This window comes from Salmo trutta, chromosome 7, assembly GCF_901001165.1.
Source record: "Salmo trutta chromosome 7, fSalTru1.1, whole genome shotgun sequence".
In the NCBI taxonomy this organism is placed as follows: Eukaryota; Metazoa; Chordata; class Actinopteri; order Salmoniformes; family Salmonidae; genus Salmo; species Salmo trutta.
Window position 1 is genome coordinate 46117628 of NC_042963.1, and position 65214 is coordinate 46182841.

At 43.7% G+C, this 65214-nt stretch overlaps 2 protein-coding genes across 2 annotated transcripts; both read left to right on the forward strand.

The window, feature by feature from the left end:
- Window positions 1-768: 768 nt before the first annotated feature.
- LOC115196618 (protein fantom) lies at window positions 769-15565 on the forward strand. Its single transcript, XM_075074284.1, is given in 18 exon segments — window positions 769-856; window positions 947-1015; window positions 1018-1081; window positions 1778-1904; window positions 2131-2305; window positions 2645-2750; window positions 5326-5473; window positions 5683-5826; window positions 6101-6173; window positions 6285-6447; window positions 6506-6596; window positions 7109-7156; window positions 7316-7499; window positions 9645-9742; window positions 13947-14124; window positions 14891-14975; window positions 15288-15340; window positions 15510-15565. Coding segments are annotated over 18 exon segments (1950 nt in total).
- A 4993-nt stretch (window positions 15566-20558) lies between these two features.
- Window positions 20559-45837, forward strand: rbl2 (retinoblastoma-like 2 (p130)). The gene is made up of 21 exons (XM_029759135.1): window positions 20559-21220; window positions 22354-22484; window positions 22913-23113; window positions 23724-23788; window positions 24543-24671; window positions 28528-28688; window positions 28857-28921; window positions 29005-29146; window positions 29306-29469; window positions 32224-32437; window positions 32696-32833; window positions 33000-33164; window positions 33351-33423; window positions 42578-42829; window positions 43042-43304; window positions 43533-43709; window positions 43867-43938; window positions 44140-44236; window positions 44332-44558; window positions 44699-44872; window positions 45147-45837. The coding sequence occupies exons 1-21, from the start codon at window positions 21083-21085 to the stop codon at window positions 45312-45314; spliced, it is 3216 nt and encodes a 1071-aa protein (XP_029614995.1). The 5' UTR covers window positions 20559-21082; the 3' UTR covers window positions 45315-45837.
- Window positions 45838-65214: the final 19377 nt, after the last annotated feature.

The following is a 65214-nucleotide window of genomic DNA, read 5'->3' on the forward strand; positions in this document are numbered from 1 at the left end:
AGCATTACTGATCTTGTAGGCCTACGTTAGAGACAGTATAAAAGACCAACACACAATGCATAAGAACATTAACTGAATTAATGTGCAAATAATGCCTATCAGCATACAAAGTAGGCTACTGTACCAAATACTTTTAGATACTGACTGCACCAAAGATTTTGGAACATATTAATTTGCCTCTTCCTCTCTGACTGTAGGCTACTCGTCCACTTCTGAAACTACATATCCAATGATTATTTTGAAACGCATGCACACATGGGAACAGGAAGAAGGTTGTTTACTAGCAACTGTCGCTGAGGAGTGAAATGTTTAGGGAATTGATAGTTAACTATCCAAATAATTAATGTATGTTTTACACTTAGACAGATATTTTTAAACTTAACAATAGCTAGCTTGCTTAGTCAATCTAAAACTAGCTAATTGATACTTAGTATCAGATTCGAGCTGCTTGTTTTGCTAGCTAGCTACTTTAGGTAGCCAAACCTAGCTACCTAGACTGTTTGTGAGCTCAGTCTTTTGACCTAGAAAGATAGAAACTAATTAAGCTAGTAGGGAAAGAATAAGATGTACACCTATTCAAGACAGTGATCTAGTAGTTGCATGGTTTTCCTCTGTCCTTCCTAGCTACAACAAGTCACATTTAGCTATTAAAGCAACCAAGTATTACAGTGGGGCAGGCTATGCCCTTTTAGGAGGCTGTGTCCTGTTAATTGTCTTTCATAGATGGGTTGTAACTATGTCTCTCAACCTTTATTTCCAGATTGAACCATGTCTTCATTTGCTGACAAGATGGCGGGCGATGTGCCCGTTAAAGACATCACCCTAAACCTCCCTCAAATTGGAGTGGGATTACCAGGTTAGTTACTAATGGCTTGAACTTCACCTTACTTTACTTTACCTTATGTTTGTCTCTAAACTGGCAGTAACTTCCTGGCTCTGTTTGCAGAGTCACTGATGGCCCAGAATGCCCGTGCACGGCAGGCGATCTTGCAGGTGAGCAGGGAGGAGCTCACCCGTAGCTCCATGAGGAAAACCTGCTCCTCAAACAACACACCCAGAAACAGGAAGACAAAATCAAGAGGTGGGACCTGCACCCCTGCATACACACACAAACAAACACACAATAAAGGTTTCAATCCCAATGCATACCCCTATAGTATCAAACCTTAGAGTCTGAGAATTCTTCATATGTGAATTTCTTAGATATATATTTTTTTTTTTGGAGGGGGGGGTATTTTTTCACCCTTTTCTCCCCAATTTCATGAAATCCAATTGGTAGTTGCAGTCTTGGCCCATCGCTGCAACTCCCCTATGGACTCGGGAGAGGTGAAGGTCGAGAGCCATGCATCCTCCGAAACACGACCCTGCCAAGCCGCACTGCTTCTTGACACACTGCTCACTTAACCCAGAAGCCAGCTGCACCAATGTGTTGGAGGAAACACCGTTCATCTGGCGACCGAAGTCAGCTTGCAGGCGCCTGGCCCGCCACAAGGAGTCGCTAGAGTGTGATGGGACAAGAAATCCCGGCCGGCCAAAGTCTCCCCTTACCCAGACGACGCTGGGCCAACTGTGCGCCGCCTCATTGGTCTCCCGGGCACGGCCAGCTGTGACACAGCCTGGGATCAAACCCGGGTCTGTAGTGATGCTTGAAGCACTGCGATACAATGCCTTAGACCACTACACCACTCGGGAGGCCATATTTGGATTTCTAACCCTTTCTTCTATTCCCATTATATGGACGCTCTAACTTATTTAATTTCAACTTGACTTTTCACAGGATAGCCACCAAGCTGGTGCACTTGGTGAAGGACCGTTGCCGGGTGGAGCAAGTATCTGCAGGCGTGGTGCATCCAGGGGGCTGGGACGTGGAGCTAGAGGAGATGATGGAGGAGCTGCAGGAGAAGGTGGACCACTTCGAAAATAAGTGGATGCGTCCAAAATGGTACCCTTATTATTCCCTGTATAGTGCACTAGTTTTTACTAGGGCTCTGGTCAAAAGTAGTGCAGGGAATAGGATGACATTTGGGACACATGCAGTGTTTCCATGTGTTATCTTCTGGGATTTTAAATGCGCATCTTATCGATTGTATGTTTTGTTTATTTGCAACCCCAAATAAAATTGAATTCAAGGTCCAGGAGCTGCAGATGCAGAATGAGGCCCTGAAGCAGTGTCTGCTGGCCGCCAAACAGCAGCTGCAGACGCAGAGCAAACGAACCACCCCCTACGGCCATGTCCAATCACGTGACAACACGGGCCTGCGGCGGCTGAGGGAGGACACGGTCACACACCCCACTGCTCCCAGAGGTGAATAGAAATAGAATAGATACTTTATTTTCCATTTGGTTAGAACGGAAATGTATCTTCTGCCTTTTCCTCAACCCCCAGAAACACACATGTTGAGAGTCACAGGGTCAGCTGAAACCTCTGACCTGTTGCTCTCTAAAACTCTGTCATGTATGATGTATATATGATGTCTATGCTTTATACTCTGGCCAACAAAGCCTCAAACTCTGGGCATGCCTGTGTTGCCATATGGCAATTTTAGCAGTATTTCTCCCCCCCTTTAATGCACATGTTTGTTCTTGTCCTGCACTAATACACCTGATTAAACTGTAAGCCTTGATGTGTCTGTGTCCCCTCCAGGACCCAGGAGTGTGGAGGTGGAGGTGAGTGGCAGGCCCCACCAGGGTCTACTGCCCAAATATGGACACAGTCTGCTGGACGACACCAGAGCTGAAATCCGTAACCTGTATGTACGGTTCTCATCAGCTACACTGTGAATTGCTGCAAAGAAACCACTACTAAAAAACACTAATAATAAGAAGAGACTTGCTTGGGCCAAGAAACACGAGCAATGGACATTAGACCGGTGGAAATCTGTCCTTTGGTCTGGAGTCCAAATTGGAGATTTTTGGTTCCAACCTCTCTGTCTTTGTGAGACGCAGTGTGGGGGAATGGATGATCTCTGCATGTGTATTTCCCACCGTAAAGCATAGAGGAGGAGGTGTTATGGGGTGCTTTGCTGGCGACAGTGTCTGTGATTTTTTTTTTATTCAAGGCACACTTAACCAGCATGGCTACCGCAGCATTCTGTAGCGATATGCCATCCCATCTGGTTTGGGCTAAGTGGGACTATCATTTGTTTTTCAACAGGGCAATGACCAAACACACCTCCAGGCTGTGTAAGGGCTATTTTACCAAGAAGGAGTGTGATGGAGTACTGCATCAGATGACCTGGCCTCCACAATCCCCCAACCTCAACCAAATTGAGATGGTTTGGGATGATTCTGACCGCAGAGTGAAGGTAAAGTAGTCAACAAGTGCTCAGCACATGTGGGAACTCCTTCAAGACTGTTGGAAAAGCATTCCAGGTGAAGCTGGTTGAGAGAAGCTGGTTGAGAGAAGAGTGTGCAAAGCTGTCATCAAGGCAAAGGGTGGCTATTTGAATAATCTCAAATATAAAATATATTTTGATTTATTTAACACTTTTTTGGTTACTACATGATTCCATGTGTTATTTCATAGTTTTGATGGCTTCACTATTCTAGAGTGTAGAAAATTGTGAAAATAGAGAAAAAGCCATGACTGAGTAGGTGTTCTAAAACTTTTGACAGGTAGTGTAGCTACTCTGTACCCTAACAATATACTATATTCCAACAACTCCACTGAGCACGTTATTTCAAACCTTTTAGTTGTAGCAAAAAAATATAAACTCAGCAAAAAAAGAAACGTCCCTTTTTTAGGACCCTGTCTTTCAAATGTAATTCGTAAAAATCTAAATAACTTCACAGGTCTTCATTGAAAAGGGTTTAAACACTGTAAACACAAACTATTTATGAACATGCACCTGTGGAACGGTCGTTAAGACACTAACAGCTTACACATGGCAGGCAATTACGGTCACAGTTATGAAAACATAGGACACTAAAGAGGTCTTTCTACTGATTCTGAAAAACACCAAAAGAAAGATGCCCAGGGTTCCTGTTCATCTGCGTGAATGTGCCTTAGGCATGCTGCAAGGAGGCATGGGGACTGCAGATGGGGCCAGGGCAATAAATTGCAATGTCTGTACTGTGAGACGCCTAAGCGCTACAGGAAGACAGGACGGACAGCTGATCGTCCTCGCAGTGGCAGACCACAGGTAACAACACCTGCACAGGATCGATACATCCGAACATCACACCTGCGGGACAGGTACAGGATGGCAACAACAACTGCCCGAGTTACACCAGGAACGCACAATCCCTCCATCAGTGCTGACTGTCCGCAATAGGCTGAGAGAGGCTGGACTGAGGGCTTGTAGGCCTGTTGTAAGGCAGGTCCTCACCAGACATCACCGGCAACAACGTCGCCTATGGGCACAAACCCACCATCGCTGAACCAGAAAGGACTGACAAAAAGTGCTCTTCACTAACAAGTTGTGGTTTTGTCTCACCAGGGGTGACGGTCGGATGCGCGTTTATCATCGAAGGAATGAGCGTTACACCAAGGCCTGTACTCTGGAGCGGGATCTATTTGGAGGTGGATGGTCCGTCATGGTCTGGGGCGGTGTGTCACAGCATCATCGGACTGAGTTTGTTGTCATTGTAGGCAATCTCAACGCTGTGCGTTACAGCGAAGACATCCTTCTCCCTCATGTGGTACCCTTCCTGCAGGCTCATCCTGGCATGACCCTCCAGCATGACAATACCACCAGCCATACTGCTCATTCTGTGCGTGATTTCCTGCAAGACAGGAATGTCAGTGTTCTGCAATGGGCAGAGAAGAGCCCGGATCTCAATCCCATTGAGCACGTCTGGGACCTGTTGGATCGGAGGGTGAGGGCTAGGGCCATTCCCCCCAGAAATGTCCGGGAACTTGCAGGTGCCTTGGTGGAAGAGTGGGGTAACATCTCACAGCAAGAACTGGCAAATCTGTTGCAGTCCATGAGGATGAGATGCACTGCAGTACTTAATGCAGCTGGTGGCCACACCAGATACTGACTGTTACTTTGATTTTGACCCCCCTTTGTTCAGGGACACATTATTCCATTTCTGTTAGTCACATGACTGTGGAACTTGTTCAGTTTATGTCTCAGTTGTTGAATCTTGTTATGTTCATATAAATATTTACACATGTTAAATTTGCTGAAAATAAACACAGTTGACAGTGAGAGGACGTTTCTTTTTTTTCTGAGTTTATATTGTGGATTGGAAATGATGCAGACAATTACATAGATGGAAGCTAAAGTCTATTTGCAATGTTAAAGCTGATCTACCCCCTCGATAATTATTTGAAATAATAAATAACGTTCAAAATACACACACACACTATATGGGGAATAGTGAACAAAAGCATACCCCTGTATTGTGTTGTGGTGTCTCCAGGTCTACTATCGAGGACAAGGTGGAGATGATCTGGCTGCAGAAACAGCTAGTTGAGAAGGGCAACGCGTTCACTGTGCTCGAGGGCAGATTCCTACAACTCCAAGAGGTGAAACACAACAGCACGTTACAGGATACACTAGTTGATTAGCAATGCTCTAGCACACGGGCGGGCAAACTTTTGGAAAATGTTTTGGTCTCCCCAGCACATTGTAATCAATAGTTGTTGTGGAAACTTCAAATAACTTGTTCTTTCGAAAGAACACATACTATTTAAACCCAGTCACCATGGTAATGACCCCTATGTTGTGATTGCAGAGTCAGTGGACCCTGAAGGCCAGTCATGAAGCTGTGATGGCCAAGATGGACAAGCTCACGGGCCATCTGAAAGACGAGCGACTGAGAAGTCTTGGCCTGGAGAGCCAACTACAGGCCAACTCATTCTCACAGAGGAGGACAGAGGTAACCTTGCAATACATTTGGGCTGGTTTCCCAGACACAGATTAAGCCAAGTCCTCAACTAAAAAAGCACTTTCAATGGAGATTCTCCATTGAGCATGCTTTATAGTCCTGGACTCAGCTTAATCTGTGTCTGGGAAACAGCCCTTTGGTTTAGCCTTTAAGTAGGCTCTCTTATCAAGAGCAATTTGATGAGGCTGATACAATCTCAACATCGTAGGGAAACTCTTGGCTAACCTCTTGACTAATTAACTATCCTCTTTTAAATGAAACACAGTTGCAGGAGCAAATCCATGACCTGGAGAAGGAGAGAGAGCTGCTAAAGGAGAACTGTGATAAACTAATGAACAGGTGAGGGATTTGACTCCACGTTTGTATTTTTCTTTGCATGTTGAAATCCTATATTGAAAACTTTTTTCTGCATGACCATTTTGTGGATTACATTTGGTTTTGTGTTCCTGGTGCTTTCAACGTAACCCGGGAACAGAAATTTGGGACGTGAGAGCAGCAGCTGAAACTACAGATAGCCCAGCTAGCGGTGGCACTGAAGTCTGACCTGACAGACCAAAACGAGATTCTGGACAAGATCACTGTTGAAAGAGGTATCTGTCGACCAGGACCTTTGTGTCTTTAAAATTGTTTTGTGTGAATTCAGATTTACAAACATTTTTTATTTTATTAGGAGTCAAGAAAATAAAGAGATTCAGCTTTGGTTTCTGGAGCAAAAGCAGCAGTTGGATGAAATAAAGGATCAGATGAAGTTCTACACCAAGGTTCTCACTCCAAATAAGAATGAATGAATGTTTTGTGTGTGCAGATATGTACACCACGTCATTACTCTGCTGTGCATACATCTTGCTAGCTGTCACTCATATGGCGAGGGGCTGAAGCTCATTGGTTGAACTCAAATTGCTAGGGGGCTGACCCAGGTGGGGGAAAATGTATGGAAAATGGCGCAGCAGAGCTTCCAGAAAAACGGTTGCTTTCAAACTACACATTGATACATCCAGCCTAAAGCTGGAGTTTCAATAAATACATAGTAGTCGCAAAAGTTCCAGAGCATGCCTTTTTTTTAATTTTTTTTTTTAGGAACAGTGGGTTAACTGCCTTGTTCAGGGGCAGAACGAGAGATTTTTTACCTTGTCAGCTCAGGGATTTGATCTTGCAACCTTTTGGTTACTAGACCAACGCTCTAACCACTAGGCTACCTGCCGCCCCCTTTATCTGCTGCCCCTTTAACCAACATGTTTATAGATGTGTCATAAGGTTTTTTCTCTTCCAAGAGAGTGAGATCGATGTGGCTGAACTCAGTGAGGCAATGATGCTAGTGAAGGTATTTGGTCATTTAACCTGTCTCTCATCACTAACTAAATCATACTATAAGGTCCACTTTGACCATATGCTCAATCACGTTATTCTACCACTCCCATCCACAGGGGGACACTGTGCATTACTGTTGGCACTGAAGTGAACCCCTTCATCCCTCCGTCAGGTGCGTAAGTCCCAGAGGAGTGGTGAGCTGGGCTTCCTGGAACCGGTGGAGGAGGTGCGTAGCGCCACTGAGCGCTCCATGAGGGAGCTACAGGCCACACACACTGAGACCATCCAGGAGCTGGAGAAGACCAGGAACATGCTCATCATCCAGCACAAGATCTACAAGGACTACCAGGTCCATGGTTATACACAGCATGAATCACTTGGACTACACTTAGGGAAATAGTTAGATATTCCATAACATTCGCAACAAGGATAATTTCATGGTGTCTTACAATTACACATACTTCAGAAAAAAAACTTCAGGAAATCCACATCGGCACGGCGACCGTTTGAGAAACAGATGCCTCGCAAAACACAAGTCTCAACGTCAACAGTGAAGAGACGACTCCGGGATGCTGGCCTTCCAGGCAGAGTTCCTCTGTCCAGTGTCTGTGTTCTTTTGCCCATCTTAATCTTGTATTTTTATTGGCCGGTCTGTGATATGCCTTTTTCTTTTCAACTCTGCCTAGAAGGCCAGCATCCCGGAGTCGCCTCTTCACTGTTGACGTTGAGACTGGTGTTTTGTGGGTACTATTTAATGAAGATGCCAGTTGAGGACTTGTGAGGTGTCTGTTTCTCAAACTAGACACTCTAATGTACTTGTCCTCTTGCTCAGTTATGCACCGGGGCCTCCCACTCCTTTTTCTATTCTGGTTGGAGCCAGTTTGCGCTGTTCTGTGAAGAGAGTAGTACACAGCGTTGTACGAGATCTTCAGTTTCTTGACAATTTCTCGATTGGAACAGCCTTAATTTCTTAGAACAAGAATAGACTGACGAGTTTCAGAAGAAAGTTCTGTTTTTGGCCATTTTGAGCCTGTAATCAAAGCCACAAATGCTGATGCTCCAGATACTCAACTAGTCTAAAGAAGGACAGTTTTATTGCTTCTTTAATCAGACAACAGTTTTCAGCTGTGCTAACATAATTGCAAAAGGGTTTTCTAATGATCAATTAGCCTTTTAAAATGCTAAACTTGGATTAGCTAACACAACGTGCCATTGGAACACAGGAGTGATGGTTGCTGATAATGGGCCTCTGTACGCCTATGTAGATATTCCATAAAAAATCTGCCATTTCCAGCTACAATAGTCATTTACAACATTAACTATGACTACAATTTGATGTTATTTTAATGGACAAAAAAAATGGCTTTTCTTTCAAAAACAAGGACATTTCTAAGTGACCCCAAACTTTTGAACAGTGGTGTGTGTGTGTGTGTGTGTGTGTGTGTGTGTGTGCGCGTGTGTGTGTGTGTGTGTGTGTGTATATATATATGAAAAATGTCATCTCTGCCATATGTTAAAATGTGTATAATTGCTGGAAATTAGCTTTAAAATAGCAACATTTTGCCACTGCAGACAACAGGAGGTTCAATCTGCAAGTGCTTAATTGGCCACGCCCATGGCCAGACCCAACCATGCCATACTACCTAAACCCCATTTTGAACCAGAAAAAAACCCTGTAATCATTACCGACCGGGGAGCCCCCATTTGATTTGTAAGTCAATCTCACTCAAATATATAAAAAACTGCATACATTTATTGCCATCCTATGGCAAAATGTGTGAAATTGCAGTAAATTTGCAATTAAGACTGCTGATTTTGCCTCCACCCATGGCAAAATTCGTAGAATTCCAGCAAATTAGTTATACAACTTTATAATTGTCTCTCCGCCCCATGGCAAAATGAATATAATTGTTGGGAATTAACACTAAAACGTTTTTTTTTTTTCTTGTCACTGTCAAGAAAATAGAAAATAGAACTTGGTTCTAGTTGTGACACTTGACGGTCTGCAAGTCCTGCCTCTCCCATTTACTCATTGTTTTTTAGGAGCATATACCCATGTGGGTGATTGAAAGATGAACTGCGGTCCACACTCCAGTCCAGTTGGTGGTGGTAATGTACCTTAAAGTTGTTTGCCAACCGCCATATAAAGTCCAAAGAAGAAGAAGAAGAAGCCTGAAGGAGGAGAGATTACTAGAAAGTAACTTGGCTTACCCTTTTATCTGTGGATTAATTGTCAGGAGTAGAGGACCTTGTGCATTTCAGGCAAAATAACAACCCAATGTTTATATCCCAGGACAAATTAGCTAGCAACCGCAAGCTAGCTAGCTAAATTGCCATAAATGTTTGCTTTTCGACCTGTCCCCACATTAATATAGTTGGTTCAGAGTTAGTTTTGATACTTCAACCTCAGTGTCCTGATCCCGTGTGGTGTGGGTGGGCGAGCGGTCTGGTCAGCATGTTATCCGCCCCCCTCTTTCCATCTCTCCCTCCCCCAAATATAGAAGAGGTGCCAGCAGCAGAAGATGAGGATCAGACTGAATCGATCCTCTCAGACAGTGATGACTGCATTGTTCCTGGCCAGTCCTCCATGGGACGGAAGGTGGGTGAACCAGGGATACAGGATAGAACCTAGCCTGTTTACCTTGTACACTTCGATGAACCTCAGTCCGTAGAGGATAGGAGTATAGTACCGTTGGATAGGAAGTACTGTATCAAGGTTATTGGGCTTGTTGTGTTTATATCAAGGCCGTTGGATCTTGAGGGTCCAGTATCACAGGAATAGAACAGCAGCATCCAGGTGAAAGCTGTACATCAGCTTTGGAAAGACAAGTTTTTTCTCAACAAATCTAGTTGCCTTTGTTTGTTTTTATTAGATTTGTATTGTTTATCTTGCCAACGCCGTTGTTTGGACGAACCTCTAGTGCTGTAGGTATATCTGCTTTATGCTGAGGTTTGGTACTGATAACCAGTTTGGCAGATGGAATTTTTTCTTCTTATTGAAAGCACAAAACAAAACACAGGTGTTCATGAATCATTCATGGTGTGGGTTTGCACTGTAGAGATATGATGTCCAATTTAATATTAGCAGCATTATTGTTGTTGATGGATAGAAAAGCTTAGAAAGATAGCTAGAAAAATATTTCTCACTGGTCATCTGGATGGGAGCGATTGTTCTGCAAGTGAGTTGTTTGTATGTCCCTTTCACATCATCTGCTTAGAATGTTATTTTACACTGAATTTACAATTTACTTTGATTATTGTAGTAGTTTATAGTTTATATTTCAGTACATTTTCTTTAACCTTTATTTAACTAGGCAAGTCAGTTAAAAACAAAATGTTATTTTCAATGACGGCCTAGGAACAGTGGGTTAACTGCCTTGTTCAGGGGCAGAACAACAGATTTTTACCTTTTTTATTTATTTATTTCACCTTTATTTAACCAGGTAGGCAAGTTGAGAACAAGGTCTCATTTACAATTGCGACATGGCCAAGATAAAGCAAAGCAGTTTGACACATACAACAACACAGAGTTACACATGGAGTAAAATAAACATACAGTCAATAATATAGTAGAAAAATAAGTCTATATACAAAGTGAGAAAATGAGGTGAGATAAGGGAGGTAAAGGCAAAAAATGCCATGGTGGCGAAGTAAATACAATATAGCAAGTAAAACACTGGAATAGTAGATTTGCTTTGGAAGAAAGTGCAAAGTAGAAATAGAAATAATGGGGTGCAAAGAAGGGGTAGTTGTTTGGGCTAAATTATAGATGGGCTATGTACAGGTGCAGTAATCTGTGAGCTGCTCTGACAGCTGGTGCTTAAAGCTAGTGAGGGAGATAAGTGTTTCCAGTTTTAGAGATTTTTGTAGTTCGTTCCAGTCATTGGCAGCAGAGAACTGGAAGGAGAGGCGGCCGAAGGAGGAATTGGCTTTGGGGGTGACCAGAGAGATATACCTGCTGGAGTGCGTGCTACAGGTGCGTGCTACAGGCTATTTTGTAAATGACATCGGGGAAGTCGAGGATCGGTAGGATGGTCAGTTTTACGAGGGTATGTTTGGCAGCATGAGTGAAAGATGCTTTGTTGCGAAATAGGAAGCCAATTTTAGATTTAACTTTGGATTGGAGATGTTTGATGTGAGTCAGGAAGGAGAGTTTACAGTCTAGCCTCTCTAGGGTATGTGGGACGAAATCGTCCCACCTACTCAACAGCCAGTGGAATCCCGTGGCGCGATATTCAAATACCTTAGAAATGCTATTACTTCAATTTCTCAAACATATGACTATTTTACACCATTTTAAAGACAAGACTCTCGTTAATCTAACCACACTGTCCGATTTCAAAAAGGCTTTACAACGAAAGCAAAACATTAGATTATGTCAGCAGAGTACCCAGCCAGAAATAATCAGACACCCATTTTTCAAGCTAGCATATAATGTCACATAAACCCAAACCACAGCTAAATGCAGCACTAACCTTTGATGATCTTCATCAGATGACACTCCTAGGACATTATGTTATACAATACATGCATGTTTTGTTCAATCAAGTTCATATTTATATCAAAAACCATCTTTTTACATTAGCATGTGACGTTCAGAACTAGCATACCCACCGCAAACTTCCGGTGAATTTACTAAATTACTCCCGATAAACGTTCACAAAAAACATAACAATTATTTTAAGAATTAGATACAGAACTCCTTTATGCAATCGCTATGTCCGATTTTAAAACAGCTTTTCGGCAAAAGCACATTTTGCAATATTCTGAGTAGATAGCTCGCCATCACGGGCTAGCTATTTTGACACCCACCAAGTTTGGCACTCACCAAACTCAGATTTACTATAAGAAAAATTGGATTACCTTTGCTGTTCTTCGTCAGAATGCACTCCCAGGACTTCTACTTCAATAACAAATGTTGGTTTGCTTCAAAATAATCCATAGTTATGTTCAAATATCCTCTGTTTTGTTTGTGCATTCAAGACACTATCCGAAGGGTAACAAAGGGTGACGCGCCGGCGCGTATCGTGACAAAAAAATTCTAAATATTCCATTACCGTACTTCGAAGCATGTGAAACACTGTTTAAAATCAATTTTTATGCGATTTTTCTCGTAAAAAAAGCGATAATATTCCGACCCTGTTTTCGTTCAAAGATTAAAGATCTAAAATGGACTCTTCTCGTGCATGCGCACGCCAGTCTCATTGTTCTCTGATCGACCACTTACCAAATGCGCTACTGTTTTTCAGCCATGGCCTGCAAAGTCATCATTCAACGTTCTGCCGCCTTCTGAGAGCCTATGGGAGCCGTAGGAAGTGTCACGTTACAGCAGAGATCCTCAGTTTTCAATAAAGAGAGTGTAGAAGGCCAAGAAATGGTCAGAGAGGGCACTTCCTGTAAGGAATCTTCTCAGGTTTTTGCCTGCCATATGAGTTCTGTTATACTCACAAACACCATTCAAACAGTTTTAGAAACTTTAGGGTGTTTTCTATCCAAATCAAACAATTATATGCATATTCTAGTTTCTGGGCAGTAGTAATAACCAGATTAAATCGGGTACGTTTTTTTTCCGGCCATGCAAATACTGCCCCCTACCGTAGAGAGGCTAGCCAGACACCTAGGTATTTGTAGTTGTCCACATATTCTAAGTCAGAACCGTCCAGACTAGTGATGCTGGACGGGCGGGCAGGTGCAGGCAGCGATCGGTTGAAGAGCATGCATTTAGTTTTACTTGTATTTAGGGTTAGGGTTAGGGTTGGAGGCCACGGAAGGAGAGTTGTATTGCTCGTCTGGAGGGTAGTTAAGACAGTGTCCAAAGAAGGGCCAGAAGTATACAGAATGGTGTCGTCTGCGTAGAGGTGGATCAGAGAATCACCAGCAGCAAGAGCGACATCATTGATGTATACAGAGAAAAGAGTCGGCCCAAGAATTGAACCCTGTGGCACCCCCATAGAGACTGCCAGAGGCCCGGACAACAGGCCCTCCGATTTAACACACTGAACTCTATCAGAGAAGTAGTTGGTGAACCAGGCGAGGCAATCATTTGAGAAACCAAGGCTATTGAGTCTGCCGATGAGGATGTGGTGATTGACAGAGTCGAAAGCCTTGGCCAGGTCAATGAATACGGCTGCACAGTATTGTTTCTTATCGATGGCGGTTATGATATCGTTTAGGACCTTGAGCGTGGCTGAGGTGCACCCATGACCAGCTCTGAAACCAGATTGCATAGCGGAGAAGGTGCGGTGGGATTCGAAATGGTCGGTAATCTGTTTGTTGACTTGGCTTTCGAAGACTTTAGAAAGGCAGGGTAGGATAGATATAGGTCTGTAGCAGTTTGGGTCAAGAGTGTCCCCCCCTTTGAAGAGGGGGATGACCGCAGCTGCTTTCCAATCTTTGGGAATCTCAGATGACACAAAAGAGAGGTTGAACAGGCTAGTAATAGGGGTTGCAACAATTTCAGAAGATAATTTTAGAAAGAAAGGGTCCAGATTTTCTAGCCCGGCTGATTTGTAGGGGTCCAGATTTTGCAGCTCTTTCAGAACATCAGCTGACTGGATTTGGGAGACGGAGAAATGGGGAAGGCTTGGGCGAGTTGCTGTGGGGGGTGCAGTGCTGTTGACCTCTCTTCACCCAAGATTTTCCAGGGGCCATGACCGTGTGGAATACTTCCGTCATTACTACCCTGGTTGGTAGGTTAAGATTCAATTGTGTGTTCCTATAGAGCCATCATCAGCCTACTGAATAGGGATCCACAACAGCAATAATAACCACTAGACTTTCCAAAATCCAATCCAAAATCTGAGCGTGTGCGTGTGGAGATCGTGTCTCAGACACTGAGGCCTGAGTCTCGGGCGGCAGCAGACAGCAGCGTGGTCAGGCTGTTTGTAGAGTACTCCCTGTTGGACATTCTCTCTGAGGAGACCCCTCTGTCCCTGCCCAAGCCCCCACCTGGCAAGACCAGCCACTACAACTACAGCAACGGTAAGGGATAATGGAGAGTGTTCACATACACACAGTCACTCACTCATACACTGACTCACTCACTCATACACTGTACAAAACATTAATAACACCTTCCTAATATTGACTTGCACCCCCTTCAGAACAGCCTCAATTCGTCGGGGCATGGACTACAAGGTGTCAAAACCATTCCACTGGGATGCTGGCCCAATTTGACTCCAATGCTTCCCACAGTTGTGTCTAGTTGGCTGAATGTCCTTTGGGTGTTGGACCATTCTTGATACACATGGGAAACTGTTGAGAGTGAAAAACCCAGCAGCGTTGCAGTTCTTGACTCAAACCGGTGCGCCTGGCACCTACTACCATACCCCGTTCAAAGGCACTTAAATATTTTGTCTTGCCCATTCACCCTCTGAATGGCACACAATTGTCTCAAGGCTTAAAAATCTTTCTTTAACCTGTCTCCTCCCCTTCATCTACAGTGATTTGAAGTGGATTTAACAAGTGGCATCAATAAGGAATCATAGCTTTCACCTGAATTCACCTGGTCAGTCAGGTCATGGAAAGAGCAGGTGTTCATAATGTTTTGTCCATTCAGTGTATATATTCTGTTATTGTCCTTGATGGAACCCATGCCAGTGTAGAATTTTAGCTTCCAATTAGGTATCTAGAGAGAAACTGACAGGCTTGATGGAGCAGCTCTGAAATGTTTCCTCCATTGGGTCAGGTGTGTATACTTGGGGGGTCCGATGTGATTCAGTAAGCCATGCCTTGTTTCTACAGACAGTGATTCATGTGGACATAGAGAATAACAAGACCAGACGGGTGATTCTGAGGGGGGTACTACAGGAACGCAACACACAAATGGAAAGGTTAGGAAAAAATAGTGTTTTGTACATTACCTGTGCATGCATATAAAACATTAGACAAAGCTGAGATTTCCCTGGCAAGACTGAAAGTAACATTAGACAACATTACTGCCAGGTAGAAAATAACCTAAATCAATAGACCAGATAGTGATGAGCTATGTGTTTCTCTGTGGCGTTGCTCGTCATGGAAGACTGTTGTAGACTGAATTGGTCTAAAGATGACAGACTGTAGATCTGTGAATGTACAGACCGTTGCCTGACAACTGACCTGTTGTGATTGGTCCTGTCTGACCTCTGGTGCGTGGCCTACTTTAGGATCCCTAATATCCTGGAGCAACAGCAGGACCTGATTGAGACCAGCCTAAACAGTAAGTATTGTGTGTGTGTATAGAGTGTTGCAAACTAGGTGTTTATATCAACTTGTGCAACAGGAAGTAATCCCTCTCTTTTTCTGTGTGCGACTCTCAGCTTCCCTCCTTTTCTTTTACTTCTCCCTTTCCGCTCCTTCTCCCCCTCTTTGTCTGTCTGGGTGTGTAGTTGTCGATGTGCAGGACAGTAGTGTGGCGATGGGTAGTCTGTGTGTCACGTCCTGACCAGTATAAGGGTTATTTGTTATTGTAGTTTGGTCAGGACGTGGCAGAGGGTATTTGTTTTATGTGGTTCGGGGTGGTGGTTTATTTAGTAGGGCGTTTGATTTATTATTTCCGGGTTTTGGTTTATGTTCTATGTTTTGTACTTCTATGTTCTTTCTGGGTTGGTGTATTTCTATGTGTAGGTTAATGGGGGGTTGGACTCTCAATTGGAGGCAGGTGCTTTCTCGTTGCCTCTGATTGAGAGTCCTATATATGGGTAATTGTTTGGTTTAGTGTTTGTGGGAGATTGTTTCTTGTTTTGCCTGTGTGAGCCTTACAAGACTGTTTTGTTATTTTGGTGTTCATTTTTATTTCAAATAAATATCAAGATGAGCATCCACATTCCTGCTGCATTTTGGTCCTCCATTCCCGACGACAACCGTTACACTGTGTGTGTCTGTAGAGGGACTGGAGGCACTACAGTCTATCATAGAGGACCCAGACCATAACCACACTCCTCTCTCCTCACTGGAATCAGAGGCAGAGGGTTAAATCACACCACACATTTCACTAGTGCGAAAGACTGCACATCACTGTCTCCTGCATGCCACAAGACTGTGTTGGCTCACTGAGCTAAAGCCTAGGTATTAGCTAGCACAAGTCTTCTGGTCTCAGGCAAGGTTACTTATCTCATAAATGTGGATCACCAAATCACCACTAACACTATAAATACATTTTACTGCTCTTTACACATGCAATCATCAATTTGCTTATTTATTCTGGGAGCTACAAGAAGTAAAACCTGAAACGTAATGGCGAATATGGTCTTGACTTATTTTTCTATGTTATGATACTGTTATATGTATCAAATCAGTAATTTGCCAATTATACTGTATTTAGTTACTGCATTTTATTTATATATTTTTTTTATAGTTGAAAGGGATTGTTTTATGAGACAACTTGGCACTCCATGTCAATGGCGTAATGTTTGAAATTGTGTTTATTAAACAGTGTGTTTTATAGGGCCTCGTGACATTGGCTCTGATGTTACCTTGTTATCATTTTATAATTAGCACTTTCAAAATCCTGTTTTGGACATTTCAAATCAGGAGTAATGTATGGTTTGTGAAAATGTGTACCTCCAAAACATATTTTAGATCAAGTTTATATCTGAAATTAGGTTGTTTAGTAGAGGTATAGAATGTCCAAAGCATTGAGCATGTTATTGTTTTTACCTGTGTCTGTATTTTAAGAGATTTAAAGAGTTTAGTTTTAGTTTTTACATTTTCTCCATTTTGTATTGGTTTCTATCCATTAGTTTAGTTTTAATGATTGCCAGCACAACCTATATTTGCAAACATTATTCTTTTGGCATACGTCAAGTATTTGGCAGGATTTCATATCGGAAAGGTTCACTCACTCCGATAACATGTGCTCAATGTCCCTACGACGTTTCCCAAGGCAATTGGGTGCCCACTAATTTGTCATATAAAGCCCTTGGACATCAGGCTCATACTCATATTAGCTAATCCTCACATTCTGCTAATGGTATGTGGTTGAGGGAATTAGGGTGCGTTTGTAAATTACCTCAAATTCACTATGGAGTGCCAGAGTGTGCTCTGTGCGTTCATAAATTCAGAACATTGTCAGATTGTCCGTTTGTAAATTCAGATAATTTTTCTCTCCGAGCGCACACCGGACGCTCTGGCCGAGGAGTAGGGTTGATCCGAGCGTTCTGACCTCACAACGACAGTCAAGCACCCAAGCTAACTGGCTAAAGTTGGCTAACTTGCAAACTACTTCCAGACACTCTGAACATTTTACTCACCCTAGCAGAGCTGGTTAGGCTGTTTTCATGTTATCCAGAGCGTTGGTGACTGTAACTGTGCTACTGGCAACACATTTGCCTCTAGAAATGTCCTCATTAGCTGGTAGAAATGTGTTCAACATCCACAGAAGTAGCTAGCAAGTTTACTAGATAGCTACAGTCAGTAGTTGCCTTAGTAAACAAACATACTTCTAGTTTAGCTAACCAAACCATCAGTCCTAGCTTGCCATTATGAAAATCGGCTTCAATAATGTTTTCAACGACGTTTGCTTTCAAAAGCAGCTCAAACAAAGAACATGTATGAATGAAATATAGACATTGAATTCTACCGTGCAAATATTCATAGGTTGCCATTGTTGTGAACGTTCTCAAGCCGCCCTCTAGGCAGTAGGGGTGACCAGGGATGTTATCTTGATAAGCGTGTGAATTGGACCATTTTCCTGTCCTGCTAATTAAAATGTAACTTTTGGGTGTCAGGGAAAATGTATGGAGAATTTTTCTTTTTTTTCTTTAGGAATGTAGTAAAGTAAAAGTTGTGAAATATATAGATAGTAAAGTACAGATACAGTGGCTTGTGAAAGTATTCACCCCCCTTGGCATTTTTCCTATTTTGTTGCCTTACAACCTGGAATTAAAATAGATTTGGGGGGGGGGTTGTATCATTTGATTTACACAACATGCCTACCACTTTGAAGATGCAAAATATTTTTTTTATTGTGAAACAAACAAGAAATAAGACCAAAAAAAAGGAATACTTGAGCGTGCATAACTATTCACCCCCCCAAAGTCAATACTTTGTAGAGCCACGTTTTGCAGCAATTACAGCTGCAAGTCTCTTGGGGTATGTCTCCATAAGCTTGGCACATCTAGCCACTGGGATTTTTGCCCATTCTTCAAGGCAAAACTGTTCCAGCTTCTTCAAGTTGATGGGTTCCACTGGTGTACAGCAATTTTTAAGTCATACCACAGATTCTCAATTGGATTGAGGTCTGGGCTTTGACTAGGCCATTCCAAGACATTTAGTGTTTCCACTTAAACCACTCGAGTGTTGCTTTTAGCAGTATGCTTAGGGTCATTGTCCTGATGGAAGGTGAATCCCTGTCCCAGTGAACCCCCTCTGGAAGACTGAAACAGGTTTCCCTCAAGAATTTCCCAGTATTTAGCACCATCCATCATTCCTTCAATTCTGACCAGTTTCCCAGTCCCTGCCGATGAAAAACATTCCCACAGCATGATGCTGCCACCACCATGCTTCACTGTGGGGATTGTGTTCTCAGAGTGATGAGAGGTGTTGGGTTTGCGCCAGACATAGCGTTTTCCTTGATGGCCAAAAAGCTCAATTTTAGTCATCTGACCAGAGTACTTTCTTCCATATGTTTGGGTAGTCTCCCACATGCATTTTGGCAAACACCAAACATGTTTGCTTATTTTTTCCTTTAAGCAATGGCTTTTTTCTGGCCACTCCTCCGTAAAGCCCAGCTCTGTGGAGTGTATGGCTTAAAGTGGTCCTATGGACAGATATTCCAATCTCCACTGTGGAGTTTTGCAGCTCCTTCAGGGTTCTCTTTGGTCTCCTTGTTGCCTCTGATTAATGCCCTCCTTGCCTGGTCCATTAGTTTTTGTGGGCGGCTCTCTCTTGGCAGGTTTGCTGTGGTGCCATATTCTTTCCATTTTTTTAATAATGGATTTAATGGTGCTCCGTGGGATGTTCAAAATGTCTGATATTTTTTTATAACCCAACCCTGATCTGTACTTCTCCACAACTTTGTCCCTGACCTGTTTGAAGAGCTCCTTGGTCTTCATAGTGCCGCTTGCTTGGTGGTGTTGCAGACTCTGGGGCCTTTCAGAACAGGTGTATATATACTGAGATCATGTGGCAGATCATGTGACACTTAGATTGCACACAGGTGGACTTTATTGAACAAATTATGTGACTTCTGAAGGTAATTGGTTGCCCCAGGTCTGATTTAGGGGATTCATACATATGCACAAACCACTTTTCCGTTATTTTATTTTTTTATGATTATTCTTTCCACTTCACCAATTTGGACTGTTTCGTGTATGTCAAATACATGAAATCCAAATAAAACCATTTAAATTACAGGTTGTAATGCAACAAAATAGGAAAAACGCCAAGGGGGATGAATACTTTTGCAAGGCACTGTACCCCAAAAAACAACTACAAATACTTTAAAATATTTTTACTTAAGTACTTTACAGCACTGGGTTTTCCTACTAATTATTTGCCTCAATTTGAATGGTATTGTATTTCCAAGCCACTGTAATGCACTTTTGATTAAATCTTCATCAGCGCTCATTGACGGTACATTGAGTAGAATGCTCAGTTGGGCATCTGTCCAAAACGAATGTTCAAAAACTATTGTGGCGATACACGTAACCCATGAATTGCGTGCGTTATATGGAAATAATGTAGGCTCTAGAATGCCCTTCAAGCAAATCAGAAACAAGTATTCAACGATGCCATGGTATAAGCTTTGTTACACCATATGAGAACTGTATCCAAACTCAGGTGCTCCCGAGTGGTGCAGCGGTCTAAGGCACTGCATCTCAGTGCTAGAGGCATCACTACAGACCCTGGTTTGATTCCAGGCTGTATCACAACCGGCCATGATTGGGAGTCCCATAGAGGTGGTGCACAATTGGCCCAGCGTCGTCCGGGTTAGGGTTTGGCCAGGTAGGCCGTCATTGTAAATAATAATTTGTTCTTAATTGACTTGCCTAGTTAAATAAAATACAAAATAAAAATGCTTGTCTCTTCCCAAGCCACTCATTGCATAGCAATCTAATCTAGTGGGACAGTCCTTTGTGCTGATAAACATTGTTATTTTTTTTATTTATTTCACCTTTATTTAACCAGGTAGGCAAGTTGAGAACAAGTTCTCATTTACAATTGCGACCTGGCCAAGATAAAGCTATGTTTTGCAACAATGACTTTCCTGACAAAATAAGATGCCATTTAATAAATATTGGATGCAGTGTTGATGGAACAGAAGAAGCACAAAGGATTTTCACGTTTTACATTGTATAATTTCAATCTGCATATAGCCGCAAGTAGCCGAACCGGCCGCCTGATGGCACTATTACTGCAGATGACAATCGCCGTAAAACGAATAACAGCGACATCTGGCGGCCTATTGGGCTAAGATGCAAGTTGTTGTTACATAGTTGTTACCAAGTTTCCTGCACAGCACTTGAACGTTGACTGGCAGGCACGTGGGTGGTGGTTGCTACAAAGTTACACCCTATAGTGGCCAGAATTGGAACGTTTTCAAAACATCCATCCATCTAAAAAGGAAAGTATCAAAGTTATCAGATGTATTTTAGTATGTAGTGTCATACGTTGTTGATCGTCGAATGTTGAGTATAAACACCCGAACGCATTTTTTGTGGGCGGAAACCTCCTGTACGCTTGATGTTGCATTCACCAAACAACATACCATCCAAAATGTGACGTTGTACTGTACGCTAGCATTTGGCGTAGTCTTCTACGCACTATAGTAGCTTTCACTCAAATGGCATTTAAATGGCTACACTGTACAGCACTGTATATCGGTACTCAAAATGTACGAAGACTAACATTGTTTCCATGTACTTTGTAACAAACCGCGCTTGAGTCGACTCTGCTTTGCAACCTCAGTGTTATTTGTACCCGAATCTATTTGCCCCGACGTTTTTGGCACACATTTGAAATGAACGAAGTGGAAGACTTTTTGCGGAAAATAAGGCTGGGGTTTGAAGAACTCTGTCGAGCTTTGAATATGGACGTGGAGGCGAGCAACGAAGCATGGAGGAGTTACGAAAGCATAAGCAAAAAATACACATTAGAGGTATGCCTAATTATGTCTGTTGTATTGTATATTGTACAGTAAATTATAATTGTTCCTATTTTGGCCACCGGTTTAGCGGTAGTTCATGTGCAGAGTAGTCTGCCTCGCCTCTACCTTATGTTGCACACATGTTAAGTCGTGACATTTTCTATTTAAAGACGCAGCTTCTAATATGTTTTGCAGATTTGCATAAATATATCATAAAACGGCATTATTGCTAATATTTTTATATGGAAAGGGGAGGAGTTTTCCGGTGTTTGTCAGGTTTGGAGGCGGACCAATCTCAGGGTCTAGAATAGGACTAGGTTGCTTACGCATAACACTGAGTATGATCAAACTTTTAACATAATTCAGTTTTTAGACTATTATGTTGTTGAAATGTTCTAAAATATATTGTTATAATATAGTCCGCAACCTCTAAATTCAAATGACAGTGTGCATTTTACATTGGCCTAATTTAAAAATGTCCTTAGGGATATGCAGTGGTGTGCCTATTTCAAGTTTCAACGTTTTATTGTCACATGCACAGGATACAGCAGATGTACATACAGTGAAATGCTTAACTCTCGAGCACATTCGCTTCAATGCAGAATAAAGGTAATAATATAGCTCAAAAGAAAAAAACGCGAAATACGAGATAAGAAAAACATGAGAATGCAGTTATATACAGGTCAGTGCCAGTACCATTAATACAATCTGCAGGGGTACTGGAGTGATTGAGGTAGGTATGAACATGTAAAGTGTGATAAAAGTGACTAGTAGTAGCAGTATAAATGCCAATGGCAATAATGATAATCATAATAATAGAACTGGGGTAGAAAGTGGCTGGTAGCAGGATAATTACTAATGGTAATAATCACAACAGCAGCGAATGGTAATAGTAGTCATTATAATCACCATGTGTATATATATTTGTGCACATCTTAATGGTTTATTTTGGTTGTGGTTTTGAAGAAGCATAAGGTAACATGAAATATGAAGAAAATAAGAAACCCCTTGAGGGGAGAATTTGCAACATGGCAACTCTAGTCCCTGGCCCCATCAGCTCTGACTTACTAGTGAGAGATAACCCTGTGACAGAACAATCATTGAACATCTCTCACACTCTCGCTCACGCATACACACACACACAGGGCAGTGACCTACACTGGCTGGCCTGTGCCATCTATGTGGCCTGTAGAACACCAGTACCAACAGTGGGTAAGGGTACTGCAGAGGGAAACTACGTCTCCCTGACCCGAATACTCCGCTGTTCAGAACAAAGGTACGTACGCCCATGCACTTATCTAAATGGTCCAGTTTGCCAAACACAGATTAAGCCAAATCCTGGACTAAACAGCATGTTCAATGGAGATTACACACTGAACGTGCCTCTTTAGTCAGGACTAGGCTTATTCTGTGTTCAGGAAACTGGCCCTAAATGTATCCCACATCATACAGTACACAATTTACTGTAGGACCTAAATCCTCATCCAAATTCATCATTGACTTTCATACATGTCTATATGGTCTTAGATTCTTGTTCCAGCCTGGTTCTTTGTGCAATAAATTATGTAGTAATGTTTAAAAATGCTAAACAAATGACCACACATCAACTAATCCTTTCTATTTGTTGTAATATATAATTAAAAGAACAGTAAAATACAGTACTAATGGAATTACTCAAACAGTTGCCCTGTTCTCTGATTCCAGCCTCATTGAGTTCTTCAACAAGATAAAGAAATGGCAGGATATGGCCAGTCTTCCTCAGGACTTCCGCCAGAGCACGGAGAAGCTGGAGAGAAATTTCACAGTTTCCGCCGTCATCTTCAAGAAATACGTCCCCATCTTCAAAGCCATCTTTAAGGCGCCCTCGGATGAACCGCCCAGAGTCCACAGGAGCCGCAAACAGAGGTGAGTCAGTTGTTGATACTGTAGATAGATATGAACTTCTGATGCTTTACTATTTTATACTGTAGTTTGGCCACTCTTGAACAAAGCCAAGGGGTTTCTTTCCTGGTGCCAGCCTGATCGCGCGATATCTCTGATCAACGCGGTCAGTCTGCTTGACCAGGCTTAAGCATTCTGATTAAACTTATGTATGGACTTATTCTGATTAACTTATGTATGGACTTATTCTGATTAACTTATGTATGGACTTATTCTGATTTAACTTATGAATGGGCTTATTCAGATTTAACTTATGAATGGACTTATTCTGATTAAACTTATGTTTGGACTTATTCTGATTAAATTTATGTATGGCCTTATTCAGATTTAACTTATGAATGGACTTATTCTGATTAAACTTATGTATGGACTTATTCTAATTAAATGTATGTATGGCCTTATTCTGATTAAACTTATGTATGGACTTATTCAGATTAAATTTATGTATGGACTTATTCTGATTAAACTTATGTATGGACTTATTCAGATTTAACTAATGTATGGACTTATTCAGATTAAACTTATGTATGGACTTATTCTGATTAAACTTATGTATGGACTTATTCTGATTTAGACGCCATCCCTGCACCGTTGCTGAAGTCTTCAACTTCTGCTGGATTCTGTTTGTCCACGCTAAAGGTGAGTACTTCTGTTTTGTTCATTGTAAAATACAGGAAAAGAGGGGAGGACAGAGGGAAAGGGCTAGGGCTCAGTGGGGTACTTTGAAGGAGAAAAGGCTGGTTTCATTGTATTTGAAGTGTTCGCTGCTTGGTTACAGTCAAAGTATAAGTCAGTGACAAGGGCTAGGTACTCTACACTGGGCATGCCAAAGCCTGCACTGACGTGTTGACATCAGCAGAAGACCAGGTGCCAAGGCAAGTACTGTAGATGTGTCCTTTTTATATCTCTTTAATCATTAATAATAACACACAAACACACACAGTCAGATCCTTTGGGGTGTATCCATTATCTTGGCAACATATTGCATTGGGGCAGGTCAGGACTTGCCTGTGTCACAGCCTGGATTTAGCACTGCCAGCAGGCACATGTGTTTCTAATAGTTGGCAATACCACAGAGCAGCCTATTGGAACCCAGTGATTTCTACTTTCAGATAGATACATTTGCGGTGACATTTTGGATACGCAAATTGCAGTGAGCAAAATCAATGTTTGAGGCGACCAGCACTACTCTGCAGTCAATACAAGACCTCTATCCTTCAGATTAATTCTATTCAACAAGCTTTATTGGAATGACCAGATCATTGAGGGGGATTCCATTGTCCGTTGTGTCAAAGCGTATTTTGGTCTTTAGAAAAGCACAATAAAATCCTATATATGATTATGTCTCCTACATTTCTCTGACATGTCGCGTCTCTCTCTCTCCCTCTGCAAGGAAACTTCCCTATGATCAGTGATGACCTGGTGAACTCATACCATCTCCTTCTGTGTGCTCTGGACCTGGTCTTCTCCAACGCCCTGCTCTGTAATACCAGGAAGGAGCTTCTCAACCCCAACTTCAAAGGTGCACTCCCAGCCCACGCCTACATCCCCTCCATAGGCATACATCCCCTCCATAGGCATACATCCCCTCCGTAGGACCTAGATCCCCTCCGTAGGCCTATATCCCCTCCATAGGCCTAAATCCCCTTCGTAGGCCCGCATCCCCCTCATAGGCCTGCATCCCCTCCGTAGGCCTATATCCCATTCGTTGGCCCGCATCCCCCTCATAGGCCCGCATCCCCCTCATAGGCCTGCATCCCCTCCGTAGGCCTATATCCCCTTTGTAGGCCCGCATCCCCCTCGTAGGCCCGCATCCCCTCATAGGCCTGCATCCCCTCCGTAGGCCTATATCCCCTCCGTAGGCCTATATCCCCTCCGTAGTCCTATATCCCCTCCGTAGGCCTATATCCCCTCCGTAGGCCTATATCCCCTCCGTAGACCTATATCCCCTCCGTAGGCCTATATCCCCTCCGTAGGTCTATATCCCCTTTGTAGGCCTATATCCCCTTCATAGGCCTATATCCCAACAATGCAGAGAGAATGTTTTTTGAAACAGTAGAAAAAATTGAAGAAAATAGAGGAATAAATAAAAAATAATAACACAAGGAATAAATACACATTGTGTAACAACTTGGCTATATACACAGGGTACCAGTACCGAGTCGATGTGCAGGGGTACAAGGTAATTGAGGTAGATATGTACATACAGTTACGTTGCAGCCTTATTGTAACATTTTAGGATTTTTTCCCCCCCCATAATGACAAAGTAAAAACAGGTTTTTGGAAATGTTGTAAAATTCATAAAAAATTTAAAACGGAAATATGACATTTACATAAGTATTTGGAAAGTTTCTCCCATTCTTTGGAGATTCTCTCAAGCTCTGTCAGGTTGGATGGGGAGCGTCAATGCACAGCTATTTTCAAAGATATAGCTGCGCCACTCAAGGACATTCAGAGACTTGTCCCGAAGCCACTCCTGCGTTGTCTTGGCTGTGTGCTTAGGGTTGTTGTCCTGTTGGAAGGGGAACCTTCGCCATAGCCTGAGGTACTGAGCGCTCTGGAGCAGGTTTTAATCAAGGATCTCTCTGTACTTTGCTTCGTTTATCTTTTTCCCAGTCCCTGCCACGGAAAAACCTCCCCACAGCATGATGCTGCCACCACCATGCTTTACCGTAGGGTTGGTGCCAGGTTTCCTCCAGACGTGACACTTGGCATTCAGGCCAAAGAGTTCAATCTTGGTTTCATCAGACCAGGGAATCTTGTTTCTCATGGTCTGATAGTCTTTAGGTGCCTTTAGGCAAACTCCAAGCGGGCTGTCCTGTGTCTTTTACTAAGGAGTGGCTTCCATCTGGCCACTCTACCATAAAGGCCTGATTGGTGGAGTGCTGCAGAGATAGTTGTCCTTCTGGAAGGTTCTCCCATCTCCACAGAGGAACTCAGGAGCTCTGTCAGATTGACCATCGGGTTCTTGGTCACCTCCCTGACCAAGGCCCATCTCCCCCGATTGCTCAGTTTGGCCGGGCGGCCAGCTCTAGGAAGAGTCTTGGTGGTTCCAAATTTCTTCCATTTAAGAATGATGGAGGCCACTATGTTCTTGGGGACCTTCAATGCTGCAGACATTCTTTGGTGCACTTCCCCAGATCTGTGCCTCGACACAATCCTGTCACGGAGCTCTACAGACAATTCCTTCGACCTCATGGCTTGGTTTTTGCTCTGACATGCTCTGTCAACTGTGGGACCTTATATAGACAGGTGTGTGCCTTTCCAAATCATGTCCAATCAATTGAATTTACCAAAGGTGGACTCCAATCAAGTTGTAGAAACATCTCAAGGATGAGCAATGGAAACAGGATGCACCTGAGCTCAATTTCGAGTCTCATAGCAAAGGGTCTGAATACTTATGTAAATAAGGTATTTCAGTTTTGCATTTTTAATACATTTCTAAAAACATGTTTTCACTTTGTCATTATGGTGTATTGTGTGTAGATTGATGAGGATTTATTTTTATTGTTTTTCATTTTTTTGAATAAGGCTGTAACGTAACAAAATGTGGAAAAAGGGAAGGGGTCTGAATGCTTTCCGAATGCACTGAAGGTAGTAACTAGGCAACGGGATAGATAATAAACAGGAAATGCAGCATATGTGATGAGTCAAAAGTTAGTGCAAAACAGGATCAATGCAGATACTCCAGATACTCCATTGGTTAACTATTTAACTAACTATTTAGCAGTCTTATAGCTTGGGGGTAGAACTTGTTCAGGGTCCTATTGGTTTTAGACTTGGTGAGTCCGTACTACTTGCCATGCAGTAGCAGAGAGAACAGTCTATGACTTGCGTGGCTGGAGTCTTTGACCATTTTTAGGGCCTTCCTCTGACACGCCTGGTGTAGAGGTCCTGGGTGGCAGGGAGCTCGGCCCCAGTGATGTACTGGGCCGTACGATTATGATTTTTCAGCGCCGATACCGATTATTGGAGGACCAAACAAAACGATACCGATTAATTTGACGATTTTTATATATATATTTGTAATAATGACAATTACAACAATACTGAATGAACACTTTTATTATAACTTAATGTAATACATAAATACAATCTATTTAGTCTCAAATAAATAATGAAACATGTTCATGTTCAATAATGAAACATGTTCAATTTGGTTTAAATAATGAAAAATACAGTGTTGGAGAAGAAAGTACAAGTGCAATATGTGCCATGTTAAAAAGCATTTAAGTTCCTTGCTCAGAACATGAGAACATATGAAAGCTGGTGGTTCCTTTTAACATGATTCTTCAATATTCCCATTTAAGAAGTTTTAGGTTGTAGGTATTATAGGTCTATTTCTATATACCATTTGTATTTATATACCTTTGATTATTGGATGTTCATGTAGGCACTAAAGTATTGCCGGCCTAATCTCGGGAGTTAATAGGCTTGAAGTCATAAACAGCGCTGTGCTTCAAGCATTGCGAAGAGCTGCTGGCAAACACAGGAAAGTGCTGTTTGAATGAATGCTTACGAGCCTGCTGCTGCCAACCACCGCTCAGTCAGACTGCTCTATCAAATATCAAATCATAGACTTAATTATAATATAATAAACACAGAAATTCGACCCTTAGGTCATTAATATGGTCAAATCCGGAAACTCATTTCGAAAACAAAACGTTTATTCTTTCAGTGAAATATGGAACCGTTCCGTTTTTTATCGAACGCGTGGCAACCCTAAGTCTAAATATTGCTGTTACATTGCACAACCTTCAATGTTATGTCATAATTATGTCAAATTCTGGCAAATTAATTACGGTCTTTGTTAGGAAGAAATGGTCTTCACACAGTTTGCAACGAGCCAGGCGGCCCAAACTGCTGCATATACCCTGACGCGAATGCGCTTTTGTTAAATCATCACCCGTTTGGTGAAGTAGGCTGTGATTCTATGATAAATTAACAGGCACTGCATTGATTATATGCAACGCAGGACAAGCTAGTTAAACTAGTAATATCATCAACCATGTGTAGTTAACTAGTGATTATGTTAAGATTGATTGTTTTTGATAAGATAAGTTTAATTCTAGCCAGCAACTTACCTTGGCTCCTTGCTGCACTCACGTAACAGGTGGTCAGCCTGCCACGCAGTCTCCTCATGGATTGCAATGTAATAGGCCATAATCGGCATCCAAAAATGCCGATTACCGATTGTTATGAAAACTTGAAATCGGCCCTAATTAATCGGCCATGCCGACCTCTAGTACACACTACCCTCCGTACGTAGAGTATGTTAAATCTGTATGGTACATTTGTGTATACAGATATGCATAGTTACTGAAATACCTCTTCACGCATCTAATGCAGGAAGCTATTATGTCTCCTCTGATCCACAGGCCTTCCTGAGGACTTCAGCAGTAAGGACTACAAGCCCACTGCAAGGCCTTACTGCTTCATAGAGCAGCTGTGTGAACTGCATGGTGGCCTGGTGCTGGAGGCCAAAGGGGTGAAGGAACACTTCTGGAAACCCTTCATCAACAGGCTCTTCCATAAGAAGGTTAGGCAAACACACACACACACATGAACCACACAGACACACATACACATGCACTCAAACACAAGCACAGGCACGTACACACGTACACACACACACACATACACACACACATGCCTCAGTCCTACTTGTATGCTCTGCCTCATCTTGGATATTCTGTGTCCTCAACAGATTCTCAAAGGGAAAGAAGAGAGCTTGACTGGCTTCTTAGATCCTACGAATTTTGGAGACAGTTTGTATGTGTCAATCCTATAAGACTATATTGATAGTCTTTTGAGTGACATTGCTCATATATTTGTGTATACATTTGTTTGTGTAGTGTGTCCATGGGCCGTGTGTATGAGGAGCATGTTCTGGCCACTGGAGGTCTGGATGATAGGATCTTTTTGGGAGAGGGGGCCACTGAAGACATTGGGCAGAACCAGGACGCCTCAGCATACAGACTCTACAGCAGTCAGACTGTAAGACACACACACACACACACACACACACACACACACACACACACACACACACACACACACACACACACACACACACCCGTTACTTGTGTCTTTGAGTCTGAATTCAATCATATGTACAGTAATCACTGTGTTATGTCTCCTGTGTGTGCCCTGTAGGCCTCAGTCCTGAAGGTGTCCACTCCCCTGACGGGTCGTAATTATGTCCAGGACAACAGTCTGTGTACGCCGGTCTCTACTGCCATGCAGAGTGTTGGTCGACTACACAGCCTGCTCACTGGACTGAAGCGCGGCCCCAGTCGGAGACTCACAGACTTACTGAGGTATTGCACACCATACAAATAATACATTTACAGAGTGGCTACGGATACGGAGTTTCTCTATCCCAATTTGCCCAGGCAAAAATTACAGATATTTCTGCGCATGAGCAGGATTGTTTTTTACTTAGCCGAGTGCCCACTCCGCTGCCAATGTAGCTGCTGTGCTGAGTGCTCCACTGTCAATGTAGCTGCTGTGCTGAGTGCTCCACTGCCAACGTAGCTGCTGTGCTGAGTGCTCCACTGCCAACGTAGCTGCTGTGCTGAGTGCTCCACTGCCAACGTAGCTGCTGTGCTGAGTGCTCCACTGCCAACGTAGCTGCTGTGCTGAGTGCTCCACTGCCAACGTAGCTGCTGTGCTGAGTGCTCCACTGCCAACGTAGCTGCTGTGCTGAGTGCTGCGCTGCCTCTCCCCCCTCCTTCATCGCCTTTGTCTGGTCGCTGGTGTAGCCTACAAACTTCATGTTGTACACAAAACTCTTCTCACTATTGCGTTCCCTGTCTCAGTAAGCAAAAGCGACATTTCATGTTCCTTTTTCAGGAGGGGAGTAGGCTACATGCAGCTATTTACATGTTTTACACAAAATACATTATCGACATGTTCGTACAAACTTTGTTGTCAGTATTGCAAACATAAGGACGACACAAACAGGCAGTCTGGCGATTTCATGATCTTCTTAGCTGCTGAGTTACATGCAGCTACAGTTGAAGTCGGAAGTTTAGGTTGGAGTCATTAAAACTCATTTTTCAACCGCTCCACAAATTTCTTGTTAACAGACTATAGTTTTGGCAAGTCGGTTAGGACATCTACTTTGTGCATGTCATTTTTCCAACAATTGTTTACAGACAGATTATTTCACTTATAATTCACTGTATCACAATTCCAGTGGGTCAGAAGTTTACATACACTAAGTTGACTGTGCCTTTAAACAGCTTGGAAAATTCCAGAAAATGATGTCATGGCTTTAGAAGCTTCTGGTAGGCTAATTGACATAATTTGAGTCAATTGGAGGTGTACCCGTGGATGTATGTAAAGGACTACCTTCAAACTCAGTGCCTCTTTGCTTGATATCATGGAGAAATCAAAATAAATCATCCATGACCTCAGAGTTTTTTTTTGTAGACCTCCACAAGTCTGGTTCATCCTTGGGAGCAATTTCCAAACGCCTGAAGGTACCATGTTCATCTGTACAAACAATAGTAAGCAAGTATAAACACCATGGGACCACACAGCCGTCATACCGCTCAGGAAGGAGACACGTTCTGTCTCCTAGAGATGAATGTACTTTGGTGCGAAAAGTGCAAATCAATCCCAGAACAACAGCATAGGACCTTGTGAAGATGCTGGAGGAAACAGGTACAAAATTATCTATATCCACAGTAAAACGAGTCCTATATCGACATAACCTGAAATGCGGCTCAGCAAGGAAGAAGCCACTCCTCCAAAACCGCCATAAAAAAGCCAGACTACGGTTTGCAACTGCACATGGGGACAAAGATCGTACTTTTTGGAGAAATGTCCTCTGGTCTGATGAAACAAAAATAGAACTGTTTGGCCATAATGACCATCGTTATGTTTGGAGGAAAAAGAGGGAGGCTTGCAAGCCGAAGAACACCATCCCAACCGTGAAGCACGGGGTTGGCTGCATCATGTTGTGGGGGTGCTTTGCTGCAGGAGGGATTGGTGCGCTTCACAAAATAGATGGCATCATGAAGATGGAAAATTATGTGGATATATTGAAGCAACATATCAAGACATCAGTCAGGAAGTTAAAGCAAATGGGTCTTCCAAATGGACAATGACCCCAAGCATACTTCCAAAGTTGTGGCAAAATGTCTTAAGGACAACAAAGTCAAGGTATTGGAGTGGCCATCACAAAGCCCTGACCTCAATCCTATAGAAAATCAGTGGGCAGAACTGAAAAAGTGTGTGCGAGCAAGGAGGCCTACAAGCCTGACTCAGTTACACCAGCTCTGTCAGGAGGAATGGGCCAAAATTCACCCAACTTATTGTGGGATGCTTGTGGAAGGCTACCCAAAACTTTTGACCTAAATTAAACAATTTAAAGGCAATGCTACCAAATACTAATTGAGTCTATGTAAACTTCTGACCCACTGGGAATGGATGAAAGAAATAAAAGCTGAAATAAATAATTCTCTCTACTATTATTCTGACATTTCACATTCTTAAAATGAAGTGGTGATCCTAACTGACCTAAGACAGTGAATTTTTACTAGGATTAAATGTCAGGAATTGTGAAAAACTGGGTTTAAATGTATTTGGCTAAGGTGTATGTAAACTTCCGACTTCAACTGTATATCTGCATATATGGCCTGTGGCATAGCTATGGCACCAGGCGATGCAAAACGAACTCGCCCATGTTTACCAGTCCAGATACACGCTCGGCTGCTTAGAACGTTCGGCTGCCCAGAGGTGGAACACAGCAAGACACAGACATGCAGTCTAAACAGCGATTGAATGTTCTCTTTTCATCATCATTGCAAACATTGGCTTAGCTGTGCAGGAGGCAGACAGGCAGTCAAGTAGTGTTGTTTTTTCAGGAACTACGATATAACAGCAGGGGTGTTGTAACAGCAGGGGTGTTGTAACAGCAGGGGTGTTGTAGCAGCAGGGGTGTTGTAACAGCAGTGGTGTTGTAACAGCAGTGGTGTTGTAACAACAGTGGTGTAGTAACAGCAGTGGTGTTGTAACAGCAGTGGTGTAGTAAGGGTACATTCATCTGTGTTGTCTTGTGTCAGGGCGTGTGCCAGAGACCCCAGTGAGGTCATCTCCACTAGGCTGAAGGACATGTGTCAGCTCTTCTGCCAGCACTATGAGGGCAACGGGGAAGAGAACACAGGACTGGGGAAAGACATCGCAGTGTACTTCCGCCTGGCGGAGGCGCTCTACTATAAAACCCTGGAGGCCGTCATTGACCAGGAGAAGAAGAGACTGGGCAACTTGGATCTCTCTGTGAGTCTCACCTGCCCTGCTAGCTTAGCTCAGTTTGCTGTAACTAACTAGAAATTTCACAGAAGTTTCCCATTGACGTCAAAGCATGATTTATGGAAAGGTCCAAGTTACACTCTTGTATTTTTGGTTCACAGATGTGTTTAAATGTATCCATATTTTGAGATATTGCATGTTATGACACCTTTGACACTGTTGTCCCTGCCAGTCTTGCTTGTAAAATATGAACAATCAACCCCGTGTTCTGGTGTCTGTCCGTAGGGTATTCTGGAGCAGGATGTGTTCCAGCGCTCTCTGCTGGCCTGCTGTCTGGAGATTGTCATCTTCTCCTACCGACCCCCAGGGGACTTCCCACGAATCATACACATTTTCCAGCTCCCTGCATACCACTTTTATAAGGTACATACTTGTACTTAAATCTGTATTATGTATTTGTACTGTGTTATGTGTTGACTGTTCTATCCACGAGTAATTGATTAGACTGTATGTAACCCCTGTCTGAGTGCTTCCATGTGTTTATGGATATATGTGTGCATGCATATCATATCTGTGTAATGTATCTCAGGTGATCGAGGTGCTGGTGCGGGTGGAGCAGGGTCTGTTCAGGAAGGTGGTGAAGCATCTGAACCAGGTGGAGGAGCAGGTTCTGGAGAGCCTGGCCTGGAGGGGGGGATCCCCGCTGTGGGACAGCGTCAGGGGGACCAAGAACCAACCGCCATCCTGCCAGGAGGTAGGACATCCACAGCACCCCTCCCAATCCTCATCACATTAACAGACAGGAAAATTATGCCAAGTCTCACTTCTCACCCACATGCTGAATCATGTGAACCCAAAGGAGTACTGAATTCAATGTCTTGAAAAAGATGGACTGGACTGAAAGTAGTACAAAATAATCATTTTTCTCATTGATGTTCAGGTGATGCCACCACAGCATCTGGAGGATGGGGACGGAGCCGCCCCTCTCAACCCCAACAGCCATGGTGGGAAAGGTTAGTCAGGTAGCTTTTTATTCAGAAAGTCAGTTTGTCATTTAGCTCAAAATCAAATCAAATTCTATTGGTCACATACACATGGTTAGCAAATGTTAACCTGTTGAGGACAGACGCTCCGCTAGCGGAACCCCGTTCCGCCTGCGGAACCCCTAGCCAACAGCCAATGGCATCGCACGGCGCAAAATACAAAACCAACTAAAATACCACAATTCAATTTTCTCAAACAATCAACTATTTTACACAATTTTAAAGATAAGACTCTCGTTAATCTAACCACATTGTCCGATTTCAAAAAGGCTTTACAGCGAAAGCAAAACATTAGATTATGTTAGGAGAGTACCCTGCCAAAAATAATCACACAGCCATTTTCCAAGCAAGCATATATGTCACATAAACCCAAACCACAGCTAAATGCAGCACTAACCTTTGATGATCTTCATCAGATGACACTCCTAGGACATTATGTTATACAATACATGCATCTTTTGTTCAATCAAGTTCATATTTATATAAAAAAACAGCTTTTTACATTAGCATGTGATGTTCAGAACTAGCATACCCACCGAAAACGTCCGGTGAATTTACTAAATTACTCATGATAAACGTTCACAAAATACATAACAATTATTTTAAGAATTATAGATACAGAACTCCTTTATGCAATCGCGGTGTCAGATTTTAAAATAGCTTTTCGGCGAAAGCACATTTTGCAATATTCTGAGTACATGGCTCGGCCATCACGGCTAGCTATTTTGACACCCACCAAGTTTGGGACAACATAAACTCGGAATTACTATTAGAAAAATTGGATTACCTTTGCTGTTCTTCGTCAGAATGCACTCCCAGGACTTCTACTTCAACAATAAATGTTGTTTTGGTTCCAAATAATCCATAGTTATATTCAAATAGCTCCGTTTTGTTTGTGCGTTCAGGTCACTATCCGAAGGGTGACGCACAAGCACATTTCGTGACAAAAAAAATCAAAATATTCCATTACCGTACTTAGAAGTATGTCAAACGCTGTTTAAAATACATTTTTTGGCTATTTTTCTCGTAAAATAGCGATAACATTCCAACCGGGCAACGTTGTATTCATTCAAAGGCTGAAAGAAAAAAATGGAGTAGTCTCCAGTGTCACTGTCCCCATGGTGACCACTTACAAATTCTCCTGCTGTTCTTCGCCCAGAGACAGCAGACACCCCATTCCACTTTCTGGCGGCTTTAGAGAGCCAATGGAAGCCTTAGAAAATGTCACGTTACAGCACAGATGCTGTATTTTCGATAGAGATGCAACAGAAGGACAACAAATTGTCAGACAGGGCACTTCCTGTATGGAATCTTCTCAGATTTTGGCCTGCCATATGAGTTCTGTTATACTCACAGACACCATTCAAACAGTTTTAGAAACTCTAGAGTGTTTTCTATCCAAATCTACATATATCTACTATATGCATATTCTAGTTTCTGGGCAGGAGTAGTAACCAGATTAAATCGGGTACGTTTTTTATCCAGCTGTGAAAATACTGCCACCTATCCCAAAGAAGTTAATGCGAGTGCAGCAAAATGCTTGTGCTTCTAGTTCCGACAGTGCAGTAATATCTAACAATTAATCTAACAATGTCCCAACAACTACCTAATACACACAAATCTAAAGGGGTGAATGAGAATATGTACATAAACTCTGCAAAAAAAGTAGCTGTCAACTGCGTTTATTTTCAGCAAACTTAACGTGTAAATATTTGTATGATCATAACAAGATTCAACAACTGAGACATAAACTGAACAAGTTCCACAGACATGTGACTAACAGACATGGAATAATGTGTCCCTGAACAAAGGGGGGTCAAAATCAAAAGTAACAGTCAGTATCTGGTGTGGCCACCAGCTGCATTAAGTACTGCAGTGCATATCGTCCTCATGTACTGCACCAGATTTGCCAGTTCTTGCTGTGAGATGTTACCCCACACTTCCACCAAGGCACCTGCAAGTTCCCGGACATTTCTGGGGGGAATGGCCCTAGCTCTCACCCTCCGATCCAACAGGTCCCAGACGTGCTCAATGGGATTGAGATTCGGGCTCTTCGCTGGCCATGGCAGAACACTGACTTCCTGTCTTGCAGGAAATCACGCACAGAATGAGTAGTATGGCTGGTGGCATTGTCATGCTGGAGGGTCATGTCAGGATGAGCCTGCAAGAAGGGTACCACATGAGGGAGGAGGCAGCATTGAGATTGCCTGCAATGACAACAAGCTCAGTCCAATGATGCTGTGACACACCACCCCAGACCATAACGGACCCTCCACCTCCAAATCGATCCCGCTCCAGAGTACAGGCCTCGGTGTAACGCTCATTCCTTTGACGATAAAAGCGAATCCGACCATCACCCCTGGTGAGACAAAACCACAACTTGTCAGTGAAGTGCACTTTTTGCCAGTCCTTTCTGGTCCAGCGACGGTGGGTTTGTGCCCATAGCCGACGTTGTTTCCGGTGATGTCTGGTGAGGACCTGCCTTACAACAGGCCTACAAGGCCTCAGTCCAGCCTCTCTCAGCCTATTGCGGACAGTCTGAGCACTGATGGAGGGATTGTGCGTTCCTGGTGTAACTCAGGCAGTTGTTTTTGCATTCGTATACCTGTCCCGCAGGTGTGATGTTCGGATGTACCGATCCTGTGCAGGTGTTATTACCCGTGGTCTGCCACTGCGAGGACCTTCAACTGTCCGTCCTGTCTCCCTGTAGCGCAGTTTTAGGCCTGTCACAGTACGGACATTGCAATTTATTGCCCAGGCCACATCTGCAGTCCTCATGCCTCCTTGCAGTATGCCTAAAGCACATTCACGAAGATGAGCAGAGACCCTGGGCATCTTTCTTTTGGTGTTTTTCAGAGCCAGGACACTAAAGAGGCCTTTCTACTATGTTTTCATAACTGACCGTAATTGCCTACCGTCTGTAAGCTGTTAGTGTCTTAACGACCGTTCCACAGGTGCATGTTCATTAATTGTTTATGGTTCATTGAACAAGCATGGGAAACAGTGTTTAAACCCTTTACAATGAAGATCTGTGAAGTTATTTTGATTCTTACGAATTATCTTTGAAAGACAGGGTCCTGAAAAGGGGACGTTTCTTTTTTTGCTGAGTTTATAAATATATGGATGAGCGATGGCCAAGCAGCAAAGGCAAGGTGCAATAGATGGTATAAAATACAGTATATACATGTGATATGAGTAATGCAAGATATGTAAACATTATTAAAGTGGCATTATTTAAGTGCCATTGTTTAAAGTGACTAGTGATCCATTTATTAAAGTGGCCAGTGATTGGGTCTCAATGTAGGCAGCAGCCTGTGAGTTAGTGATTGCTGTTTAGCATTCTGATGGCCTTGAGATAGAAGCTGTTTTTCATTCTCTCGGTCCCAGCTTTGATGCACCTGTACTGACCTCGCCTTCTGGATGGAAGCAGGGTGAACAGGCAGTGGCTCGGGTGGATGATGTCCTTGATTATCTTTTTGGCCTTCCTGTGACATCGGGTGCTGTAGGTGTCATGGAGGGCAGGTAGTTTGCCTCCGTTGATGTGTTGTGCAGACCTCACCACCCTCTGGAGAGCCTTGTGGTTGAAGGCCATGCGGTTGCCGTACCAGGCTGTGATACAGCCCGACAGGATGCTCTCAATTGGGTGACGAGCCAAATTTCTTCAGCCTCCTGAGGTTGAAGTGAGGTTGAAGAGGCGCTGTTGCGTCTTCTTCACCATGCTGTCTGTGTGGGTGGACCATTTCAGTTTGTTCATGATGTGTACGCCGAGGAACATAAAACTTTACACCTCCACTGCTGTCCCTTCGATATGAATAGGGGGGTGCTCCCTCTGCTGTTTCCTGAAGTCCACGATCATCTTTTTTGTTTTGTTGACGTTGAGTGAGAGGTTCTTTTCCTGACACCACACTCCGAGTGCCCTCGCCTCCTCCCTGTAGGCTGTCTTGTCGTTGTTGGTAATCAAGCCCACTACTGTTGTGTCGTCTGCAAACTTGATGATTGAGTTGGAGGCGTGCATGGCCACGCAGTCATGGGTGAACAGGGAGTACAGGAGGGGGCTGATCACGCACCCTTGTGGGTCCCCAGTGTTGAGGGTCAGTGAAGTGGAGATGATGTTTCCTACCTTCACCACCTGGGGTGGCCCGTCAGATTGTCCAGGACCCAATTGCACAGGGTAGGGTTGAGTCCCAGGGCCTCCAGCTTGATGATGAGCTTGGAGGGTACTGGGCTGTAGTCAATGAACAGCATTCTTACAAAGGTATTCCTCTTGTCCAGATGGGATAGGGCAGTGTGCATTGTAATGGCGATTGCATTGTCTCTGGACGTGTTGGGGCATAATGCAAACTTAAGTGGGTTTAGGGTGGCCGGTAAGGTGGAGGTGATATGATCCTTGACTAGTCTCTCTGTCACGTCCTGGCCAGTATATAAGGTTAATTGTTTTGGAGTTTGGTCAGGGCGTGACAGAGGGTATTTGTTTTATGTGGTTCAGGGTGGTGTGTTTGTTTAAGGGTGTTTGTTTTAGTAATTCCGGGTGTTGGTTTATGTTTAGGTATTTCTATGTGGAGTCTAGTATGTCTGTTTCTATGTCTGGTGAATTGGTGTTGGGACTCTCAGTTGAAGGCAGGTGTTTTCTATCTGCCTTTGATTGAGAGTCTCATAAATGAGGGTGTGTTTGTGTTTGTGTTTTGTGGGTGATTGTTCTGTGTAAAGCACTATGCTTTGACAGACTGTTAGTTGTTCGTTTTCGTATTTTGTTATTTTTGTATGTTCATTTTTGTAGTGAATAAAAATCAAGATGAGCATTCACGAACCTGCTGCGTATTGGTCCACATTTTCCGATGACGATTTCGTTATATCGTCAGAGGACGAAGACAACCGTGACAGAATCACCCACCTCAAAAGGACCAAGCAGCAGAGGAAGGAGCAGACGGCGTTCGAGTTGGACTGGCGGGAGAAGTGGACTTGGGAGGAAGTTCTGAACGGGGCCGGACCTTGGCATCAGGCTGGGGAGTATCGCCGCCCGCAGTGGGAAATAGAAGCAGCCAAGGCAGAGAGGCGGTGGTACGAGGCCAGAGTGGACGCGCTGAAGGAGATGCACGAGAGGCACCCCCAAGAAAATTTTGGGGGGGGGCACACGGGTAATTTGGCTAGGCGTAAGAAGAGCCGGAAGCCAGCTACCCGTGGATATATGGAGGAGCGTATGGGGTGGGGAGCGCCATGTTTCGCTGAGAAGCGCAATAACTCACCCATACGCACGCACAGTCCGGTGCGAGTTATTCCAGCCCCTCGCAGGTGCCGTGCTAGAGCGGGCATCCAGCCTGGTAGGAGGATGCCTGCGCAGCGCATCTGGTCGCCGGTACGCCTCCGAGGACCAGGCTACCCAACTCCCGCTCTACGCACGGCTACCATCAAGCCCCTGCACAGCCCAGTCTGCCCTGTACGAGCACTCCGCTCGTGCAGGGCTACTAGTTCCATCGAGCCAAGGCGGGTTGTGCAGGAGGTAAGATCTAGACCGGCTGTGCGCCTCCATAGCCCTGGGTTTCCAGCTCCTGTCTCTCGTGCGGACCCGGAAGTGCGTCCACCCAGTCCGACTCGTCCTGTTCCCGCTCCCCGCACTAAACGGCAAGTGCGTAAACCCAGCCTCGTCAGTCTACAGTCGTCGGAGCTGCCCGTCAGTCAACAGTCGTCGGAGCTGCCCGTCAGTCAACAGTCGTCGGAGCTGCCCGTCAGTCAACAGTCGTCGGAGCTGCCCGTCAGTCAACAGTCGTCGGAGCTGCCCGTCAGTCAACAGTCGTCGGAGCTGCCCGTCAGTCAACAGTCGTCGGAGCTGCCCGTCAGTCAACAGTCGTCGGAGCTGCCCGTCAGTCAACAGTCGCCGGAGTGGTCAGACTGCGCTGAACTGCCGGAGTGGCCAGACTGCGCTGAACTGCCGGAGTGGCCAGACTGCGCTGAACTGCCGGAGTGGCCAGACTGCGCTGAACTGCCGGAGTGGCCAGACTGCGCTGAACTGCCGGAGTGGCCAGACTGCGCTGAACTGCCGGAGTGGCCAGACTGCCCTGACCTGCCGGAGTGGCCAGACTGCCCTGACCGGCCGGAGTGGCCAGACTGCCCTGACCGGCCGGAGTGGCCAGACTGCCCTGACCGGCCGGAGTGGCCAGACTGCCCTGACCGGCCGGAGTGGCCAGACTGCCCTGACCTGCCGGAGTGGCCAGACTGCCCTGACCTGCCGGAGAGGCCAGACTGCCCTGACCGCCCCGAGCCGACAGACTGCCCAGACCGCCCCGAGCCGACAGACTGCCCAGACCGCCCCGAGCCGACAGACTGCCCAGACCGCCCCGAGCCGACAGACTGCCCAGACCGCCCCGAGCCGACAGACTGCCCAGACCGCCCCGAGCCGACAGACTGCCCAGACCGCCCCGAGCCGACAGACTGCCCAGACCGCCCCGAGCCGACAGACTGCCCCGAACCGCCAGACTGCCCAGACTGCCTGGAACAACCAGAACCTGAGCCGCCTCCAATATAGGTGGGTTGGGGAGGGGGGGTGTAGCACAGTGCCGTCGTTGACGGCAGCCACCCTCCCTTCCCTCCCTTTAGTAAGGGGGAATTTTCTTTTGGGTATTGTTTGGGGGTAAATTTTTTTTGTTAAGGTGCTTCTGGGGTAGCACCTTTAAGGGGGGGGTACTGTCACGTCCTGGCCAGTATATAAGGTTAATTGTTTTGGAGTTTGGTCAGGGCGTGACAGAGGGTATTTGTTTTATGTGGTTCAGGGTGGTGTGTTTGTTTAAGGGTGTTTGTTTTAGTAATTCCGGGTGTTGGTTTATGTTTAGGTATTTCTATGTGGAGTCTAGTATGTCTGTTTCTATGTCTGGTGAATTGGTGTTGGGACTCTCAGTTGAAGGCAGGTGTTTTCTATCTGCCTTTGATTGAGAGTCTCATAAATGAGGGTGTGTTTGTGTTTGTGTTTTGTGGGTGATTGTTCTGTGTAAAGCACTATGCTTTGACAGACTGTTAGTTGTTCGTTTTCGTATTTTGTTATTTTTGTATGTTCATTTTTGTAGTGAATAAAAATCAAGATGAGCATTCACGAACCTGCTGCGTATTGGTCCACATTTTCCGATGACGATTTCGTTATATCGTCAGAGGACGAAGACAACCGTGACACTCTCAAAGCACTTCATGATGACAGAAGTGAGTGCTACGGGGAGGTAGTCATTTAGTTCAGTTATCAAGGCCTTCTAGGGGACAGGAACAATGGTGGCCATCTTGAAGCATGTGGGGACAGCAGACTGGGATAGGGAGCTATTGAATATGTCTGTAAACACACCAGCCAGCTGGTCTGCGTGTGCTCTAAGGACGCGACTAGGGATGCTGTCTGGGCCAGCAGCCTTGCGAGGGTTAACACATTTAAATGTTTTACTCACGTCGGCCACAGAAAAAGAGGGGGGGGGCGCAGTCCTTGTTAGTGGGCCGCGACGATGGCACTGTATTATCCTCAAAGCGGGCAAAAAGTTTAGTTTGTCTGGAAGCGTGACGTCCGTGACGTGGCTGGTTTTCTTTTTGTAGTCCGTGATTTCCTGTAGACCCTGCCACATATGTTTTGTGTCTGAGCTGTTGAATTGCGACTCCACTTTGTCTCTAAACTGACATTTTGCCTGTTTGATTGCCTTGCGTAGGGAATAACTACACTGTTTATATTCAGTCATATTCCCAGACCTCTTTCCATGGTTAAATGAGGTGGTTTGCGCTTTCAGTTTTGCGCGAATGCCGCCATCCATCCACGGTTTCTGGTTAGGGTAGGTTTTAATAGTCACAGTGGGTGCAATATCTCCAATGCACTTCCTTATAAACTCCCTCACCGAGTCAGCGTATAGATCGATGTTGTTCTCTGAGGCTGACCGGAACATATCCCAGTACGCGTGATCAAAACAATCTTGAAGCGTAGATTCCGATTGGTCAGACCAGCTATGAATGGTTCTAGTCACTGGTACATCCTGTTTGAGTTTCTGCCTGTAAAACGGTAGGAGCAAGATGACGTCGTGGTGGGATTTGCCGAAGGGAGGGCGGGGGAGGGCTTTGTATGCATTGCGGAAGTTAGAGTAGCAGTGATCGAGTGTATTACACCCGCGCGTAGTGCAATCAATATGCTGATAGAATTTAGGTAGCCTTGTTCTCAAATTTGCTTTGTTAAAATCCCCAGCTACAATAAATGCAGCTTCAGGATATATGGTTACCAGTTTACATAGAGTCCAGTGAAGTTCCTTGAGGGCCGTGTGGTGTCTGCTTGGGGGGAATGTACACAGCTGTGACGATAATTTACAATAATTCCCTTGGGAGATAAATGGCTGGCATTTGATTGTAAGGAATTCTAGGTCTGGTGAGCAGAAGGACTTGAGTTCCTGTATGTTGTTAGAATTACACCATGAGTCGTTAATCATGAAGCATACACCCCCGCCCTTCCTCTTCCCAGAGAGGAGTTTACCTCTGTCTGCGTGATGCATGGAGAAGCCCGGTGGCTGAACCGATTCAGACAACATATCCCGAGAGAGCAATGTTTCCGTGAAACAGAGAATGTTACAATCTCTGATGTCTCTCTGTAAGGCAACCTTTGCTCGAATTTCATCTACCTTGTTGTCAAGAGACTGGACATTAGCGAGTAGTATACTCGGGAACGGTGGGCGATGTGCACGTCTACGGAGCCAGACCAGGAGGCCACTCCGTCTGCCCCTTCTGCAGTACCGTTGTTTTGGGTCGGCTTCTGGGATTAGGTCCATTGTCCTGGGTGGTGGTCCAATCAGAGGATCCGCTTTGGGATAGTCGTATTCCTGGTCATAATGTTGGTCAGTTGACGTCGCTCTTATATCCAATAGTTCTTCCCGGCTGTATGTATTTAGACTTCCTGGGATAACATTGTAAGAAATAATACATAAAAAAACTAAATACGGCATAGTTTCCTAAGGACTCGAAGCGAGGCGACCATCTCTGTCGACGCCATCTTGCTGCTATTCCCAGCCATCAGTCATCCAGTCAGGCAGTCAATTTGTCAGTCTGTTGTGTAATAAATTAAAATAGTCAGTCAGTCAATGGGTTACAGTCAGTTGGTTACTCAGTCAAGTTCCTCTCCCCCCAGGTGTGTCCACCTCCACCACCACCATGTTGGACCGCTACAGCTGCTCCACCATGGGCTCGGCCAGGAGACGGCTGTTTGTGGACGCGTCCTGCGACGCCCCCTCGCACCCCTCCACCACCACCCCTACTACCAACCTCAGGACCTCCCAGGCCATCGTCACCACTACCATCCCTGCTGGACAGACTTTGGTCACCATGGCAACGGCCACAGTTACCGCTAACAACGGACAGACGGTCACCATACCTGTGCAAGGTGACATTTGCAGATGAATTACTGTACAGTATGTCATTATGCTTTTTTGTACACCTTATGCCCCTACTGCCAAATTACTGTATGACTCCTATATGCATTATATATGGGGGTTTCTGACTCCAATGCAGCATGCAGGTTGCTACACTATGATGAATCCTATACAATTATTACATATTATAAATGAGCAATATCATGCCCTCTGACCTTTTTAGGAATAGCCAATGAGAACGGAGGCATCACCTTCATCCCTGTCCAGGTTAGTGTGACGGGACAAGGCACGGCCACGCTCCAGCCCCTGTCTGCCCAGTCCCTGACTGGCACTTTGACCAGCCAACCACAGACCACCACCACCCTGAACAGTCCCACTCTCCAGGGCAGCCACGCCGCCGGCAAGCCAATCAAGAAGCCGGCAGCCCAGGGCCCGTCCAATAACGGGCCTCAGAAAAAGAGTTCCCTCTCGCTGTTCTTCCGCAAGGTAAGGGAACACAAACACCATCTTCATCTGGCACGGAATTTAAAGGAATACTTCAGGCATGTTACAAATCTAACTCATCTTTTGGATATGGAGAAAGTCGTTTGGATCCGTCCTACTAGTCTGTTTCTGCCCTAGCTTTAAGAACCCTACAACTATAGCGCTTCATACCATAAATTATAGATTTTTGCTTGAGTTTAAAGACTTAAAGCCGCTGTGCTGTGCCAACAGGTGTACCACCTGGCCAGTGTGCGTCTCAGAGAGATGTGTGCCAAGCTGGACATCTCTAGTGAGCTGCGTAGGAAGATCTGGACGTGTTTCGAGTACTCTCTGGTGCACTACACAGAGCTCATGATGGACCGACACCTAGACCAGCTCCTCATGTGTGCTGTGTACGTCATGACCAAGGTAGGTTAGAGTGTGTGTGTGGGATGTTTGTGTGGGGCGGGGCTTATGGGTGTGCGTGTGCATAAGGTACTGTAGCATGCAGTTTATGTGTAGCATGCAGATTGTTTGTGTGTCCTCTTCCTAAAGACTTGTATTTGTGTTTCCTACCGTTGTTAAGGTGACCAAAGAGGACAAGTCCTTCCAGAACATCATGAAGTGTTACCGCTCTCAGCCCCAGGCCAGCAGCAGCGTGAGTAATGTAGTAGGGCCTTATGGCTAGGGTCAGGAGATGTTCCTGACCTGACCAGTAATAACTCCAGGCCCTAGTTTGAGCCTATTGTACTGTGGCAGCGTCATTGTTTTTCCCTTGTAGACACTGGAGTATTGTCAGTTGGAAGGAATAGTGGCAAAGCTATCATTGGACCACCAGCTGTCTGATTTTGTTTACCAGGTCTACAGGAGTGTGTTGATCTCAGGGAGGAAGAGACGTCACTCAGGAAGCAGTGAGGGAAATGGACAGAGCTCTCCTACAGAGACCAGCCATGAGGGTAGGAACACAAGCACACACACACACACACACACACACACACACACACACACACAAATGCTATTTTCCATCTCCCTTTTTCTCTACACCCCTTAGGATGTGGAGACAGCAGCCCCGTACCCATGCGTTCCACCAGCACCCCATCCACCCCCACCCCCCACTCATCCCTCCCCCCCCCCCAGCAGCAGGATGATGAAGGGGGAGTGGTGGTGGGGGGGGAGCAGGAGGAGCGAGGAGACCTCATCCACTTCTACAACCAGGTCTACATCAAACAGATGAGCCACTTTGCCCTGCGCTACTCGCCCAGCTCATCCTCTGCAGGGGTGAGAGAGAGAGAGAGCGAGAGAGAGAGAGAAAAGAAGGAAGTTATGTTTACAAACTAGCCTCTATTCTGCAAACCTTTCACTTTTTGCATTGTCTTTTGTTTTGAAAACTAACTCTGCTGTGTGTTTATCCTTGACAGCTAGAGTCTCCTCCCCTGTGCCCGTACCCCTCCCTGAGGACCAGCTCCCCTCGCAGGGTCCTCCTGTCCCACAACCACTCCATCTATATCTCCCCCCATAAGGCTAGTGACAGCCCCCCCACCGCTACCGCACAGGACAAGATATTGTACTACATCTGCAGCGGCCCAGCCAACGTGAGTCACAAGTACACACACATACATTACTCATGCACACAAAGCCTGACAGTGGCTAATTGATTAGTTGAATCAGGTGTGTTAATGCTGGGGTAGAACAAAAGCCTACACACCCTATAGTGGAGCTTCAGGACCAGGTTTTGATGGCATCTCGTACTAGTGTCCTTAATCTAAAAACCCTAACTGTTTCTGGAACCTTACCTGACCTGTGATGATGATGATGATGATGAACCTCCCTAACCTGTGTCTCTGACCTCTATCTCTTAATGTGCAGCGCCTGGCGGAGATCAACAGTATGATCCGCACCGGGGAGACGCCCACCAAGAAGCGCAGCATGCAACTGAAAGAGGAGCCATCCCCAAAGAGGTTGTGTCCGGACAACCAGACAGCCCTCTTCCGCAGGCTACAAGACGTGGCCAATGATCGTAGCTCCTCCCACTAAGGTTGAACACACCCCCTTCAGAACACACCACTGGCTGAAGTCGGTAGTCACCATACTAGACTGCCATGTTAGAAACAAATAAACGGGCAACATCATCAATATCAAAATTGATGAGGATACGTGTATTTCATAAAGGATAAGATCTTCTAGTCTAAGGTTAGTATGATGGTTTAAGTTCAGAGTTAGCCTAGTGGTTGGTAGTTAAACATCAGATTTTAGGTTACTTCCATCTATTCTAGCATGGCCAGATTGTGAGTCCCTTAACACCATATTTTTCTATATACACCGAGTGCACAAAATATTAGGAACACCTTCCTAATGTTGAGTTGCACCCCCCATTTTGCCCTCAAAACAGTCTCAATTTGTTGGGGCATGGACTACAAGGTGTCGAAAGCATTCCAAATGGATGCTGGACGATGTTGCCTCCAATGCTTCCCACACTTGTGTCAAGTTGGCTGGATGTCCTTTGGATGGTGGACCATTCTTGATACAAGAAAAATCCCGGCAGCGTTGCAGTTCTTGACACACTCAAGCCTGGTATCTACTACCATAACCCGTTCAAAGGCACTTAAATACACAATCCACATCTCAATTGTCTCAATGCTTAAAAATCCTTCTTTAACCTGTCTCCTCCTCTTTATCTACGATGATTGAAGTGGATTTAACATCAATAAGGGATCATAGCTTTCACCTGGATTCCCCTGGTCAGTCTATGTCATGGAAGGAGCAGGTGTTCTTAATGTTTTGTACACTGTGTATGTCCAGAGTCAAATGAATGTATTTTGTCTAGAATACACAGCAATTACAGAATGGACTGCCATTGTTGTGGAGCTTTGCAAGTTTGCATATATGGTGGAGTATAATTCAAAATCACATGCATTTTGAAGTGTATTCTATCAGTGTTACTAACTTGCTCATGCCCACAATTTAGCTGTTCAATATACTATGAAGGATTCCTTTCAGTGTTTTGATATTCTTCTTGAGACCAAATCCATCATTACACTCATATTCAGTATGTATTTAGGATTTCATATCTCAGAAGTTTATAAGATTAGTTTTTTAATGAGTTGCGTCAGAAGAGAAGAAAGCACTTAACAATGACCATGTTCTTAAAATATTTTGTACATTGTTTGGCCTTGAGTACATGCAAGCATTTCAAATAAGTATTTTTAAAGCTTTTGTAACACCAGAGAAGATGACATGGTGTTGTCAACTCTGACGGGTTTCTTTTCCAAAGTCTTTGAGCTTAATTTTATGTTGTTGTTTTGTGCATAATTTTTTTAACTAGGCAGGTCAGTTAAGGACAAATTCTTATTTACAATGAGAGCCTGGAAAAAGTGGGTTAACTGCCTTGTTCAGGGGCAGAACAACAGATTTTTACTTTGTCAGCTCAGGGATTCAATCTTGCAACCTTTTGGTTACTAGTCCAACACTCTAACCACTAGGCTACCTGCCGCCATAACATATTTATGCTATTTTTCTAACTTTAGTAATGTTAGCAAGAAACGGTAACTTTCCATTTTAGCAATGACGATGCTTAATAGTAGAATCACTGACAACAATATTTATTTTCTCTCCCATGTAGCTTCCATTAATTATAAGGTAATACTTTTAGTATCCAATACATTTTATAATTGTGTTGTTAGTCACAATGGCATGTTATCGTTTTGTTGATCAACAACTTAAAAGTCATGGCAAATGTATTTGTCTGAACATTGTTGTAAAATAAATAAAAAATAAAGCATATTATTTTATCGTAGGCAGTGTGATTAGTGCCTTTATCCGTTTCTGAAGCAATTCATTTAAGCGATGTAGTACTTGTACATGTCTTTGTTTGACTTGTCTTTCCTTTATCCTTTATGCTATATGTTCACCACTAGATGGTGCTGAATGTATATCCAGTAGTAAAACACTATGGTGAAAAGAGCAGAGGTCTTTACAAAGTACAGAATCACTATGTCAACACCATAGTTCAGTGGCTCACGCCAAATGGGCCATTCAAGGAATCTGTATTGTCTGTAATTGTAGACTTCTATAATGTGTGAGGAGTATACAGGAGGACAGGGATTGTGCTTTATGCGAATGTCTTTGTTGTTACTTTTTCAATTAGGCATTCAACTGTCTCCACATGTACATATGTCAATGTTGTTCTTTCTCTTGTGTTGCTAGTGCTGTTGTCTGGGATGAGCCAATAGTTTATCAGATCATAATAATACGCATTTTCTCATCATAACATCTGATTTGTAAGGGGGACAGTCCGACCGCAGCTGTTGAAGATAGCCAGGGCTGAAACCCGACTGGGTCATAAGCAGCAGGTAGCATAGCGATTAAGAGCATTGGGTCAGTAACCAAAAGGTTGCTGGTTTGAATCCACGAGCTGACTAGGTGAAAATATGGTCGATGTGCCCTTGAGCAAGGCAACCCTAATTGCTCCTGTAAGTTGCTCAGGATAAGAACGTCTGCTAAATTACTAAAATGTAAATAAGCAATGTGCCATGATCCCATCTCTTAACTTCAATGGTACAGAATACAAAGCAACCTGTTCCTGCTCTTGAACTGAAATATGTCAAGGTTACGATAACCACAACAGGGACAGTGGTGTGTTATGTTGTGACTTTGACAAAGCTCTGTCCACAGCAAAGATACCTGGGTAAAAGATACATTCAATAAACCCAACTAAAAGATATTCACACAACAAAATGGGACTATGGCTATGTCACAGATGTAACTAATTGCCTATAATTTAAATTAATTAATTGACTCTAATGGAAATTAAATAATTGACTATTTAAGTGGTCATCTGTACTATATTTAACCCTTTGTTCTGTCTTGTTGAGAAAGTATTTGACAGACAAAAAACTACAAGGAAAGCAGACAGATGCTTCCTGGGCTGCACCACTTCCTGTGCTTTTCACTTATTTTCTTTTGAACCGTTTTATTTGCATGGTTTATTGAATGCTTGTTTCTGAGAATGTGTGAATGTGTTCAGAGAAGAATTTGTGAATGTGTTCAGATAATTTCCCCAGCTGAGAGGTGAACAACTGTATAAACCATTCTATTATTTATTTAATGTGTACTCTTTTGTGTTAGCTTCTACTTCATGCTGCTGCTCAATCCAATATCAACCCCTTCAATTTTCCACCTTTTGACATTTGGCAGGATCTGGGCCACTAATGCTGTGTTTACACAGGCAGCCCATTTCTGATATTTTTCCACTAATTCGTCTTTTGACCAATCAGATCAGCTCTTTTGCCAATGAGATCAGAATGGGCTGCCTATGTAAACATAGCTTTAGTGGGCAGATGTGGAGTAGATTCAGTTCTCTCTCAATTGGTGGTTCTGGGGGTGGCTGGAGCAGAAAGATGTAATTATCCCCCTGTTGGTCTTGTCGGAGACAAAGTGTTGGCTCTCATATTGTGATTGGAAAAGAAGCTGATTCATTTCATGGTTTATTGGTCAACTGAGGAGAAATTAGCAACAACAACAAAAAAGACTCCTGGGCTGTGCTTCTCCGCCACTGAAGCTCGATGCTTCCTGAAAGAACACGAAGCCTCTACCTCCCGTGCCTTTAGCTTCTTTTCTCTGATATGTTTTAAGGTTTTTTTCTGGGGTCAGGTAATTAATTGCTCCTACTCAAAAGGTGAACTGTCTAAATGACGCCAAATAATTTATTAAATGAGTACTCTTTTTGTTTGCCTTTACTTCATGCTGTCAAGCCTTAATCTGAAACCCACAAGGGAATAGGCCAAGAAACACATGGAGGCGGGAGGTTGAGGCAGATACTAAGAAAACCGGCATAGGGTGGAGCGAGCTGAACAAGACTGCCCAGAACAGAATGTGATGGAGATTTGTCAATGGCCCTATGTGCTTCCTGAAGAGTGATAGTAAGACATGATTGGCTCATGGTAAAAAGCATCATGCTGTTTTTGCTCCCACTGTACTATTGTGACCTAAACTCAGGCAGGATGTTTCTCACTTAATTCTCCATGTCCTTCCAGACCCTTTGGTCTCTTCAAATCAAGTCAGATACCTTTTGGCACTCAAAATGCACCTGCCACTCTGTGCTGCAAAATGTTATTTGCATGAGCTGCTGTGGTCGAGAGTGTCACAGAGCGACCACACTCTCATCCTTATATTTTAATGTTGATATTCACCTTTTAAATACATTTGTACACAGCATCTCTCCCTCTATGGATTTGATGTGTCTGTTATACAGATGTAGGATCTTAATTTGACCTATATTGTCACAGCAAAATAATCCTGCAGCAACAGGATTTTATAATGTTGCTTGATCAGTGGTTAGGCTATTACCTACAAACTCAACTCTGGACCTCGAACCCAGTTCCACTGCAGTTTTACCTGGGACCCCAGGTGTGTGCCATTAGTTATCAGGTAGAACAGAAAACCATCAGGCTCCGGACCTCATAGGGCAGGTCTGGGCATCTCCATTCCTCGGGCCTGATTGGTGTAACACTTTTGCCCCAGCCAACACACCTGATTCCAATAATCAACTAATCATGATCTTCAGTTAAAAATGCAATTTGTTTAAATCAGGTGTGTTTGCTAGGGGTGGGGGAGAAGTGTGACACCAATCAGGCCCCCGAGGACTGGAATTGCCCAGGCCTGTCGTAGGGTAAGAGTTGAATACCCCTGGGCTATTATCTGGCCAAAAGTAGCCTACATGAAACGTGCAATACTATTAATATATATAAACATCTGTTATTGTGGGTTGTCAGTGAATTTATGTAAATCAGGAAGCTCATCTGCATTTTCTGAGGTGCAGTAAAATTCTCAACAACAAAAGAGTGATCAAATTAAGATCCTACATCTTTAGGAATGGCAGCTTAAATAGAAACCCAGCATAGAAAAGAAATCAACATAACAGACCCATTGCTTGTTGTAATTATTACTAATGCAGACCATTGTAAAGTACAGTATTACACATTTCAGCAACCCTTGGAGAAATTGAAGGGGGGGGGATGCTAATTGTGTTTAGTGGTAGTATGCAGTGCATTTGGAAAGTATTCAGACCCCTTCCTTTTTTCACATTTTGTTAAGTTACTTGTTCTAAAATGTATTAAATTGTAGTTTTCCCCCCTCATCAATCTACACACAATACCCCATAATGAAAAAGCGAAAAAAGGTTTAGATTGAATATGAAATATCATATTTACATAAGTATTCAGACCATTTACTCAGTACTTTGTTGAAGCACCTTTGGCAGCGATTACAGCCTTGAGTCTTGGGTATGACGCTACAAGCTTGGCACACCAGTATTTTGGGAGTTTCTCCAATTCTTCTCTGTAGATCCTCTCAAGCTCTATCAGGTTGGATAGGAACTTTGCTGCACAGGTCTCTCCAGAGATGTTCGATCGGGTTCAAGTCCGGGCTCTGGCTGGGCACATTCAAGGACACTCAAAGACTTGTCCCGAAGCCACTCCTGCGTTGTCTTCGCTGTGTGCTTAGGGTCATTGTCCTGTTGGAAATTGAACCTTCGCCCCTGTCTAAGGTCCTGAGCACTCTGGAGCAGGTTTTCATCAAGGATCTCTGTACTTGGCTCTGTTCATCTTTCCCTCGATGTCACGAAAATCTTGTTTCTCATGGTCTGAGAGTCATTTAGGTGCCTTTTGGCAAGCTCCAAGCGAGCTGTCATGTTCATTTTACTGAGGAGTGGCTTCCATCTGGCCACTACCATAAAGGCCTGATTGGTGGTGGGCTGTAGAGATTGTTATTCTGGAAGGTTCTCCCATCTCCACAGAGGAACTCCGGAGCTCTGTCAGGGTGACCATTGGGTTCTTGGTCACCTCCCTGATCAAGGCCCTTCTCCGCGGATTGTTCAGTTTGGCCGGGCGGCCAGCTCTAGGAAGAGTCTTGGTGGTTCCAAACTATTTCCATTTAAGAATGATGGAGGCCACTGGGGGACGTTCAATGCTGCAGGCATTTTTAAGTACCCTTCCCCAGATCTGTGCATCGACACAATCCTGTCTCAGAGCTCTACGGACAATTCCTTCAGGCCTCACGGCTTTGTTTTTGCTCTGACATGCTCTGTCAACTGTGGAACCTTATCAAATCAAATGTTATTAGTCACATGCGTAGAATACAACAAGTGTAACCCTTACAGTGAAGAGCCCACAACCAACAATGCAGTTTCAAAAAATACGGACAAGAATTAGAGACACAAGTAACAAGTAATTAAAGAGAAGCAGTAAAACAACAGTGAGACTATATATAGGGGGAAACCGGTTAGTTGAGGTAGTATGTACATGTAGGTAGAGTTATTGACGTGACTATGCATAGATGACAACAACAGAGAGTAGCAGCAGTGTAAAGAGAGTGGGGTCAATGCAAATAGTCTGGGTAGCCATTTGATAGTTGGCTTGGGGATAGAAGCTGTTTAGAAGCCTCTTGGACCTAGACTTGGCGCTCCAGTACTGCTTGCCGTGCGGTAGCAGAGAGAACAGTCTACAACTAGGGTGGCTGGAGTCTTTAACAATTTTTAGGGCCTTCCTCTGACACCGCCTGGTATAGAGGTCCTGGATGGCAGGAAGCTTGGCCCCAGTGATGTACTGGGCCGTTCGCACAACCCTCTGTAGAGCCTTGCGGTCAGAGGCCGAGGAGTTGCCATACCAGGCAGTGCTGCAACCAGTCAGGATGTTCTTGATGGTGCAGCTGTAGAACCTTTTGAAGATCTGAGCACCCATGCCAAATCTTTTCAGTCTCCAGCAGGGGAATAGGTTTTGTCGGGCCCTCTATAAAACTGTCTTGGTGTGCTTGGAACATGTTAGTTTTTTGGTGATGTGGACACCAAGGAACTTGAAGCTCTCAACCTGCTCCACTGCAGCCCCATCGATGAGAATGGGGGCATGCTCGGTCCTCTTTTTCCTGTAGTCCACAATCATCTTCTTTGTCTTGGTCATGTTGATGGAGAGGTTGTAGTCCTGGCACCACACAGCCAGGTCTCTGACATCCTCCCTATAGGCTGTTTCGATGTTGTCGGTTGTCGGTGTTGTATCTTCGACAAATTTAATGATGGTGTTGGAGTCGAGTCGTGCCTGGCCGTGCAGTCATCAGTGAACAGGGAGTACAGGAGGGGACTGAGCACCCACCCTTGAGGGGCCCCTGTGTTGAGGATCAGCATGGCGGATGTGTTGTTACCTACCTTTACCACCTGGGGGCGGCCCGTCAGGAAGTCCAGGATCCAGTTGCAGAGGGAGGTGTTTAGTCCCAGGGTCCTTAGCTTAGTGATGAGCTTTGAGGGCACTATGGTGTTGAACGCTGAGCTGTAGTCAATGAATAGCATTCTCACTTAGGTGTTCCTTTTGTCCAGGTGGGAAAGGGCAGTGTGGAGTGCAATAGAGATTGCATCATCTGTGGATCTGTTAGGGTGGTGTGCAAATTGGAGTGGGTCTAGGGTTTCTGGGATAATGGTGTTGATGTGATCCATGACCAGCCTTTCAAAGCACTTCATGGCTACAGACGTGAGTGCTACGGGTCGGTAGTCATTTGGGCAGGTTACCTTAATGTTCTTGGGCACAGGCACTATGGTGGTCTGCTTAAAACATGTTGGTATTACAGACTCGGATAGGGAGAGGCTGAAAATGTCAGTGAAGACACTTGCCAGTTGGTCAATGCATGCTCACAGTGCACGACCTGATAATCCGTCTGGCCTTGCGACCTTGTGAATGTTGATCTGTTCAAAGGTCTTACTCACATTGGCTGCGGAGAGCGTGATCACACAGTCTTCCGGAACAGCTGGTGCTCTCATGCATGTTTCGGTGTTATTTGCCTCGAAGCATGCATAGGAGTAGTTTAGCTCGTCTGGTAGGCTCGTGTCACTGGGCAGCTCTCGGCTGTGTATCCCTTTGTAGACTGTAATGGTTTGCAAGCCCTGCCACATCCAACGAGCGTAAGAGCCGGTGTAGTATAATTCGATGGTTCATCGTAGGGCATAAGTGGGATTTCTTATAAGCTTCCAGGTTAGAGTCCCGCTCCTTGAAAGCGGCAGCTCTAGCCTTTAGCTCAGTGCAGATTCTACCTTTAATCCATGACGCTTTGCCTGTTTGATGGTTCATCGGAGGGCATAAGTGGGATTTCTTATAAGCTTCCGGGTTAGAGTCCCGCTTCTTGAAAGCGGCAGCTCTAGCCTTTAGCTCAGTGCAGATTCTACCTTTAATCCATGGCTTCTGGTTGGGGTATTTACGTACGGTTACTGTGGGGATGACGTCATCAATGCACTTATTGATGAAGCCAATGACTGATGTGGTGTACTCCTCAATGCCATCGGAGGAATCCCGGAACATATTCCAGTCTGTGCTAGAAAACAGTCCTGTAGCTTAGCATCTGCTTCATCTGACCACTTTTTTATTGATCTAGTGTTACGAATCCCTTTGGCCCAGCAGTCTAGGGGGGATGGATACGAGACCCGTAACATAAATCATGCAAATTATAATAGTGAAAAACCACAGACAACTGAAATCTACCGTCAAACACTCAGGGTTTATTTTAAACACACGGCAAAGGGGTGTGAGAAAAGGGGCTGAGCTGGAGCCAAGCAAAGACATAATAATCCAAAACACCCCTAAGCTAGACTAGCCTACTTCAAGAACAGCTAGCTAACTAACCAAAAATACAGTGGGTGGTCCGCCCAGTTCTAACTAGGGTACTTAGACAAAGTATTCCTACGGGTAATGTATGCCCATGGGCGACTTGTCTTGGTACCCCCTTTTCCCACCAAACAAACAAACAAAGTCAAACAACAAAACAATACTCACAGGATAACCGGACAAATGTGACATGTAGTTGCAAAACAAAAGAGATCAATAAAGAGAGATAGATAGATAGATAGATAGATAGATAGATAGATAGATAGATAGATAGATAGATAGATAGATAGATAGATAGATAGATAGATAGATAGATAGATAGATAGATAGATAGATAGATTAGATAGATAGATAGATAGATAGATAGATAGATAGATAGATAGATAGATAGATAGATAGATAGATAGATAGATAGAGCTGGGGACAGAGAGAGAGCGATTGAGAGAATGAACACAAAGATTGATCTGGGGAGAAAACAACTGACTGGGTTTTTAAACCAAGGGAAAGGGGCTGTGATTGGTTGAGGGAAAAGGAACAGGTGTCTTCTGATAGGGGACTGATTGATGACTGATTGGGGGAATGATGATTGTCACCTGTGAGGGGAGGAGGAGAGAAAATAAATACAAATACAGGATACACACTACCTGTATCCGTAACATCTAGTCACTGGTGCTTCAATCTTTAGTTTTAACTTGTAAGCAGGAATCAGGAGGATAGAATTATGGTCAGATTTGCCAAATGGAGGGCGAGGGAGAGCTTTGTGTGCGGAGTATAGGTGGTCCAGAGTGTTTTGTCCCTCTGGTTGCACATTTAACATGCTGATAGAAATTTGGTAAAACGGATTTAAGTTTCCCTGCGTTAAAGTCCCCAGCTACTAGGAGCGCCGCCTCTGGGTAAGCGTTTTCTTGTTTGCTTATGGCGGAATACAGCTCATTCAATGCTGTCTTAGTGCAGCATCTGACTGTGGTGCTATGTAAACAGCTACAAAAATACAGATGAAAACTATAGATATATATTGTGGTCAACAGCTTATCATTAGATACTCTACCTCAGGCGAGCAATAGCTCGAGACTTCCATAGATATCGTGCACCAGCAGTTATTTACAAAAATACATAGTCTGCCGCCGCTTGTCTTACCAGACGGCGCTGTTCTATCCTGCCGGTATAGCATTTAACCAGCCAGCTGTATGTTGATAGTGTCGTCGTTCAGCCACGACTCTGAAGCATAAGATGTTACAGTTTTTAATGTCCCGTTGGTAGTTTAATCTTCCGCATAGCTCGTTGATTTTATTCTCCAAAGATTGCACGTTTGCTAGCAGAATGGAGGGAAGTGGGGGTTTATTCAATTGCCTACAAATTCTCAGAAGGCAGCCCGCCCTTTGGCCTGTTCCCGAGAAAGCAGTATATCCTTTGCGTCGGGCTAGTCAGAGTCGTTAAAGGAAAAAAAGGATTCTGCTAGTCCGTAGTGAGTAATCGCAGTCCTAATGTCTAGAAGTTATTTTTGGTCATAAGAGACGGTAGCGGCAACATTATGTACAAAGTAAGTAAAACAATAAGTTACAAACAACGCAAATAAACAAACAAAAAAACACAATAGGTTGGGGACACGTAAAACGCCTGCCTTTCTCTCCGGCACCATCTTACTTATATAGACAGGTGTGGCTTTCCAAATCATGTCCAATCAGTTGAATTTACCACAGGTGTACTCCAATCAAGTTGTAGAAACATCTCAAGGATGATCAATGGAAACAGGATGCACCTGAGCTCAATTTTGAGTCTCATAGCAAAGGGTCTGAATACTTATGTAAATAGTATTTTTTTTCTCACAAATTTGCAAACATTTCTATAAAACGGTTTTTGCTTTGTCATTATGGGGTATTGTGTGTAGGTTGATGAGGGAAAAAAATAATTAATCAATTTTAGAATAAGGCTGTAATATTACAAAATGTGGAATAAGTGAAGGGGTCTGAATGCTTTCCGAATGCACTGTACATCGTATTTGTTCTTGTAGTGCTGAGTCACACACACACATGTTGTTTTACTGTCCTTGTGGGGACCAAACAATTGATACCCATTCAAAATCCTAACCCTAACTGTAACGCCAAAATCCTAACCCTAATTGTAACCCTAAACCTAACCCTTAGGCCTAAATGGCCTTTTTCCTTGTGGGGACTATCCTTGTAAGGACTTCTGGTCCCCACATGGATAGTAAAACCAGAAACACACACACACAGATAAACACAAACAATGGCTCATCAGTTACTCTCGATTATCATATCAGACAGCTGCCCTGAGACATAATTTATGAACAATGGTGTACCAGCATGTGCCAGGCGGGCAGCGTGCCATGCTTGGCGGACAGAATTCATAGTCATATTCAGTACCAGTTAATCCAGTTGTTGTACAGTCAGTGGTTGCGTCCCAAATGGTACCCTATGCCCTATATAGTGCACTACTTTTGACAAGGCGCCATAGGTAGTGCACTATATGACACTGTCCAGACCACTGTAACACAGCTGGTCTGGACTGTCATTTTCTCATGATGTCAGCACAGAAAAGACCAATGAAACAGAAATAGAAGGAAAGGCCTCTAATGGCAATACTAAGTAGTTACAGCAGCTTTGAACAGAATGCTGACAAATGATTTCAAATCAAGGGAAGTTTAATAATGATGATGTGATGTTTCTGTACAATTCCAGTGAATACCATAAATAGTGTTCTACGTACAATCTGTTCACAAACTTTACCACAAACTTTTACAGATGCACAATTGAGAGCATCCTGTCGGGCTGTATCACAGCCTGGTATGGCAACTGCACCGCCCACAACCACAGGGCTCTCCAGAGGGTGGTGCGGTCTGCACAATGCATCACCGGGGTCAAACTACCTGCCCTCCAGGACACCTACAGCACCCAATGTCACAGGAAGGCCAAAAAGATCATCAAGGACAACAACCACCCGAGCCACTGCCTGTTCAACCCGCTACCATCCAGAAGGCGAGGTCAGTACAGGTGCATCAAAGCTGGGACCGAGAGACTGAAAAACAGCTTCTATCTCAAGGCCATCAGACTATTAAACAGCCATTGCTAACACAGAGAGGCTGCTGCTAACATACAGACTTGAAATCATTGGCCACTTTAATAAATGGATCACTAGTAATAATGCCACTTTAATAATGTTTACATATCTTGCATTACTCATCTCATATGTATATACTGTATTTTATACCATCTATTGCATCTTGCCTATGCCGCTCTGTCATTGCTCATCCATATATTTATATGTATATATTCTTATTCCATTCCTTCACTAGATTTGTGTGTACTAGGTAGATGTTGTGGAATTGTTAGATTACATCATAGATATTGCTGCACTGTCGGAACTAGAAGCACAAGCATTTCGCTACACTCGCAATAACATCTGCTAACCATGTGCATGTGACCAATAAGATTTGATTTGATAATGGCAGCTCTTGCTCCTTAATAATGAATTTTGATGCCAAAGCGGAATTATCATCTGACATTCGTCCCCATTATAGGGGTGAATATGTATATCAGAGTTTTAAGCCCATAGCCTTGCTGTGTGTACATCAGCCTGCCAGCTTTGGGCCAATTCAAGCCTCAGTCTCACAATTGATAAATATTTGGTTTCAAAAGTGTCACGCATTGATGCATGGTCCCTCTCCCAATGCAAATTAAATCTATTAGGAGGTGAATAGCCTCTAGTGAAGATTGTAATGTCTGAGCAGTAGATTTGCATATTTATATTATAGGTTACTGATACAAGGTGTAGCTGCTGATAGTAGGCGATCCATGTGTTTGTCATTCACCTTACCTGATCTGGTATTAATCACTTGCTTGGACAACACAGGATTCTTACTAAGATTTTCAGATGGATCCAGTAGGCTATACCCTATCAGGTTTGAATAATTATTTTACAGGCATTATTCATAATGCATGGGTAATGCTGTTATTTACAATGACAGTTTCCTCTACGGTGTGTCAAGTTAAAGAGCAGAATAGGGAGTGAATGGGGGGTATATGCTGTATCTCTCTCTCTCTCTCTCTCTCTCTCTCTCTCTCTCTCTCTCTCCCTACTAATCTCAGTGAAGCTCAGGTGATCTCTCTCTTGCTCCTCTTGGGTGGATCAAAACCTTGTGAACGGCAATGTTTCACCTCTCTCACTATCTCCTTCCATGTCCACCCTCACCACCCTGCTCAAATCCCCCGTTTCTCCTCTGTGACACAGACATTACAGCAGCACCCAGCTATTACTATTCAGAAAGCACACCGCTCTCTCACTGAATGAAACACCACACTAGGTTTGTGTCCCAAATGGTACTTGATTTCCTGTGTAGCGTACTTCATAGGGCTCTGGTCAAATGTGGTGCACTATACAGGGACTAGGGTGCCATTTGGGGCGCATACAACGGTTGCTTTTAGGGGTACCCATCTCTCTCAGCTGGATTTTTAAAGGGCTATCTGTCCCTGCCAATCATCAACTTGAAACATTTTTCTAAAACTTCAAGTAATGCACTATATAGGGAATAGAGTGCAATTTGGGACACATCCCATGTATTGGAGGTCAGAGGCCTGCTGTTCAGAATGAAATACTGTCATGTCTTTTGTACATCAACTGGGTCGAGAAGATACAAGATTACTAGAAAACAAACGCAGTCCAGTAGCCCTAGAGGAATGCAGCCCAGGTGCAGAGTCTCCTAGCCACAGGCTACCATAATAATGTATTAAAACATATAAGAAGGGGGCCGCTGTGTGTGACAAAGTGGAGATCAGGTGTTTAGTGAGGATATGAGGTTAAGATGACAGGTGCTGAGTGATATTAGGATAGACAGAGAACTAGCCAACCCTGAGGGAAGGATAACTTATACACCGCTACACCTGATACAATGTCACTCGGAAGTAGAGCTTACACCACTGTATTAGACATACTGAATAAGAAAGGTATATTGGATGTTGGCTCTCTGTTTTTGGCATATGCCTCAATGCAACATTGTGAGATGAGATATATTGATCGATTTAATACATGTATGATAAAACAGTGAGCTTGTAAAAGGAGAGGGCAGCTTACAGCAGTGAGAGGAGTGAGGACACAAACAATAGTATTACTGACACACCACTAAATCCATATCTACTAATATCTCAGACAGGGGCTGTTATCCTATGATGAGGGCAATGGTGTGATTCGTTGATAATGGAAGAAGAAGGAATCATATAGTATGACTGATGACAGACGCATCAACACAGTGCTATTTGTCACTGTTAACTAACTAAATCCACACAATGCGGTTTTATGGATTCAGGCAGTGACTGGTAAATACATACCTGTATAAAATCAAGCAGACTTGAAAGATTATGTTAACATTAAGTGTCAGTTATGAGGCCCCAGCCTTTACTAATAGACGAGAAGAGAAATGTCTGGATGGAAGAACAGATTCATTTATTAAAGATTTCATACCTGAAGTTATTTGTAGAAAAATGCAAATTGCAGCTAACAGAAAACATTTACAAAAAAGTAGCCCACCAAGTCATTTTAAATAACTGATTATTATTAGTATGGAATCACCCTTCTAGTCATACATTCAACAAAGTAATACTTTTAAGGCTTAATGAAGCCACAATAAACCTTCATAGACCCTTAATGCCTGTAAAGATGATATTCACAAGTTGCAGTTCATTTGAAGTGGGGCCTATAACTCTATTCAGATAATAACGCAATTCTTGTCATGTTCAAATTGAGAGGCTATACAGTACTAGGCGACGGAACTAAGCCAGCTATGAGCGTTGAGCTATCAGAAGGTTGACAAATATGGACCAGGCCAAAGCTGCCTGCTGCCAACCTCGCTCTAGAAACACAGGCATAAACAGTGCCAGCCCGGCCGGCGGGTCACCATGAAACAGTTGACCCATGCAAGTTTATGATCAGAAATGATCTGTGCAATAGGCACGTCAGATAGAAACAAAAGCATAAGAACAATGTTGACAACGCTCTGGTTCGGGGAGGGGGGGGGTTAGATTTTCACCCTGCCGGAGATTTGGCAGGTCTTCTGTTATTGAATATTTCCATTGTTACTGCAACAAAAGTGTGATGATCACTGTTCAAATGCTTACAAAGGAAATGCCATCTTGCAAACAGCATGCTGACCTCTGCAGTTTTGAAGTGAAATATGCAATGATTAGAAAGGCACGTTTGTTTTCCTGCGATGAGTTTAAAAAGTACACTGTTGGGTTCATTGTGTGCCGCTTCTGAAACCCCCACCTGCCTTACTCCTCTGTCCGTTCCTCTTCAATGTATTCTGAAAAACACTGAAAATATATAAAAATACACTGGAAACCTGGACACAGGTATAATCACTTTGGAATGTATTCTGACACTCCAGTCCAGAATATTCTATGGTTCTATTGTGAAATGAGTCAACACCAAGGACATTATTCCACTGTGAAGCACATACACTCCCTCACACCCACACAAACCATTCATTTGTAAGATTGATATCACCAGAGAGATTTTCTGCGGTGTCAGACTCACATTCAAAAGATTATAACATGTGAACTAGTTAACCAACTGTTTTGACTTTATCTGTTATTTATTGGCAAGTCAAGGGCAAACTCAGTCTGACAATCAATACATATTGTTGAAAACCTTTCAGCTTGCCAGTATCTAATTTCTCAGAAAGAGAACATTAAAATTCTCAAAATTTTAACATGGCTTATGACTTAAATTAGTTATATCTCAAGTGATAACACACTTGAACAAATTGTATTGTGTGTGTGTGTGTGTGTGTGTGTGTGTGTGTGTGTGTGTGTGTGTGTGTGTGTGTGTGTGTGTGTGTGTGTGTGTGTGTGTGTGTGTGTGTGTGTGTGTGTGTGTGTGTGTGTGTGTGTGTGTGTGTCCGCATGCGTGTGACTGATTCATCTTTGTCTCTATCAGATATATATCTTTGAAAAGCTTCAGACCAACTGGCCGTTGTTTAGGGCTCTGCGATGGTTCATTCCAGTTGATTATTCATGTTCTAATGCTAACGACAGAAGGCTGGTTTAAGGTTTCAGCCCTGTCAGCTGGTCAGTGGGACTGTGACATATGTGCAGTAGGTTGTGACAGTGGCACAGGGACCATGTCTCTTTCACAGGAGATTTGATATGTGGGATGAATGTGGTTACTGTCAATGGACATATTAGTGGCCATTATTAGTCAGAGGTGTTGTGCATTTCGTTAAGCTTTTCACTGGGATCCTGCTACAGCCATACAGGCTGCATAGATGACTCAATGGGGTAGTGTTTCACAACCAGTGGGAAGTCAGACTGGTGGTGCATTTTATATCAGGTTTACTCCCTAGTGTAGAACAGGAGACAACAGCCCTGGCTCAAATCTTCATTTGGTGAGTTATTGTATCAACATGAAAATATTCAAACAGAAAAGGTTTCAGAATTTATTGAAAATGTGAAATTAAACTTGCAGCAACGTTTGAAAAACCAAAGCCAAAATACGGTCATTGGTCTTCGTTTAAACACTGACAAATTGACAATATGATAGCAAGACAATGTTGAGTCCAGGTGTCAAGATAACCACACATAATATCCTGAGGTGATCCCGAGTGACTGACATCGCACTGTCTCCAATTTAACAGTGACACGGTGTAGTACACAACAGGAAAGACAACAAGTCACGTTGAAAATTCATCTGCTTTAGGGTAGCATGTCTGCATTAGCTGTTACCTGGAAAGTGATATGTCATATCAAATGAACACAGAGTATCTTCAGCAGAGGGCATCAGATGCGGGTGTGCAAGCACACATACACACCTGAATGCTGAATGTGGTGACCATACACCTCAGGACAGAAACAGGGGCATCTAGAATGGGCATCTAGAAGGACAATAATTGAAAGCTATATCCCATCTCAATCTTTAAATTGTATTTTGAGGTGCAGCTTTACCGTTAACCTGTATATCAATTGTTACTGAACAGGGGAAATGAGATAAGTGTCCACAGCATATCATAGAAAAGATTCTACAACCACTGAGGTACAGAAGTTGTGAAATAATATTGTTCTATATTGGCCACTCATTTTCTGAAAACCAATGGCAAAGTGATTTACAATATATTACAGCACCTTAAGTAACAGTTTACAGTTGATCTACATGTACAATATATGTTGCCTCCTTATTTTGTATTGAACATCGTTATTACATACTATTCATATATTGTTGTTGTGAGAAATATCAAACTAACACGAATTACAATAGAACATAGATATTGACACACATAAATGATCTATCCATGTATTTTACAAAGATATGACAAGATACTGTATGTTACAAGTTGAATTCCTCTTCAATAACATCAACACCTCACCGATAAAAAAAACATAATTACAGATTATAGGATTTTAATTTGATCACTCTTTTGTTGCTGAGAAATTACCTGCTCAGCAGGAAACGCAAACTTGTAGTGTATTCAAGGTTTTAAAATGCTTCTAAAGGTTGTAATTTCCACTTTAAAATGTCAGACTTTTAAAAAAAATTGTATTTAATTTATTTAACCTTTATTTAACTAGGCAAGTCAGTTAAGAACAAATTCTTATCTACACTGACAGCCTACCAAAAGGCAAAAGGCCTCCTGCGGGGACGGGGGACGGGATTAAAAATCTAAATCAACATGACTACATAAAGAGTGACCTAAGACAACAACATAGCATGGCAGCAACACATGACAACACAGCATGGCAGCAACACATGACAACACAGCATGGTAGCAACACAACATGACAACAACATGGTAGCAACACATGGCAGCAGCACAGGTTACAAACATAGAGACAACAATACATCACACAAAGCAGCCACAACTGTCAGTAAGAGTGTCCATGATTGAGTCTTTGAATGAAAAGACTGAGATAAAACTGTCCAGTTTGAGTGTTTGCTGCAGCTTGTTCCAGTCGCTAGCTGCAGTGAACTGAAAAGACGAGCGACCCAGGGATGTGTGTGCTTTGGGGACCTTTAACAGTATGTGACTGGCAGAATGGGTGTTGTATATGGAGGATGGGGGCTGCAGTAGATGTCTCAGATAGGGGGGAGTGAGGCCTAAGAGGGTTTTATAAATAAGCATCAACCAGTGGGTCTTGCGAAGGGTATACAGAGATGACCAGTTTACAGAAGAGTATAGAGTGCAATGGTGTGTCCTATAAGGAGCATTGGTGGCAAATCTGATGGCCGAATGGTAAAGAACATCTAGCCGCTCGAGAGCACCCTTACCTGCCGATCTATAAATTACGTCTCCATAATCTAGCATGGGTAGGATGGTCATCTGAATCTAGGTTAGTTTGGCAGCTGGGGTGAAAGAGGAGCGATTACGATAGAGGAAACCAAGTCTAGATTTAACTTTAGCCTGCAGCTTTGATATGTGCTGAGAGAAGGACAATGTACCATCTAGCCATATTCCCAAGTACTTGTATGAGGTGACTACCTCAAGCTCTAAACCCTCAGTGGTAGTAATCACACCTGTGGGGAGAGGGGCATTCTTCTTACCAAACCACATTACCTTTGTTTTGGCGGTGTTCAGAACAAGGTTAAGGGTAGAGAAAGCTTGTTCGACACTAAGAAAGCTTTGTTGTGGAGCGTTTAACACAAAATACGGGGAGGGGCCAACTGAGTATAATACTGTATCATCTGCATATAAATGGATGAGAGAGCTACCTACTGCCTGAGCTATGTTGTTGATGGAAATTGAGAAGAGCGTGGAGCCTAGGATCTAGCCTTGGGGTACTCCCTTGGTGACAGGCAGTGGCTGAGACAGCAGATGTTCTGACTTTATATATTGCATTCTTTGAGAGAGGTATTTAGCAAACCAGGCTAAAGACCCTTCAGAGACACCAATACTCCTTAGCTGGGCCACAAGAATGGAGTGGTCTACCATATCAAAAGCTTTGGCCAAGTCAATAGCAACACAACATTGCTTATAATCAAGGGTAATGCTGACATCATTGAAGATCTTTAAGGTTGCAGTGACACATCCATAACCTGAGCGGAAACCAGATTGTATACCAGAGAGAAGACTATTGACATCAAGAAAGCCAGTCAGATGATTATTGCCAAGTTTTTCCAACACTTTGATAAACAGGGCAAAATAGAAATAGGCCTATAACAGTTAGGATCAGCTTGATCTCCCCCTTTAAATAAAGGACGAACCGTGGCTGCCTTCCAAGCAATGGGAACCTCCCCAGAGAGGAGAGGCAGGTTAAAAAGGTCAGAGATAGGCTTGGCGATTATAGGGGCAGCAACCTTAAAGAAGAAAGGGTCTAAACCATCTGACCCAGATGTTTTTTGGGGGTCAAGTTTAAGGAGCTTCTTTAGCACCTTGGACTCAGTGACCGCCTGCAGGCAGAAGCTTTGTAGCGGGGCGGGGAAAAAAGAGGGAGGAGCATCAGGGCTAGTCACATTAGAAGGGGTGGGAGATGAGGAAATGTTGAACGTGCAAGGAGGCATGGCTGAGTCAAATAGGAGTCTTGACTTAATGAAGTGGTGATTAAAAAGCTCAGCCATGTGCTTCTTGTCAGTAACAACCACATCATCAACTTTAAGGGACATGGGCAGCTGTAAGGAGGAGGGTTTATTCTCTAGGTCGTTAACCGTTTTCCAGAACTTCTTGAGGTTAGACCCACAGAGAGAGAACTGCTGCTTAAAGTAACTAACTTTGGCCTTCCAGAATGCCAGAAGGCTGTGTTTGTTAACAATATCACAGAAAATATCAAAAAAGAAGGTCCAATCGTCTTTGATAGAGGGGATCAAGCTGATTCTATACCAGGACAGGTCATGATGGAAGTTTTTTAGCAAGCGTCTATGACAAATTAGGACAGGTTGTTTCACTGAGCAGCCATTACGAACACAGGCTGTAAAACAGTGGCCACTAAGGTCATTACAGAAAACACCAAACTGATACCTATCAGGATTATTTGTGAGGATAACATCAAGGAGAGTAGCCTTTTCTGGGTGTTTGGAGTCATACCTTGTGGGATTGGTAATAAACTGAGAAAGATGTAGGGAGTCCCATTGCTTGAGGACTTGGTCAGGTTGTTTAAGCATGTCCCAGTTTAGGTCACCTAGCAGGACAAATTCAGACTTAGTGTAAGGGGCCAGGAGAGAGTTTAGGCCAGGTAGGGTACAGGCCGGTGCTGATGAAGGTTGATAACACCAAGCAACAGTTAACGAAGAGCTATTTGAAACGTTTTTGCCCTATCAACCCCTACAAAAAATGTTCATTAATTATAATCCACATAATAATT

What these genes read in the sequence shown, in the direction of transcription:
- rbl2 (XM_029759135.1), top strand. Translation starts at nt 21,083, where the DNA reads ATGAACGAAGTGGAAGACTTTTTGCGGAAAATAAGGCTGGGGTTTGAA. An exon ending in GCAAAAAATACACATTAGAG is followed by an intron (nt 21,221 to 22,353) that starts GTATGCCTAATT and finishes ACACACACACAG; the next exon opens with GGCAGTGACCTACACTGGCT. An exon ending in GGTCACCATACCTGTGCAAG is followed by an intron (nt 42,830 to 43,041) that starts GTGACATTTGCA and finishes TGACCTTTTTAG; the next exon opens with GAATAGCCAATGAGAACGGA.